Source organism: Pocillopora verrucosa, chromosome 3 (genome assembly GCF_036669915.1).
Source record: "Pocillopora verrucosa isolate sample1 chromosome 3, ASM3666991v2, whole genome shotgun sequence".
Taxonomy (NCBI): Eukaryota; Metazoa; Cnidaria; class Anthozoa; order Scleractinia; family Pocilloporidae; genus Pocillopora; species Pocillopora verrucosa.
The window spans coordinates 20,128,171-20,193,013 of NC_089314.1; the positions used below are offsets into that span (position 1 = coordinate 20,128,171).

Below are 64,843 nucleotides of genomic sequence, written 5' to 3' on the forward strand. Positions count from 1 at the left end.
ATGCAATCAAACGTGCCCTAATTACACGCGTCACTTTTATTAGTCCAGTGTTCAAATAATGACATACAGATGGACAAAGAATTTGAAAGGATCTGTAGGCAAACAATTGAATGCAACGCAAACAGACCAAATCTTCCATCGGGGGTTTATTACAAACTAACAAAATGACCAGCTCCCAGCTGGCTTGTTATCTCAGGTTGTAGAGCACTGCAATGCTATTGCAGAGATCATGGGTTTAAATCCCCTGCCGGTCTGAATTTTTTTTTCAGGCTTTTATTTTCACTACTGAAAAATATAAATATATGACTATATATTATATGATTTTCATATCTTCATAGTCCTTTTCTCATCTTATAGTATTGTTCTACTTCATGTTCGTCAAATGCCTAGAAATAAATTTTGAAACTTAACGGACGTAGTCTAGTGGTTGAAATCTGAAGACAACAACACGGACATGAATCTCAACTTACTTACTTTAAACCTCTGGGATGGACATCCATCGTTCTGAGCGAAACTCATGCTGTACTCATTACTCAGTTCTTTCAGGATGCCCTTGAAGTGAAAATTGGAAGTATGTCGTAGTTTTACTTCCAGGTATATACGGAGGCGGCAAATGTACTTTGCAATTACAACTTAGTTGTATTTCCTTTAGGAGTCACTTTCACTATTGTCACCAGATGTCTACATGAGGGAGAAGATATCGCGGTGCAGCACTTTGCTGTTAAAGCCATTGAGAACGTGGCGTCAACCCATGGCAGACATTGCACGAAATTTGCCACAAATGACACAGCTCAGGTAAAAACTAAATAAACGTTGAAACTTAGAGAATTAGAACCAGTCATGGCTGATCATCGGAATAAATCAGAACCGAAGTAATTACGAAAGCCAATCAAGATTCGGAGTTAACTAATTTACTCCTCGAGAACTGAGTGGCGATTGAGCAATTTTGTGTTAATTGCAAGAGAAAACAATTTAATCGCAAAAAGGTACAATTGGGAGAATTTTCTTTAAAGACATAGTTATGATGATAGAGCGTTATCAACAAAAAGGTCATGGGAATGAACTAAAAAATCAGGTAGATGGTGTTATCCTAATAGAAGTGAGGTTTACAAATCATATCTTATTTTTATCGTTATCTTTTGCGCAGCTTCTTTGGAATTTCTTCACTCACTGTACCATTGATGCCCAGAAGGTGACAGCGATTTCAGCGCTCAGTCGCTTGACAAGTAACTCACCTACAGTCTTCCAACATGTGATTGAGAAGGCAGGTTTCAAAGCAGTAAGCACAGCCTTGGCCAGCAGCATTCCCAAGATACAGCAAGGTTTAGTAACAATGTTCGTCGTTCTGCTTTCTAACAGACCTCAGATGCGAAGGCTTGTTCAAGAACGAGACCTGGCTACCAAGGGTCTTCATCTGTTTGAGAGTCCATCCATGGTTATCCGGGGAAAGGCCTTCCTTCTGGTCCTAACCTTGATCCAGTCCAGCCCGGAAGCCCTCCTCATGTGCTGCCAGTCCCGGCTGGTCATGTACATCGAGTGGCAGCTAAAGAGAGGTACCCCAATTAAAGGCGAGAGCCGGGAGAATCGAGACTATCTTGCGCAGTGTCAGAATATTTGCATGTCCGCCATCGTTGAAGCGGTACCCGGGATCCTGTTGGATGTGTTGGCGTCTCTGGATGCGGTTCAAGGAAGGAAGCATCCCTCGGCGAGTCACGCCAAGCAGCTGCGGACAAACCTTCCACTGTTGTCCATCATTCTGCACCTCGTTACAAGTCACGCTTTTCGTTCTCAAGTAACAAATGAAGAATTTCTCGTCAATGTCGGCTTGCTTCTGTCGCATGTGACTTCAATTGATTCTGGAAGCACCAGCATTGGATCAGCAGCGGGACCGAACGCAGCAGAAGACCTTATCAGCGTGGTGTTGTCTATTTCGGAAGCAATCACGCAACACCCTCCTATACTGCTGGAGTACCACGCTACACATCCTGCTTTATCTGGCTGCTCTGATGAGCAGTACAAATGGAGATACACGAGTGTTAAGCTTCAGAATGTTTGCCGATGTAGCGTTGCTGTATCTTGATAACCATAATGTGTACAATTCCTCCAGTGATGTTGAAGATGTGTTGAAAAGTACCAGCAAACTAAATGAGGTGAGATGCTCTCTCTTCCTTAGAGTTTTTCTGCATGGAAGAGTTCTTTATTGTAATTAATTACTTTCCTTTCCTTTTTTAGTCCAAGCCTTAAATTCATCTAGTGGAAACATTTTGCGTCTGGCGTTTTTAAAGAAGGCCTCTTTTTAAGTGGTAATGTACTTGTTGTCATTGATTCCTCGTAGGTTATTAATAATCACTTACTGCCTCAGTATCATCTCATCCTGCAAGACCAAGATCCTTTACCAGCATATGGTCTTAAACTGTTGCTATCTTTCTTGGAAAGAAGCCCCGACGTCATCCACACAGTCGTGGATCAAAAGCTTCTTCTTACCATGTCCCAGATCCTACAGTCCCACACCGACCGAGTCGACAGGGGAATGGTGCTGAGTACAGTTGGTTTACTGGACTGTTTGGTTTCTGCCAAAGTTGTTGACGTTTCTTTGTTATACGACCAAGGTTTAATCGATATCCTCGTTTCCGTTTTCGTTGACGTTGCGTCGGTACAAAACGAGGAAAATTCTACTGGAAATGACCCCTCAGTGGCGCTGTTGCTTCCCCTTTTCGATGCTTTGAATAACACGTTGAAATTCGTCTCCAGAGAAGTACCCAAAGCTCTGCAGGCGAAGACTGAGGCGAGACCAGACAACGAGGCTCAGACGCAACTGGCGGAGAAGCTCCTTGTGGAGAGTAAACCGCTGGTCGACATGACTGGCTTGCTTATCAACTTTCTCTGTCACGAGGACCTGGATGTGAGAGACAGTTCTTGTAGGTGCTTGTATCTAATGGTGGAACTTTTTGGAGGGATTTATCAGGACTCTCTAAGCGCGGAAAACATGGAGTGCTTTGCGGAGGCTTTGAGCGCCGCTGACGTTAAGAAACAAAAACAGCTTTTACGAATTATCAAACGATTAGTTTCTCCCAATTTACAGAGCAATTATTTGGAAGGAAACAGTTTGCAAAGACTCATTCATGTTCTGCAAGGACTGCCGACTTCAATGGACTCCTCCAGCGCGGAAGGATCGGCTGTTGAAAGCCTCGTAGGAGAAATTCTTCTCAAATTCGGCCATGATAATTAGCCCCTCTGGCTGAGATTATGATCTTAGCCGACATAGAAGGGTTGTTGTAAGTTATTTTTCCTGTGGTGTTATCTCGAATGCCACGCAGTAAAGTGTGTTCACTTCAGATTTTGATAGTGATTAATTCCCAAGGAGAGAAGGGGTATTCTGGGGATCTTCTGCCAGGGGAGGGGTTATTCTGGGATGCACCCCCCTGGTCAAATCACTTACCACTTTCGACCGGAAAAAAATGGAAAACAAAAACCCCATCATGAGACAACAGTAGAAAGCTTGAAACGCCCCAGAATTTTTAGGTATACTAAACGAAGTTGTTTATTTAAAAGAAAACTATGGGCGTCATTATTTCTCTCTCAATTAGCATCTAAAAACCGGTATTCCTCTCAGAAAAAGCGCGTGTTTATTTTATCTTCGGTTTGTTACAATTATGCCCGATAGTTAACCTCTCAGTTGGGGAACAAATGTTACTTGATATAAATTCTTTTAAGAGTACACCTTTCCCACTATTATTGCCGTCCATCTCGTGTAACAGGAACAGGCTTTTAGCAATTGAACCTTTGACAGTTTCCGTCCTGCTTTCGTTACAATTCTTCAGGTCGCTCTGAGACTAAATGACCATTAGAATTTGCTTACGATGACAAATTTTACAAACTGGAGTTACAAATGTTCCCCGATTTGTTTTAATTTGCTGTTTAAAGGTTGGTAAGAATTCTTGAAAAGTGACGAAAATATCCGAATCTCCTTTGACAATAGTCGCTCCTCTTAAGCTTCAAGGACCAATCTCCCCTGTCACTCAGAGGAGACTATGCTCTTGCATCCTGAGCGAACTTGCCCGCTTAATCAAGTACTAACAGAACATGATTAAATTGTCCTAGGTACCTCTGTCCTTCAATCCCTACCGAAAATGAAACCAGTTTGTATGACCTGTGGAGTTCATGATGATGCTGGGTAAATAACTTTAATCTCAGTAGCTGTGACTAAGAAGGAGGGACTTTAAATTTAACATGGAATAGAGGAAACTTGTAAACCCGCTCCATCCGTTTCCTCAGTCTCCAGAATCCAGCTTGAAGTACCCCTTAAGTCATTTAAGCAGTCTTCTTTCTGTGACCTCTCCTTTCAACCTAGTTCCCAGATCTCCAGTGGCGATAATGGAAGGGAGACCATGGGACCAAAGTTGTTCTTTAAAATTGTCCTGCCAAATTGTCAGTCCGCCAAACAGAGACACCGAAACTGAACTTTTAGGAAATGGGGGCTCGAAAGTATCCAATAACTTTTAAAAATGTAAAACAGCAGACTAACGATTCTCAAGCTAACACATGTAAAGCTCAACTCGTCTAGGTATGCGAGACTGCCATTCCGACGGTAGAAATCTTACCAAGTGACTGAATCTGCTCTCAATCTTTTTGGATGTTTATGAACTAAGACGAAATTGAGGTTCGAAAACGAATATACAACAGAAGAAAATTAGTCAATATCCGGCCCCGTTAATCTCACACTTGTTAATAACCCAAGTGGGGTTACAAGTATTGTCGAATCGAATCGAACGACTCGTCACGGTTGATGTCGACCCGTCATACCGGAAGTCGATTTGCAAGACACTTAGAAAATATTCGGCGAGTAACTACGAAAGGAAGTTGGAGATATTGTCGCATCGACTCGATTCGACTCGAATCGAACGACTCGTCACAGTTGATGTCGACCCGTCACAGCGGAAGTCGATTTGCAAGATACTTAGAAAATATTCCGCAAGTGGTTACAAAAGGGGGTTGCAGATTTTCTCGAATCGAACGAATACCCTAATTTAACGCTCAAGTATGTATTGTCTTCTTTTGCGAATCGACTTCCGGTGAGATGGATCGACTTTACTGATGACGAGTCGTGTCGACCCGTACGAATCGTGTCGATTCGTCAACATTCAATGCCCCTATTTAACGCTTTAGGAAGGAAGAAGGTTCATTTTAATATTGATAATATTCTGACGATGGACTTCCGGCCGTTTCACGCTTTAAGAACGTGGAAGGTTCATGTTGTCATTTTCTCTTTTCATACTAACCATTTTCACACATTGCTCACGCCCCTCGACTTCCGGTATGTTAACGCACGATTCGACTTCCGGTATACCATGCTACTCATTTCACACATGCTTACCGCCCTCCACTTCTAGTATGTTAACGCACGATTCGACTTCCAGTGTGTTGATTCGTCAGCGACCATCGTAACGGTTTGGATGTATTGGACATGTATGATTGAGGCCATCCAAACAGAAACCACATTTCGAACACCACACCTTTGGTCTTCGTCAGGCAGTGAGGTTAATTGAACATGAGGCCCCAACAACAGAATATTCGTTCGTTCGTTTTTATTACAGGTGCGTTTTGATGTGCTGTCATCAATGCATTTCGCTAACATCATGAATAATAATGACTCATATGCTTAAACTACTATTTAATCTGTTATGATAATGATTAATTGGTGCATCAGTTAAGAAGCTGTTCCACTTTGTAGCCCACAAACAAGGATTACATCGTGTCAGCGAAGGAGGGATTACATCACTGTGATATTCTTCGTAAACTTCTGTTATTCGTCTACAGAATGAAAAATAAGGAGACAAAACAACATAAGCAAGTACGCAAAATATAGCTCGATGCCAATCAATTCCCTTACTTTAACCGTTAGACTCCCAAGATCTGATTGAAATTCTCCCTTTCAGCTCTTATACTTTGACCAGTAAACATGCAAGTTCAGAAAATTTAGTGATCTATCAGGAAAAATACCTATCAGCCGATAGATTTATCTCATCTTTTAATCTGCATGCTCGCTGGATAATGTATTTAAAAATAAGCGCTAAAAAGAAGTTACATGCTCATTACTGCAAAAATTGAAGGGATGCCATATCTAATGTTTGAGCTTTACTGCCATATTGCAATTACGTATGTAATTAAAACTATAAAAAAATTCTCGAACGTGATTGGTTATCACCATCCCGATTTCAGTACTAAAAGGACAGTGTACGCGTCATGCTTGTAATTGGACAGTTTAAAAGGAGAGTTATAGGGACAGTCAACTTGTCATACCTGCGTAAGTGGACAGAGCGCGTAATGTGCGCGCGCTGTTGTCTCGCATTTCGCCGATTTAACTGTTGTTTTTAATGTAAAGGTCAAGTCTCTTTCCAAAATGTTTTGATTAATTGGTAACAGGACTTCGAGTCGTCCAATTCTTTCTGGTAATGATACTCGTAATTGACAAATCGAACTCTTGCTTCGCGTTCGTCTGATTTTATTTATCACTAGTATGATTAGCGACCGTATCGAATTCCACCCAGTCCAATTACCATTACAACTGGCCTTAGACCTGGGCACTACTCTTTAATGAAAACCAGTCCATTGCGCTGAGTTTCCACTCTGCCCCACCTCCATTTCTCTCCCCCCCCCTCCCTTGCCGGTACACTGATCCTTTGATTTCACTTGTTGGAAGGAGTCGTTGTGAGGGTTGAACGTCTCTGCGTAAAACCCGTTAACCGTTTAACTCCCAAGATCTGATTGTTAATTCTCCCCTCTAGCTGCTACACATATCCTTGTAAATTAGTCATGAGAAGTTGGTGTAAGATCAAGATAACTTCTACCTGATAAGTTTGAATATTCTCATCGCCTGTTTGCTGGGTAATGTAAGGATATCAAAGGGAGAAGTTTCGTGTTGATCATTTCTGAGAGTAAAGCACAATAATCCAGCCAGGGATAAAAAGTTCAACTAGTAACTTACTTTGACAAGAGTAAGAGTAAAGCTCCATTCTCATTGCGATGTGAAGAGACCATTTCATCGGGAGAACTCGAACGAAGCGAGCATAAATGACCGGGTAAAGATCGTGATACACAACTGTGTTCCTGTCAGTGTTTCCTAAGAAAACCTGAGTAGAATAATAAGGAATGTAAAATTGACGAATGTATGCATTACACTGGAGCGGTAACTCTAAACCTAGAACCTTAGTTGATGCTTTTCTACATGTTCATCAGCAATCAAAAATGAATATAGATATAAACTAACAGAGTTTGATCTCACTAATTTCTACTACTCGTCTCAGACCCACCAAAAGCAAAAAAGAAAAGCTCATATTTGAATATATGATGAACCTCGTAATAGTCCAGCTGCCTGTCAGGTGGCTGTGGCGTAGCGTTAGTGCATTGGAGCGAAGAATTCTAAGGTCTCAGGTTCTATTGCTCTTAGGGACTCTTGATTGTTTTTCGTTGTCTCACCCTCCCAGCAAGAAAAAAAGAAAATATTTTGTTCAAAAAGTCATTAGTATTCATACCGTTTCTGATGTGTCTCCATTTCGACTGTAGACACTGTAAGTTTGTCCATCGTCACCATATTGTAGCTTGTATTCAGTAACCCACTGATCGTAATCATGTCTCCCCTGCGTCGCTATGCCTATTACACTTGTGATATGCTGAAGATCTACTTGCAGCCATTGGTTGGTGTTTAGCAGACCAGCTGCCCAGCCAGCAGATACCAACGTCAACGGGTCTCCCTTGAAATGTAACCTTGCATTTCGCGAGTCATGCTTATAATTATGAATAGATGATGCAGTGATCTGCGGGTCAGAAATAACTCCATTTTCCATACCTAAGGGAACTGGGCCTTTTGGTGATTCCACACATGTATTTTAGACAGAGAAAGACAATCACACATATTGACAAGTTTACAGCTTATTGCGGATGTTTTCAACATTTGAACAGAAATATCAAAATCAGTACAGTTTAAAGTTTCGACTTCTTTTCAAGGATTTAATTAAGAAAAAAAAATTAGCAAGTAAGAACTCTCCGTATATTAAAAGTCTCTGAACTTCAAGTGATAGTTAAGGTCATCTCGTACCCCCGGACTGTATATAATACCGCGGCACCTTCGGAGTATCTAGAGGTTTTTTCGGATAGGGATTGTCTCATAAAATCCCTAGATGTGCTTAATGTGTCGTCGTAGGCACAAACTGCATTTGAAATTAAGAATAACTTTTAATTGGGAAAATACAGATCTTCAACGTCTTAGACAACTTGTTATTATTTTCATCTTTTTTTTTTGTTCAGCAATGACCCTCGCAGTATTTTCCCGTTCAATAATTTTTTTTAAAACCACATTCGAGGACTTTGAAGGTGGCAGATAAGGTCCAGAAATGGTTCGGAGAGGTTCACCACGATGGGACACTCATTGACGGGAGGCCTCTTGACACAAAAACAAGAGGCGAGTAACTCCTCAGTGGTGTAAGTGCAGGGTCTTAGACATTCATTTTAAGATTATTTTTCTACTCAGCCCTACTTACATTTGTAGCTGACGACTTTAAACTCTTCCTTGAAAACTTGACAGTTATGCTGCTCAGACATGAAAATATTTATTTCTTTTTTAATCAAGAAATCAACTAGTCATCCTTGTTAATCATCAAATAGAAACTCATCTTTAAATTTTTAGCCTAAAGCTAAAACTACAATTTTGTGTCTCAAATAAATGTTACCCTCTTTCAATCCACAAAATCATTTGAGAAGACTCAACACAATTAATCTTATTGTGCTTCGGAGCACTTTGCAAGTATCATTTCTTTAAAGATACAGAAAATTTGGAAAGTAGCCTATTTTATATTTTTATGTCAACATTCGCAGTAACGCCGCTAATCATTCTCCACTCGCATTTATAAATAGAGATGAAAACCCGACATTGCACCTTACTATAACTTGACAGGGATCAAGGGATAGACGCATTACTGATGCAGATGAGACAGATGATAAATGTTTACTTCTAACGTCGAAGCGAAAGCGAAAAGATAAGTATTTACCAGACTGAGATGTCAAGAATAAAATAAAATCTCAGGTCAGAGGCTTTCGTGTTCTGATATTCCTCTAACAGAGAATTCATCAGTAAGCTAGTTCCCTTCTCGTGACAAAGAGAAGATCATAGCTTTTCCGTCTTTTATTTAGATGTGTTCCAGTAGATAGACACATACACACTTTTTTAAGATGCCCACCTCTTGCATGGATCATTACTTAAAATAGATAAGACAAATTTTTGTTACCTTTTTGACATATAATTGAGTGTAAATAGCTTCTTCGTCATATTCCAGTTCTTTTCCTTCCTTAAGAGGGAAGGCTCCTCTGTCGTTCAGCTCACAGGTTCCCTCAGTTTTGGAAACTTTTCTGAAATTTGTTGAAACGCATCGAGGGTCTCTCTGACATAGCAAACCACAGGATATCAGGCTTGCAAAGTGAATTGTTTTGAGCCTAAAGCCTTTGAGTCGGCGATGATTGCGAGTTATCACAGGACAAGAAAGAGACGTTTCCTTACAAAGAAATGCTTGAGATGCTATGACCTCGGACAATAATAACACAATTAAAACAGCACACAGAAAAAAATTCATTTCAGATTTTTTGCGGTCGATACTTCGGCCTTCGGTGCGTATAGTCAACTTTGTAACAGCTTCGGGAAGATTTTAATTAATTCAAAAGAAGTCCATAGATGTTTATTTAATACATTTCTTTCCAATTATGACAATGGACGGGCTAATTGAAAGGATGCTCTGAGAGCTGAATAACAGAATAATTAATATTGTAATCGTTAAGTAAATGTTAAAGAGAAATATATTTGTCCGTGTGAAGTGTTAATTTCGTCAGCCATTTCTGTCTTAATAAACACTGAAATATATCATCTTATTCAAGGAACGAAACCAAAAACAAAACAAAACTGTGAATTTCGCCTCCCCTTAAAATTCAAATCTAGTTTATTAGTAGGTCAACTCGAAAGGCCTTACTGCCATTGTGAAGATGATAATTGATACCCGGTTAAAATTTCAGATCCACTTTATCAATTGTTATCATTCAAATGCTGTTGTTGTAAACTATGGAAGCTTCAATGCAGTTTTTGGAATGGTAATTGGTATCCGGCAGTTTCTTTATAATTTATTCAGCACTTATTGTCTTAAAAGAAAAACTCTCTTCGTAACCAACACTTATTCTCATAAAGAAAACACACTTTGTAGTAAACTACACACAGCCAGTCATACTTGAGTCGAGGATAAATGCGATTCTACTCCCAATCAAACTCTGCAAAAATAAGCGGCTGATCTCTCTTAACTCTTGACATCTGCCGAAAATGAAAACTCTTTTGTCTCATATCGCTTTAACTTACATGTTAGCCGACTATCAGGATTCACCTTCAAATCTTTCATTCTGTAAGCTTAGCATCCAACAGTTTGCAATGTCAAAGAAGTTAGGTTAGGTTAGCTTTCAGTGAAGTCGCCTTTGTATGCCCAAGCCGGAAACTGAACTAATCTTAAAAAGTTTATGTAAGCAATGTTGTTATTTTCAATCACAGTATGTAAGCTGTCAAGAAGTTGAACATGGCGCAGCAGTTCGTACTGCGAACTAACACACTCAAAAGATTAGATCTATACGTAAAATATCCCAATAACATCTGCATATCAGAGAATATTGTGGTATTTCTGCCAAAGCGGATAAAAACAAAAGGATGGATAAAAATAAAACAACGATTTAGTGTCCTTAACGTTGTCGCTCTAATGGCGGTAGTATATCCGTTTAGTATAAAAAAGCCGTCCATCCCCCTTGATCACAATGGCTGCCGGCGTATCCATCAGAACAGGTGCACTTGTACTCATTAGCAATATTCCTGCACAATCCACCCTTTAGACAAGGGTTTTCTACACAGTGGTTAATGTCTGCGCAAAATAGAAGACTGAAATGATGTCTTAGTTGGAAATTGATGTCGATTCAGAATACGAGACTCCAAAAGAGCGTGTTCATTCGTTTTTACAGGTGCGTTTTAATGTGCTGCCACGGGTGCGTTTTGCTTCTATCGTGAATCAGAAAGACTATTAAGCTAAAACTGTCAATAATTAACTAGCTAATCAGTCCAGCAGCTACTATTCTCGGAAACCAAAATCAACAATCACATCGTGTCAGTAACGGAGGGATTAAATCACAGTGACATTCTTTTTAAAGTGCTGTTATTCGGCTACAAAATGAAAAGTAAAAAGTAGAAAAAAAACAGTATTAATAAGAACGTACAAGATAGTTTTGGCCGTTTTTCTCAATTCTCCTGCCTTGACCGTTAGACTCTCAGGATCTAATTGAAAATTCTTCCTTTCAGCTCCTATACTTTTATTTGTAAACAGGTTCAAATAATTTGATGCTCAATCAGATACAAAACCCATCAGCTGATAGATTCATCTCATTTTCTCGCCTGCTTTAAGGTTATGTATTAAGAACCTAGGGATAAGTTTCATTTTTATCACTGCTAAAAGTTTAAGTAATGCGATGTAAAATGCGTGAACTCCTATAAACGCTAAGTGTGAGCATTAAGGTCAGTTCAGTGACTTTAAACAAGGGAACTATTCTTTAATTTAGTGTCAGTCTATTGTAGTATCCAGTGTTCTCCTTTTCAGGCGGTAACCGGTAACATTTACCGCCTGTAGTGCCTCTTATTACCGTTTAGAATTGCTTGGAATTCTTGAAATTCAACAGGTAAAAGGATTGCTTTACCGGTTTGAAAATTTATTTTACCTGTCATGCTTAAAATAAGGGAGAACACTGATACAGTATCTGTATTTTATTACAATATTTATCAGTATTATTATATATCAGTACATCATCTGTACAACTTATATTTGTATGGTCTACCAAAGGAATCACTCAGGAAACTAGAGCGCGTTCAAAATGCAGCAGCCAGGATTGTTACTCATACGCGTAAATGTGATCATATAACATCAGTACTTTGTAAACTCCACTGGTTGCCTATTGAAGAGCGCATTGTTTTAGGATTCTTTTATTGACATTTAAATGTTTGAACCGCTTAGCGTCAACATTCCTCTGCGATCTTATAACAAAATATGTGCCCAGACGCTATTTAAGATCAATTAATGGCCATCGTTTGGTTGACGTTGTTTACAAACTTACCAGATATGGTTCAAGATCATTTTCTATAGCCTCGGCTAAACTCTGGAACGCACTGCCGCTGGAAATCCGTTCAAGCGTCAATTTGTTGCAATTCAAGCGCAATCTTGAAACACATCTTTTTAGGAAAGCTTTTTAACCAGATATTTTACTATTGGTTCGTCAGTTAAATAGTTCTTTAGGTAGGTAGGTAGGTAGGTAGTTAGTTAGTAAATTTCATTACGAGGTTTTATTATTCTTAGTTTTTATACTAATTTTGACAGCTTAGTTATTTAATTAGTTAGTTTATCGTACTCATGTTCTAGATATTTCTACGTGAGATATTTTCAAATCATTGCATAGCGCTATTGGATAGCGATAGAAATAACATTATATAAATGAAGTATTTTTATCATATTAATCTCAGATTCGTCTGTCGCGAAAAATTAAGGACTTTTAATATTTTCCTGTTGCGGACTAGAAGAGCCAAGGTGTTCAATGCCAATTTTTAATCATGTTATTATTATTATTATTAATATTTTTATCATTATTATTATAATTATTAATCAATACCAGTTTCGCCCTAAGAAGTGTAATACCAGTTTCTGAACCTTTACAGCTGTACAAAGTTCCTTTATTGTGCTATTAATTTTCAACAATTCCAAAGCATAATATCTCTGGCTATCTTAGTACACACTCACACGCGATATTCATTTGCATTTTGGCAGGTTTAACTAAAACACTTGGTAAACACGTTTTAACGGCATGCCAACTCATCAGAGGTTCCTTGCCGCTCTTTTCATAATGAACACTGACTTATGTATCCACTTCCAACGAAACAAAACCAATTACCTTGTTGAAGTAGTTAAGAGACCATGAAAAATTACATATAAGACACTACCATGGTTTTCATCGAGGCCATCCAAACATAAGCTATATTTCGAACGCCACACCTTTGGTCTTCGTCAGGCACTGAGGTTAATTGAACATGAGGCTCCAAAAAGAGAATATTCGTTCGTTCGTTTTCACAGGTGCGTTTTTATGTGCTGCCATTGGTGCATTTCGCTCACATCGTTAATAATAATGACTTATACGCTTAAACTACTATTCAATCTGTTATTAATAACGATAATTAATTGGTGCATCAGTCAAGTAGGTGTTGCACTTTGTAGCCCACAAACAAGGATTACATCGTGTCAGCAAAGGAGGGATTACATCACAGTGATATTCTTCGTAAACTTCTGTTATTCGTCTACAAATAAGAAAATATAGAGACAAAACATCATAAGCAAGCACGCACAATATAGTTCAATGCCATTTATTTCAGTTCCCCCGCCTTAACCGTTAGACTTTCAAGATTTGATTGAAAATTCATCCTTTCAGCTATTATACGTTTACCAGTAGACATAGTGCAAGTTCAGAAAATTTGGTGCTCTTTTAGAAAAAGTACCTATCAGCTGATAGATTCATCTCATCTTTTCATCTGCATGCTCGCTGGATGACGTATTCTGAAAATAAACGCTAAAAAGAAGTTACATGTTCATTACTTAAAAAATTGCTCAGGGTAAGGGTTAGGTTAGGGTTTAGGGTTTAGGGTTTAGGGTTTAGGGTTAGGGTTAGGGTTAGGGTTAGGGTTAGGGCTAGGGTTTAGGGTTTAGGGTTAGGGTTTAGGGTTTAGGGCTAGGGCTAGGGTTTAGGGTTTAGGGTTAGGGTTGGGGATGCCATATAAAATGCTTGAGCTTCACTGCCATATTGCAATTACGTATGTAATCAAAAGAATGAAAATATGTTTGAAGGTATTTCGTTATCACTAGCCTTATTTGATCACTTAGAGGACAGTGTACGCATCATGCTTGTAATTGGACAGTGTAATAGGACAGTTAAAGAGGATGTTATAAGAAACAGGTGAAACCTGCGTAAGCGGATAGAACGCGTCGTGTACGCGCGCTATTGCCTCGCATTTCACCAAGTTAAATGGTGTTTTTCTTTATATTAAAGGGAGAAGTTTTATGTTGATCATTTCTTAGAGTGAAGCACAATAATCCAGCCAGTAACTTACTTTGACAAGAGTAAAGCTCCATTCTCATTCCGATAAAGCCAAACCAGTCCATCGGAAGAACTCGAAGGAAGCGAGCATCAATGACCGGGTTAATATTGTGATACACTACTGTGTCCCTGTCAGTGTTTCCTGGGAAAACCTGAGTAGAATATTGTGGGATGTAAAGTTGACGAAGCTATGCATTACACAGGAGCGCTAACTCTAAACCTAGAACCTTAGTTGATGCTTTTCTACATGTTTATCAGCAATCAAACATAAATATAGATATAAACTAATACAGTTTGATCTCACTAAATTCTACTACTCGTTCTCTAGCGTTCTCAAGTATCTCGACTTCATGTTTGAACATATGATGGACCTCGTAATAGCTCAGCTGCCTGTAAAGTCGCTGTGGCGTAGTGTTAGGGCATTGAAGCGCAGAATTCGAATCTCTGAGGTTCTATAACTCATGGAAACTCTTTTAAGAGTTTAAAATTGTTTTTCTTTGGATCACCCTCGCAGCAAAAAGGAAAAAAAGCATCTTGCTCAAAAAGTCATTCTCGTTTATACCGTGTCTGATATGTCTCCGTTTCGCCTGTAGACACTGTAAGGTTGTCCATCATCGCCATATTGTAGCTTGTATTTAGTAACCCACTGATCGTAATCATGTCTCCCTTGCGTCGCTATGCCTATTACCCTTGTGGTTTGCTGAAGATCCACTTGAAGCCACTGGTTGGTGTTTTGCTCACCAGCTCGCCAGCCAGCAGATACAAACGCCAACGGGGCTTTGGCCCCCTTGAAGTGTAACCTGGCATTTTGTGGGACATGTTGATTACTGTACACGGACGATGCACTGATCTGCGAGTCAGTAATAACTCCACTTTCCATACCTAGGGGAACTGGGCCTTTTGATGACTCTTCACCTGTATTTTGGACAGAGAAACACAATCACACGTATTGTGAAGGCTACCATTAATGACTGCAGATACTTTCAACGTTTGAACAGGAATATCAAAATCACTGCAGTTTAAAGTTTCGATTTCGTCTTTAGGATCCAAATTAGAAAAAAATTAACAAATGAGAACTCTCCGAATATTAAAAGTCTCTGAACTTCAAGTGATGATCAAGTTCTTAAATGTCATCTCGTACCCCGGACGGTAATTAATACCGCGGTACCTTCGGAATATCCAGAGGTTTTTGCATAGGGATTGCCCTGTACAATCCCAAGATGTGTTTAAGGTTATTGCGTTCAAGTTTCGCAATGCGTTTTCGTAGGGACAGACTGCATTTGAAATTATGAATGAGTTTTAATTGGGAAAATACGAATCTTCAACGTCTTAGAGAGCTTCTTATTTTCTTCATCTTTTTGTTTTGTTCAGAAATGACCCCCGCAGTATTTTCCCGCGCAATATTTTTTCTTTTAAACCACACTCGAGGACTTTGAAGGTAGCAGATATACGACGTCCAGAAATGGTTCGGTTCATTTCAATTCAATTCTAGTGATCTATGTAGTGTGTAGTATCAGGTGCCAAGACATAATGAAAACAGTTTTTAAGGCAATCTAATTTGAAACGATGTCGAACGATGATCTTTTTCAAATGAGAAATACTGAACGCAACCTACGAGGATCAAGGAAACTTGTTATCTCATACGTTAACACAAACTCTTATGGTCTTCATTCCTTCAGATACACTTCTGCAAACATATTGAACAAACTAAAAGAGAACCTAAGATCATTGACGTCCTTGAATGAGTTTAGAACTAAAACATGCCAAATTTCTTTTGAACATCAATGCATTTGTTACTTACAGTGGTTAATGTACTGTATATAATATACGATTTTACTTTTATTTATTTATTTTCTGTTTTTCTTTTTCCTTTTCTTTTTCTCGGAGAAATTAGCTATACAGCTACTCTTGTAAATCCGAAGAAGATGAGGGAGACTCCGCAAGTATTGACGGGAAGCCTCTTGACACAAAGGCAAGAGGCGGCTGAGACTAGTAACTCCTCAGTGATGTAAGTGCAGGATCTTAGACATTAATTTTGAGAATATTTTTCTACTCAGCCCTACTTACATTTGCGGCTGACGACTTTAAACTCTTCCTTGAAAACCTGACAGTTGTGCTGCTCAGATATAAGAATATATATTTTTTTAAAGGAAATTAATTAGTCATCTTGGTTAATCATCAAATAGAGACCCATCGTTAAATTATTAGCACAAAGCTGAAAATTTCAGTTCTGTGTCTCAAATCATGAATGTTACCTTCTTTCAGTCCACAAAATTATTTTAAGAATACCCAACTTAACTAACTCTAACTGCACTGTTCTTGGGAGGACTTTGCAAGTGTCATTTATCCAAAGATACTGAAAATTTAGAAAGTTGGCAATTTTTTTATTTGTCAATACTCGTGGTAACGCCGCGAACCATTCTCCGCTCGCGTTTATCAATAGACTAATGAAAATTCGACATTGCACCATAGCATAAATTGAAAAGGATCAAAGGATAGGCACATTACTAAGACAGATAAGACAGATGGTAAATTTGTACTTCTAACGTCGAAAAAATAATCATTTTATCAGAAAGATGTCATGAATTAAATGAAATCTCAGGTCAGAGGATTTCGTGTTCTGATATTCCACTATCACCCAACACAAAATCCATCCGTAAGCTTAGTCCGTTCTCATGACAAAGCGAAGATCGTAGCTTTTTCGTCTTTTATTTAGGTGCGTTCCGGTGAATAGACACATACAAACTTTTTGAGATGCCCACTTCTTGTGTGGATCATTACTTAAAGTAGATAAGACAAATTTTTGTTACCTTTTTGACATATAATTGAGTGTAAATAGCTTCTTCGTCATATTCCAGTTCTTTTCCTTCCTCAAGAGGGAAGACTCCTCTGTCGTTTAACTCACAGGTTCCTCTAGTTTTGGAAACTTTTCTGAAATTTGTTGAAACGCATCGAGGGTCTCTCTGACATTGCAAACCACAGGATATCAGGCTTGTAAAGTGAAATGTTTTTAGCGTAAAGCCTTTAAGTCGGCGATTATTGCGAGTTATCACAGGACATGAAAGAGACGCTTCCTTACAAAGAAATGCTTGAGATGCTACGACTTCAGACATTAATAACACAACTAAAACAGCACACAAAAAAAAATTCATTTCGGTTTTTTTTGGTCAAGACTTTGCCTTCGGTGCGTATAGTCAACTTTGTAACAGCTTCGGGAAGATTTTAATTAATTTAAAAGGAGTTCGTAGATGTTTATTTAATATTCTTCTTTTCAAATATATTTCTTTTCTGTCCAGTTATAATCAAATGGACGGGCTAATTGAAAGAATGCTCTGAGCGCTGAATAACAGAATAATCAATTTTATAATCGTTCATTAAATGTTAAAGAGAATTATTTGTCTGTGCCAAGTGTTGATTACGTCAGCCATTTTCTTTTATCAATTGTTATCATTAGAATGCTGTTGTGAACTATAGAAGCTTCAATGCAGTTGTTGAAATGGTAATTGGTATCCGGCAGTTTCTTTATAATTTATTCAGCACTTATTGTCCTAAAAGAAAAACTTTCTTCGTAACCAACACTTATTCTCATAAATAAAATACACTTTGTAGTAAACTACACATAGCCGGTTACATTTGAGTTGAGGATAAATGCGATTCTACTTCCAGTCATATTCTGCAAAAATAAGCATCTGATCTTCCTAAACTCTTGTCAACTTATTGGCTTGTCTCAAATGTAAACTCTTTTCTCTCATATCGCTATAACTTACATAATAGCCGACTATCAGGATTCACCTTCAAATATTTTATTCTATAAGCTTGGGGTCCTACGGTCTGCAATGTTAAAGAAGTTAAATTAGGTTAGCTTCCAGTGAAGTTTGTTTTTGTGACACATTGGTATTCAAGATAAGTATACAAACGCTAAGAATTGGCATTGCATGTGATAAAGAAATTTTCGAAGGGAGCATTGAGTAGGGAAAATTTGAAGTATACCCAAGCCGGACTCTGAACGAATTTTAAATAGCTTATGTTAACAATAGTGTTATTTTCTTTCAGAGTATATAAGAGGGTCCCTAATAAGTTTCTCAGGATCTGGGAATGGGCTTTTTTAAAGGCTGGAATCCGGGAATTTTGAGTAAGAGGGAAGCGAGATGCTGGATTGCTATAGTGAATGGGAAGCGGGAATCGGTGATTTTGAGGAGCAGGATTCGGGAAATAATCACTTCAAACGAACCGAGAACCAGGATGTCCGTTGACGGAAATGAATGAAGAAATTGATCTTCTCAGTCCATGAAAAGCACCAGGCACACAGGCTCACTAGCATTCAAGGGGCGGTCGGGTTGGTCAGCGAAACTCTTCAACTATTGCGCGGGAACGAAAATTCTATGAGAAGCGAGGTTGCCAGTTTACCAAAAAATCCTCAGTGGTTCACAGAGTAACTTGGTATCTAAGACTGCTGCGTCTAACGGACTTGAAACCCTCCAGCAAGTCTCAAAATTATACCGATATGACACTCGTTACTATTGAGTTGTTTGACATTAGACGAGGCACATATTTGCTCGGTTGTGCATCACAAAGATAAATTTTTCACTGTGTTAGATTACGCAAGAAACTTTGGAAATGCAGCAAAAGAAGGCTTAAAGAGGCGAACCAATTGGGCGGCGTACTATTTTACAAATCTAAATTCTTGGTATCCTCTATCCGAGCGTGCCATGATCCTGTCAGTAGTTTAACCGTTACCACCTGCACTAATGGCACCGCAGAGCATACAGAAGATGTGCGGACTGGGCATAAACATTTGTTGCAGCAGCAAAAGTAAACATCGTTTTGCAGTGCGTCAGCGCTCTGTCAGATAGGAAACACCGATGGCAAGAGGTTGAACTGCCCAGTTGTACCTCTATCAGAGAGAAATTTAGCAGGGCGGGCGGGTCAGCCTCGAACACTCTGATTTCGAGGAGCAGTGGGAAACAAGAAGAAGAGGAAGACGGAATATTAGAGTACAATTCCACGTGTGATGATGAAGATATTCCATCTTTGGAATGAGAGGCTAATTCTCTCCTCGGAAGAGGTTCCCGCTTCGGAAGAAGTATTCGCTTCAACAGCAGAGTTGTATTCAGTTAATTTTTCTTTATTTACATTGTTATGAAACAATGGGATTGCTGTCACCTTCTGTCTTTCATGCACTTGTTGACATTGCTATTCGTTTCTTTGATACTTACCTATCTTTACTGATCCGTTTTTGGTGCGTGATCGAAGTTAAACGGAAGGAAGTCGTTACCGTGACTAGCCTTGAATGAACGATATCATCATTTTGGTGAAAAGAGAGAAACTTACGTCCGACGGTGACCATAGACCTCAATGGATCAAAGCTGGTTTAGAAAGCCATCACCCAACGATGGGGCCCGCTTACTTCTAGAGAATGGACCAAGACAAAATTGCATGATCAAGATCAGGATTGGCCGATATAAACCGTCGGGAGAACGGGATTGAGAGTTAATTTTAGTCGGGATCGTGGGATTGAACAACCCTTTTGGGGACCCTCATTAAAGCTGTCAAGAAGTTGAAACAAGGCACGGCAGTTCATGCTGAGAACTAACACACTGACCTATACGTAAAATATAAATAACATCTGCATATCAGAGAGCATTGTGGTATTTCTGCAAAAGCACCCGCTATTTCACGAGGATAGATAAAAACAAAATAAACATCTAGTGTCCTTAACGTCGTCGCTCTTGTGGTGGTAGCATACCCGCTTAGTATTAAAAAGCCGTCCACCTCCCTCAATCACCATGGCTGCCGGTGCATCCATCGCAACAGGTGCACTTGTACTCATTAGCAATATTCCTGCACAATCCACCATTTAGAAAAGGATTTTCTACACAGTAGTTAATGTCTGCGCAAAATAGAAGACTGAAATGATGTCTTCGTTGGAAATTGATGTCGATTCAGAACACGAGACTCTAAAAGAGCATGTTCGTTCGTTTTTAACAGGTGCGTTTTAATGTGGTGCCACTGTTACGGCGTTTCGCTTTTGCAGCATTAATTATATCGACTATTAAGCTAAAACTGTCAATAATTAACTACTAGTCAGTCAAGCTGCAGTTGTACTTGTTGTACCAAAATCAACGATCACATCGTGTTAGCAAAGGAGGGATTGAATCACGTTGAAACTCTCATTTAAGTGCCGTTATTCGGCCACAAAATAAAAATTAATAAGGAAAAAACTCCCATTTAATCTGTTATTAATAACGATAATTAATTGGTGGATCAGTCAAGTAGCTTTTGCACTTTGTAGCCCACCAACAAGGATTACATCGTGTCAGCAAAGGAGGGATTGCATCACAGTGATATTCTTCGTAAACTTCTGTTATTCGTCTACAAAATGAAAAATAAGGAGAAAAAACAACATAAGCAAGCACGTACAATATAGCTCAATGCCATTTATTTCAATTGCCCTGCCTTGACGGTTAGACTCCCAAGATCTGATTGAAAATTCTTCCCTTTAGCTCCTATACTTACCAGTAAACATGCAAACTCAGAAAATTTGGTGCTCTATCAGAAAAAAACCTATCAGCTGATAAATCCATCTCATCTTTTCATCTGCATTCTAACTGGATAATGTATCAAAATAAGCGCTAAAAAAAAGTTACATGTTCATTACTGCAAAATTGAAAGGATGCGATATAAAATGTTTGAGCTTTACTGCCATATTGCAATTACATATGTAATCAAAACTATAACAAAATTCTCGAACGTGATTGGTTATCACCAGCCCGAGTAGAGCACTAATAGGACAGTGTACGCGTCATGTATGTAATTGGACAGTGTAATAGGACAGTTATAGGGACAATTAACACGTCATACCTGCGTAAGTGGACAGAACGCGTCATGTGCGTGATGTTTCGCCGATTTAACTCTTGTTTTATTTTAATTTTATGAAGACGTATAACCGATGTCCAGTCTCTTTCTTAAACGTTTTCATAGTTTTGATTAATTGGTGACAAAACCTCGAGTCGTCCAATTCTCTCTGGTAATCATACTCGTAATTAACAAATCTCCCCTTTAGCTGCTACACATATCCTTGTAAATTAGTTAGAAGAATTTGATATAGGACCAAGATGACAACTTCTACCTGATAAGTTTGAATATTCTTATAACCTGTTTGCTGGGTAAGGTAAGGACATTATAGGGAGAAAATCCATGTTGATCATTTCTGAAAGTTAAGCACAATAATCCAGCCAGGGATAAACAGATTAACCAGTAACTTACCTTGACAAGAGTAAAGCTCCATTCTCATCCCGATAAAGTCAAACCATTCCATCGGAAGAACTCGAACGAAGCGAGCATCAATGACCGGGTTAAGATCGTGATACACAACTGTGTCCCTGTCAGTGTTTCCTGGAAAAACCTGAGTAGAGTATTGTGGGATGTAGAATTGATGCATTATACAGAAGCAGTAGGTCTAAACCTAGAACCTTAGTTGATGCTTTTCTACATGTGTATCAGCCATCAAATATAAACATAGATATAAAGTAATACAGTTTGATCTCACTAATTTTTTACTACTCGTTCTCTAGCGTTCTCAAGTATCTCTACCTCGTCTCAGACCCACCAAAAGCAAAAAAAGGAAAGTACATATTTGAACATATGATGGACCTCGTAATAGCTCAGTTGTCTGTAAGGTCACTGTGGCGAAGCGTTAGTGTATTGGAGCGAAGAATTCAAAGGTCTGGGGTTCTATCGCTCTTGGGGACTAATTGTTTTTCGTTGTCCCACCCTCCAGCAAGAAGGAAAAAAACAACTTGTTCAAAAAGTCTTTCGTATTCATACCGTGTCTGATGTGTCTACGTTTCGCTTGTAAATCCTGAAAGTTAGTTCATCATCGCCATATTGTAGCTTGTATTTAGTAACCCACTGATCCCAATCATGTCTCCCCTGCGTCGCTATGCCTATTACCCTTGTGGTTTGCTGAAGATCCACTTGCAGCCATTGGTTAGTGTTTTTCACGCTAGGTACCCAACCAGCATATCTGACCGGGTTTTCGGATCCTTTGAAATGTAGTCTAACATTCGGTGGGGCATGTCTATCATTAAACACGGAGGAAGCGGTGATCTGTGAGTCAAAAATAGCACCGCTTTCCATGCCGAGGGGAACTGGGGTTTTTGGTGATTCCGCACCTGAAATTGAGACAGAGAAATACAATCACACAGATATTGATTTGTTCATCATGGGATAAAGGAGGACTTATATTTTTCATTATTCTCATCACCTGTCTGATTGATATTGTATGGTTATTGTAAGGAGAAATTCTGTCTTGGTCACTCGTGGGAATTAAAGGCTTGATATCCACTTTGATTTAGAAGTGACCTAAGCAACAATTTCCTCGGCAATTTTTTTTGACAGCATTCGTGGACTTGCAAGGAAACTATAAGAATCGCAGTGTTTCAAGAAGGTTCGGGAATGTTTGCGAAGGTTCGCGAGGACGGCAGTCTCCGCACCTATTGGCGGATAGACAAGAAGCAGCCAGGACAAGAAACTCATTGTAATTTAAACACGAGGTCGTTGACATTAATCTCAAGAATACCTTTCAAACCAACACTACTTACATTTGCATTTGACGACTTTTAAATCTTCCTTGGATGCCTGACAGTAGTGCTGAAAACATAAAACATCATTTTATCGGGAAATCAAGGCCAAACGATAAAAACATTCAAAGAAAAATATGAGAGATAGAAATTTTTCACATCTGTCGTCGATATATGAAAATTTTATGAGAAAGATACCACGAATGAAAGACAAATATCTCGTGGAATCAGTAACACCTTTTTCTTCGTCTTTTATCGAGACTTTTTTGGTTACCTTCGTGTCGTAAAATTGGGTGTAAATTGCTTCTTCGTCGTATTCCAATTCGTTTCCTTTCTCAGTAAGGAGAACTCCTATGTCGTTTAACTCACAGGTTCCCTCTCTTTTGAAAACTTTTCTGAAATTTGTTGAAAGACATCGAGGGTCTCTCTGACATAGCAAACCACAAGATATCAGGCTTGCAAGGTGAAATGTTTTGAACGTGAAGCCTTTCAGTCGGCGATGATTGCGAGTTATCACAGGACAAGAAAGAGACGCTTCCTTGCAAAGAATTGCCTGACATACTTCGATTTCAGGTATTAATAACCCAACTACAACACCACACAGAAAAAAATTCATTTCATTTTTTTTTGGTCGAGACTTTGCCTTCGGTGTATACACGCAGCTTTGTAAAAGCTTCGAAAATATTTCAAATAATTTATAAGGAGTTCAGAGACGTTTTTTTTAATATTTTTCTTTCCAATCATAGTCAAGTGGAAAGGATGCTCTGAGAGCTGAATAAAAGAATAATAAATATTGTAATCGTTCATTAAATGTTAAAGAGACATATTTATCCGTGCGAAGTGTTAATTTCGTCAGCCATTTCTGTCTGAATAAACACTGAAATATATCATCTTATTCAAGGAATGAAAAATAAATCAAAACGAAACTGTGAATTTCGCCTTTCCTTAAAATTCAGATCTAGTTTATCATTTATTGTCATTTAAGTGTTCTGGTCAACTCTAGAAGCCTCATTGCCGTTGCGAAATTTATAATTGATACTCGTTTAAAATTTCAGATCCACTTTATCAATTGTTATCATTCAAATGTTGTTGTGAACTAAAGAAGCATCAATGCCGTTGTTGAAATAGTAATTGGTATCCGGCAGTTTCTATATAATTTATTCAGCGCTTATTGTCTTAAAAAGAAAAACTCTCTTCGTAACCAATACTTATTCTCATAAATAAAACACACTTTGTTGTAAACTACACATAGCCAGTTACACTTGAGTCAAGGATAAATGCGATTCTACTTCCGGTCATATTCTGCAAAAATAAACGGCTGATCTCTCTTAACTCTCGACATCTTATTGGGTTGTCGCAAATGAATACTCTCTTATGTCATATCGCTATAACTTACTTAATAGTCGATTATCAGGATTCACCTTCAAATCTTTCATTCTGTAACCTTAGCATCCTACGGTTTGCATTGTCAAAGAAGTTAGGTTAGGTTAGCTTTCAGTGAGGTCGCCTTCGTTTGTGTGATACATTCGGATTCATGGTAAGTACACAAACGCTAAAAATTCAACGAGTCACAAGCATTGGTAGGGAAAAATTAAAGTCTACCCAGGCCGGAAAATGAACTAATTTTAGATAGCTTATATAAACAATGTTGTTATTTTCATTCACAGTATGTAGGCTGTCAAGGAGTTGAAACATAGCACGGCAGCTCGTGCTGAGAACTAACACACTGAAAAGATTAGACCTATAAATAAAGTACCAACAACATCTGCATATCAGAGAGCATTTTGTTATTTCTGCTAAAGTGCGTGCTATTTCATTTCATGAGGATGGATAAAAACAAAATAAACATCTAGTGTCCTTAAGCATGAAAAAGCCGTCCACCCTCCTTGTTCTGAATGGCTGCCGGTGAATCCATCGGGACAGGTGCACTTGTACTCATAAGCAATATCCTTGCGCAATCCACCCTTGAGATGTCTGCGAAAAATAGAAGACTGAAATTACAGATACAGATAAAGACCTTTATTAAAGCTCCCTGAATCGGTTTTTCAGCAAGAATACAAACAGTTAAAAGAAATAAAAATAAAATTAAAGAATGTAAACTATAGTTGCAGCTAAATATCTACATCAGAAGAATAAAAATAATGAATAATGAGGTTAACCTAATAGCAGCTTGTTACGAAAAATTGTTGCGTGCCTTGCGTGACTGTTAAGAAGTTTCGTGAGTATGCTTATTTAAGCCTAGAAGTTTCTTGAATATTCAATCAGTTTCGCATCACTGCGCATCAATAGTTTTTCAAGTTCGTGTAAAATGCTGTAAATAGTTAAACGTTGGAATGCTGCTATAATTAGGTTGGCCGGAAAGTTCTAGAATCTCATGCTGTTAAGTATTTAAGCCAATTTGTTTAACTATATGCATGACTGGTTTTTCACAAGCTGAGTAGTGTGATAAAGGTAGAGTTTACTCAAAAGTGTAACTGAGGTTGAGTTTAACGGCAGTTGTGATTATTTGAAGTTTGGCAGAGACTGTATATCAGTGTTTACTGTGACGAGTTGTTTTAGAGTTTTGCAGCTATGAAGACTACGTTCATCATGAATAAATCATCTTTGCTGCTGTTCTGACATCGTTCTGTTTAGCTACAGACAATCGTTTCCACTTAACGATCACTCGTAATACAGCTAAGTAAATTGAAACGTAAATTTCCTGAGACATTTTAAACACTTAAGATTGCTGCTTAATGAGTTACACAGTTTCGCTCCTCTATAAGCAAAAGATCTCTGACCAGTTGACAGACAGCAAAAGGGTATATCCAGGGTACTAGCTGATCGAGTTTGCCTGTCATGAACACAAGAACGCAGCTCAAACTCATTTGCAAGGTAGTCTGGAGCAAGATTATTAATGCACTTAAAAACCATAGTTGCATCATTCAATTTAAGTCTATCTTTAATAGGGAGCCAATTCAATGATCTTACATCGCCAGAAATCAAGGACATTTCGAGCCCGCTAACAATTGTCAGCGGTATATCGTAATACACTCCGGAACAGTAGAATATCAAGATAATTCAATATGGCGGCGATCATGGCTCGATCTGCAAAGAAGCGTGTTTCGTACCATGACTTACACAATTTGAGCACCGTAGATCTTCTATTTGATGAAAAGAAAAATAAAAGAAGACCGGCAAGTAAATCTTTGGGATTTTTCGAGGCAGAGCATGACTGTTAGTTTCGAAACGCGTAACTTGTGTACTTTTCTGTTAGGTTTGTTCCGGTTTATTATTTCTTCGTTGGTTAATGATTATTACTTAGTAAGTTTCTATTTCAATCAGTTTCATTTAAGCACATGTACCAGATATTGTATTTCATATTTCATCGCTATAAGTTGCTGTCGACGCCACCAATTTTCTCTGCTATTCATGTACGATACGCTATCGGCGATTCATCTACAATCTTTAGGAGCTAGACCAAAGTAAGTTTTTCTTTATTTCACATTTAAGATATTTCCTTTTTGGGGGGGGGGGATACGTACATCGATTTATTTCTCGCTTTCAGTTCACTTTATAATCGCTTCATTGTTAATCAGGCTAGTGTTACATTTCTCAGGGATATTTTCTTAGTTTAATTTCTGCTGCATTTTCTTTTAGTTCGAACCACACATATTCAGCTACAACGTTACCATCAATCGTAACTACGCTATCTTCAACTTTACTTCGCCCTCTTCATCTGTGATTTCACACCGATCTCCTTATTTCGTTTGTAATTTTGATTGCGTACTTCATTTGATTAAACCGTGATTTATGTTGTGCGTTCGGATTGTCTTCTCCGCTACAATAGTAACCTTTGCAGGTTACAATGACATGATGTCAGAATTTTGATTTGCTTTTATTAAATTTATTAAGTTTTTTTCAATTAAATTTTCGCGCCAAGACTACTGAATTTGCATTTAACGCCTGGCATATTTTTATTCCGAAAAGGACCTGAGAACTAATTTATATCCCAGCAAGAACATAAACAAATATGGCCGATGATTCGTAGATCAGCGTTGCTCGTGTTTAACCATTTTAGTCATAGTTTTCAACATGGCGTCTCGTCACTTACTCAGCATAGAAAATAAGGGATATTCTGGCGCGTTCGGAAGTTTTTCGATGGGAGGAAATGACAATTTTACAGGATATTTTGACGCTTCAAACTCAGTAGCAGTCAATTCGATCGAGAGCAGTTGACTTCATTGCTGCACTTTCCTGTAATAGGCGAGTGTTTGGGATGGAGAACGACGGATTTTGAAGAACTGTATGGCGACTTAGGTCAATGAACAATGACAAAAGAACTGGCTCGGGAAGTAAGTTGTTTTTATTTATCGAGTCACTGTGAGGTTTGATGAAAAGCAGAATCAATACTGAATATGTCTCGATCGAGAGCAGACGGGACTATGAGCTCCTGATTGTTATATTTTAGAAATTTTACAAATTTCCATACAGTTTCCTATGTTATTTGGACGCCATTATGGGCGAAATGCGCAAGCGCGCCCGCCATCTTGTACAATATTTCTGCCAATGGTCCTTCGGAAATATGGTCATATTTTCTAAGTCTCAAAACGATTCGTCCAGCAAGTTTTGAACTTTTTGTAATTTGTCAATGTTGCTATTGCTGGTATTGCTCCAGACGTTTGAGCAATACAATAATTTGTTAAAAACGAAGGCATTCATAAGTAGCGACAGCGTTTTCCTATCCAAAAGATGTTTAATTCTATTGATTTGTTTTAACTTAAATAGACAGTTGGAAACACTCTTAATAATATGTTCGTTACAACTGAGGTTTGCATCCAGCTGAACGCCTAGGTCTTTGGCGACAGTCTCAGTGGATATTTGTTTATTAAAAAGTTTTAGTTTGAATAGTGGAAGTCTCCGCAGTAGTTGTGGTACTCCAAATATCAGAACTTTGGTTTTACTTGGGTTGATCAGAGGCGAATTTTTACAGCACCATTGACATATTTTTCTAAGATCGTCGTTCAAGGCAGAAATGGCCACGATTGAGTCGGCAGGTGGGAAGGAAAGGTACAACTTGCAGTCGTCGACATAGGAAGCAGAAATACAACGCTCCGGAACAGAAAGAAGGTCATCAACATAAATAGTAAACAGGACGGGGCCTAGAATAGACCCTTGTGGGACGCCAAACTTAAGAGGGAGTGTTTTAGAAAACGTAGAAACTGCATCGCCTATTCGAACACTGTTTCCGTTCTGATTTACGGCCAAAATATTGTTGTTAGATAAGTACTTGAACGTGTTGGTAATGAAAGAGGGTTATTGTCGCAAGCGTGAAAGGAAGGCTGTTTTTTAATATTCTAGAAGATATTTTGTCCATTCCTGAAGCCTTGTTAGATGGTTATCTTCTGATCACATGTTGTACCCAATATTCCGTGGTTTCACTAAGTTTGAATAATTCTTGACAGCTGGTGGAAGAAACAGAAGCAGGAGGTAACGGTTCGAAATTCGAATTGAACTCGTTTTGTGAAGCCAACTCGCTTGCTTTTCTGGCACTCAAGCTGCCAACAGAAGTGAAAAGTTCTTTTATGCTATTAGCCAACCCAGTGGGATCTTCAAAATCCATTGAGCCATCTTGATTCTTACGTGGCAGATAACGATTAGTAACTTTTCAGGTAGAGTTAGAATGTCCCCTACTCTCTACAATTTGAGCCCTGACGTAAGCTTTTTCGGCTACTGGGATCTCCCTCTAGACGAAAAATTTGTATCCATTCCAAAGAAGAGGATCCTTTATTTTCGACCGGTGCGCAATTATTTTGGACGTCCCAGAACAAGTCAGGAAATGCGTCAACCTGATCGTTTAAGTCGTCAAATACACTAATTATATGAAAAGGCGTGAGGGAGAGGTCATGCAGAAAGTTGCCGACTTTGTAATTTTTGTAGCTTCTGACAGTTACCTTACAGGGATTGATTCTTGGCTTTTTTAACTTCGGTGTTATATCTACGAGGATGTGATCGCTAATAGTTGACACTTTTGCCGATGGTTTAAATCTGCCGCTCGTATGATAATCGGAAATTTTGAAAAATCCCGCGTGTATTTTAAAGCTGTTTACGCCATTGTTCCAAAGTAGCCATATACGGTCATTTTTAATCGTTAAACAAAGCCTGCCTAACTTTAAGTTGATCCGCTTTTCTTGATACGCATCAGGACATCACCAGAGGCAACTACGTTTTCATTTGTGGTCATAATAAGGTCAATCAAGGATTCGCTATTCTCTGTAACTCTAGTTGATTTGTTGATTGGCTGTGTGAGATTAAAGGTCGACGCGAGACTCTATATTATCTAGAAGAAGGTTGCAGTTGAGATCACCCAGTTTAATGACATCTTTAGTCCTAATAGAAGAGACTCCATGATACTTCAGCAAGATCATCTAGGAAATTTAATGGTGTACTCGGCGGACGATAAACTGTACAGAGAAGGAATGACTTTGGGCGACGAAATTGCACTTTCATCCATCAGAGACAGCTGATATTTTCTCCGCCGCAGATACTTTGAAACTTTTCTTATTGTGAACACATAGACCGCCACCGGGTTTCTGCGGGCCGCGACCTTGTCTTAACAAAATGTAGCCCGGAATATGAATGCTCGCGTTGTCAACGGATTATTCAAGCCACGTCTCCGATATCGTACAGATATCAAAGCTATTTGCGGTGACAGAGTCAGACAGTAGTACAAAGTGTTCCCTCGACTTCAACAAGCGAATATTTAGATCAGCAAGTTAGTGAAAGTTGGTCCTGGCTGTGGATGAACATCGCCGCTTGAAATTTTCTCTAGTATAGAGGGATTGAAGAAACTGTACCATTATCTGAATACAGTCAGAATTGTGTCATCGTTGGAAATTGGTGTTGATTTAGAACGCAAGACAATAATAACTTTAATAGTAACATCCTCGTGAGGTTTTTCAGGAACTATTTAAAACTTTTTACAATTTATAAAAGCAAAAATGACAATAAAACTCGAAATCATAATTTATGATGGTATTTTACTAAATTAAATTCTAGAGCTTATGAAGGAAATGTCTGCCTCAATAGTGTGCCTTTTAGGGTGCGCTTGAAAGATGCTAATGAGGCACTTTGCCTAAGTTCATTATGCAAGTTATTCCATATGTTGGCCCCTCTGTAGGAAAATGTGTGCTGGCCTATAGCCGTTCTGTAAAGCGGAATCTGCAAAGAGTTCCGCGTACGAGTGTTACGAGTATGTATATTTGAGCGTTTTGTAAACTTGCTCGTTAAGTATTGAGGCGCAAGATCGTTCTGACATTTAAAGGTCAGAACGGAGTCTCTATAAAATAATTGTTCTTTAACAGGAAGCCAATTTAGCTCACGAAGCAAAGGTGTTAAGTGGTCAAACTTCCTAGAGTTTGTTACGATCTTGCTGGCAAAATTCTGAATAGATTGTAATCTGTTTATATTCTGGAGTGTGGTATTGGACCATACAGATGAGCAGTAAAGCATCTTACTAAAGACTAATGACGTTATTAACAACTCTGGTGTTTCCTGGTCGAAGCTCCTCTTGACTCTATTTATTTGGCAAAGCTTTGCGAAACAAGATGACATTACACATGAAATATGGTGATCGTAGGTCAGATGGGGGTCAAGAAAGACTCCCAAGTCCTTGGCAGAGTCTGTTGGCTTCAGTGTTTTACCCAAGAATACCACTTCGGGGTCTTCTGGTAACCTGCTTGACATCTGTCTGGTACCGAGGAAAAGGAGTTTAGTTTTATCGGGATTGATAAGTAGATGGTTCTCACAGCACCATTGGGCTACAATGTGAAGATCTTGTTCGAGCTTTTCAATGGCAGCATCAAGCTCAACGAGAGGAAATGACATGAATAGCTTTGAGTCATCCACATACGATTCTAGGTTGCAAAACGTCGGTGCCGTGGGTAAATCGTTGAGATAAATGTAGAACAACAATGGTGATAGGATTGCGCCTTGAGGGACTCCGTGAGTTATAGGTAGGGTGTCAGAGTAGGCGGAGCCAATTCTCACGTATTGCCTGCGACCAGTTAAATAGCTCTTGAACCATTTGACAGTAGAAGGTGAGGCTCCTAAGATGGAGAGTTTATGGAGCAACCTTGCATGGTCAATACTGTCAAAGGCTTTGGATAGATCTAATAGTACTAGTGCTGTTATCTGCTTTTCAACCATTGCTTATCCGTGAGTAGGATGTTTAAGGTCTCTGTAGAATGAGCTTTTTTATTGCCGCTTTGGTGTGAGGTAAGGCGGTTGTTTTTTGTGAGATAGGCGCTGAACTGGTTCAAAACAATCCTTTCGAGGACCTTTGAGGCTACAGCTAGCAGAGATAACGGTCTGTTGTTGGCAGCTTTTTCATGGTCACCGTCTTTAAGAATCGGAATCACCTCAACCTCTTTTCAGTTGTCTGGAAAGGATAGAACAATTGATGATGTCAGTAAGAGGGCTCAATATGACAGGGAGACAGTCTTTTAGTACACAAGCGCTGATCTTGTCAGGTCCCGGAGATTTATTCATTGGGAGAGATGATACAATTCGGCGAACTTCTTCAAGTGACACTGTCCGTAAATTGAATAATTCCATAGAGGTAGTTTCTATGCCATTTTCGGATGAAAAATCTCGGACTATGATGTTTTCCCTCAAGCGCTGTGCTGCGTCAGCGGCATTTAAGCCGACTTTAGCAAAAAACTGATTGAATTCGTTGGTTAAGACTGCCACATCCTTTGTAAAGGCTGGTCTCTGCTTATCTTTGGAGGGGATGGCGCGATTAATAATTTTCCAGAGTGAGCCAGAGTTGTTTTTATTAGCTGTGACCTCTTCAAAGGTGTGATCTCTTTCAGCTTCTTGTAGCTTTTTCTTGACCAAGTCACGGGAATGTTTGAAATTTATCCACTCGGTGTCTTGGCGAGACTGTATGAATTGCTTCAGGAGGAGATCTCGTGATCTCATAAGATGCTTGATTTCCTGGTTCACAAAGGGGCACGGTCTACTCCGAAGTTTAATTTGTTTCACGGGAGCGTGCAAGCTCAGGACAGACTGCAAAGTGTCATTTAAAATATTGAGCTTAGAGTCTACATCGGTTTGAACGAAGATAGTGAGCAGGGAATCCGCTTCCTTCGCTAGATCTGTGACAAAGATATCCGCATTATACTTCTTGTAACTTCGAGTGGTAATGTACTGAGGGGTAATCTTGGGTTTCTTAACCTTGAGCTTGACAAAAACAATTGAATGGTCACTAATTGGTCGATGTATTACGCTGCTAACAAGCACTGAATTGTTGGAGGAGACTAGGATAACGTCGAGCAGAGATTCATTGGTCGCTGTTATCCTGGTTGATTTTTTGATGAATTGTTTCAAGTTCATATCCGTACAGAATTTCTTCAAAGCTTTGTATTCAGTGCCTGTTTTCTTGAGGCCATCGCAGTTTAGGTCGCCTAAGATTGTGATCGGTTTGTCAAGCAGCAAGGCTTGAATATAGCAGACTCCAAAAGACTCCAAAAGGGCATCTTCGTTCCTATTAACAAGAGCGTTTCAATGTGGTGCCACTGGGATTCCATCATGAATTATATCGACTATCAAGCTAAAACTGTCAATTATTAACTAGCTAATCAGTCAAGCAGCCGTTGTACTTGGTAACCAAAATCAACGATCTCATCATTTCACCAACGGAGGGATTAAATCACAGTGACATTCTTCTTAAAGTGCTGTTATTCGTAATAAGAAAGTACAAGATACTTTTGGCAGTTTTTCTCAATTCCCCTGCCTTAACTGTTAGACTCTCAAGATCTGATCGACAATTCTTCCTTTCAGGTTTCCAAACTTTTATTTGTAAACAGGTTCAGAGAATTTTGTGCTCCATCAGATACAAAAACCCATGTTTAATTCCCATGTGTCTTGGTCACTCATGGGAATTAAAGGCTTGATTTCCACTTTGATTTAGAAGTAACCTCGGCAACAGTTTCTTTAGCAATTTTTTTGACAGCATTCGAGGACTTTCAAGGAAACTGTGAGAATCGAAATGTTTCAGACAGGTTCGGGAAATGTTTGTAAGGGTCCGCGAAGGTTCGCGAAGACGACAGACTCCGCACCTATTGGCGGAGAGAGAAGAAGCAGGCGCACAGGCTCACTAGCATTCAAGGGGCGGTCGGGCTGAGGTGGTCAGTGAAATTCTTCAACTATTGCGCGGGAATGAAACTTCTATGAGAAACGGAGTTGTTAGTTCACCAAAAATCCTCAATGGCCCCCAGGGTAGCGTGTTATCTAGGACTGCTACCTTAATTGAAATGCCTAAAGGACTTGAAAACCTCCAGCAAGTCTCAGAATTATGAGACTCATAACCTGTGCTATGTTTCAACTTCTTGACAGCTTACATGAGGGTCCCCAATAGGGTTCTTCAATCCCACGATCCCGACTAGAATTTTCTCTCAATCCCGTTATCAGGACGGTTTATACCAGCCAATCCCGATCCCGATCATACAATTTTGTCTTGGTCCATTTCCTAAACGTAAGAGGGCCTCTTCGTTTGGATGATTGATTCTAAACCAGGATGGATGGTCACCGTCAGATGTAAGTTTCTCTCTTTTCACAAAAATGACGATATCGTTCATTCAAGAAGTTTTCAAAGCACAAATAAGGTACGCTAGTCACGGTAACGACTTTCTTCCGTTTAACTTCAATCACGTACCAAAAACGGATCAGTAAAGACAAGTGAGTATCAAAGAAACGAATAGCAATGTCAACAAGTGCACGAAAGACAGAAGGTGGCGACAATCCCATTGTTCCATAACAAGGTAAATAAAGAAAAATCATAGCACATTCGAGTAGAGAATACCAAGAATCTGGATTTGAAAAACAGCACGTCGTCCAATTGGTTCCTATCTTTAGGCCTTCTTTTGTTGCATTTCCAAAGTTTCTTGCGTAATCTAACACGCAAGAAACTTTGGAAATGATGCGTGTCGAAGTTAAACGGAGGGAAGTCGTTACCGTGACTAGCGTACCTTATCTGCGCAAAACTTTAAAAACTTCTTGAATGAAACGATATCATCATTTTGGCGAAAAGAGATCGTATCAAGAAATAGTCCTTACGTCTGACGGTGACCATAGACTTCATCGGATCAATCCTAGTTTAAAAAAACCGTCATCTAACTAAGAGGCCCTCTTACATTTAGGAAATGGACCAAGACAAAATTGTTTGATCAGGATCGCGATTGACCGGTATAAACCGTCTGGATAACGGGATTGAGAGAAAATTTTAGTCAGGATCGTGGAATTGAAGAACCCTATTAGGGACCCTCATGTAAGCTGTCAAGAAGTTGAAACAGGACACGGCAGTTCATGCTGAGAACTAACACACTGAAAAAACAAGACCTATACGTAAAATACAAACAACATCTGCATATCAGAGAGCATTGTGGTATTTCTGCAAAAGTGCCCGCTATTTCATTTCATGACGATGGATAAAAACAAAATATACATCTAGTGTCCTCAACGTCGTCGCTCTAGTGGCGGTAGCATACCCTTTTAGTAAAAAAACGCCGTCCACTCCCTTTGATCACAATGGCTGCCGGTGTATCCACCGCAACAGGTACACTTGTACTCATTAGCAATATTCCTGCACAATCAACCCTTTAAACAAGGATTTTCTACACAGTGGTTAATGTCTACGTAAAATAGAAGACTGAAATTATGTCTTCGTTGGAATTTGAAGTTGATTCAGAACACGAGACTCCAAAAGAGAAGGTTCGTTCGTTTTTACAGGTGCGTTTTAATGTGGTGCCACTGACGCCGTGTTTCGCTTTTCTAGCATTAATTAGATCGACTATTAAGCTAAAACTGTCAATAATTGACCAGCTAATCAGTCAAGCAGCTGTTGTACTTGGAAACCAAAATCAACGATCACATCGTGTCAGCAAAGGAGGGATTAAATTACAGTGACATTCTTCTTTTAGTGCTGTTATTCGGCTTCAAAATAAAAAGTAACGAGGAAAAAACAACCATTTAATCTGTTGTTAATAACGATAATTAACTGGTGGATCAGCCAAGTAACTATTGCACTTTGTAGCCTACAAACAAGTATTACATCGTGTCAACAAAGAAGGGATTACATCACAGTGATATTCTTGGTAAACTTCTCTTATTCGTCTACAAAATGAAAATAAGGAGACAAAACAACATAAGCAAGCACGCACAATATAGTCCCTTGCCATTTATTTCAATTTCCCTGCATTAACCGTTAGACTCCCAAGATCTGATTGAAAATTCTTCCTTTTAGCTCCTATACTTTTACCAGTAAACATGCAAGTTCAGAAAATTTGGTCTTCTATCAGAAAAAGAATAACCTATCAGCTGATAGATTCATGTCATCTTTTCATGTGCATGCTCGCTGGATAATGTATTTCAAAATGAGCGCTAAAGAAGTTAAATGCTCATTAATTGAAAATTTAAAAAGGGATGCGATATAAAATGTTTGAGCTTTACTGCCATATTGCAATTACATATATAATCAAAGCTATAACAAAACTCTCGAACGTGATTGGTTATCACTGGCCCGATTTGAGCACTAATAGGACAGTGTACGCGTCATGTTTGTAATTGTACAGTGTACTAGGACAGTTAAAGGGACAATTAACACGTTATACCAGCGTAAGTGGACAGAACACCTGATAAACGCGCGATTTTGTCTCGCATTTCGCCGATTTAACTCTTGTTTTGTTTTTCTTTTAATAAAGACGTATAACTGATGTCCAGTCTCTTTCTCAAATGTCATCATAGTTTTGATTAATTGGTGACAGAGCCTCGAATCGTCCAATTCTTTCTGGTAATCATACTCGTAATTGACATACTCGTAATTGGCTTCGCGATAGTCTGATTTTATTAATCACTCGTAAGATTAGCGACCGTATTAGACTCCACTAGGTCCAGAGTTCCTTCTAGCCTCTGGGCACTACTCTTTAATGAAAACCAGTCCATTGCCCCCCCCCCCCCCCCACCCTTCTCCCCTTCCTCTGCCGGTACACGGATCCTTCGGTTTCACTTGTTGGAAGGAGGAGTCGTTGTAAAGTTGAATGTCTCTGTGTACGACGCGTCAACTCTTTAACTCCCAAGATCTGATTGTTAATTCTCCCCTCTAGCTGCGATACATATCCTTGTAAATTAGTTAAAAGAATTTGATGTAAGATCGAGATAACAACTTCTACTTCATAAGTTTCAATATTGTCATGACTTGTTTCCTGGGTAATGTAAGGATATTATAGGGAGAGGTTTCATATTGGTCATTTCTGAGAGTTAAGAATAAGTCTCTGTAAGAATCAAACATCTTTAGAAATAAAAAATTTCAACCCCCCTACAAATTTTGCATGCAGTTAGGCACTCAGGGGGGATGCACAAAAAACAGGGAAAACGTTTATCTGAATTTCTCCAAAAGTGCACCGATTCTGGAACTGAAACTACCCACCTAGCTGGTTGTATTGTTCTAGTTTTTAAATATGTAAAAATCTCTGCGGGCCTGCCTCTACTTTTTATAGGGGCAATTCGCGAAAAAAGCTCAAAAATCAGATATTGCATAATTTGGCGATGTTTACATCTAATGTTCTCAACAACAAAAGTTTCAGAAAAAATGAAACATGCGAGGCCTTGAAAGAATGTTATCTTATGAGCAATATCCCGAAGAGAAATATCGCCTCTGGTTGTTATCTTGTGAAAAACATTGATCAACATTCACTCGACGTAACTACTAACACATACCTCAAATCGTGTGCATATCATCCAGATTCCGAGTGCTGCCCCTTCTTTCATGGGAATTTGAGCAATCCGAAGTCCTCTGTTATACTCGTATGTCATTTAAAACATGTTAAAGTCGGCTGATCTATACGAAACTATCCTCACACCGGTCATTTGTCATAAACATGTACCTTGTCACGATAGCCTGACGCTGTATTTCTCCATGAATTTTCTATCGGTCGCCCCAAAGAAGACGAGAAATGGACATTTTTCGATATATCAGCAGTTTTCCGAGCATTCTAAGTAAAACCAACCAAACAAAAAAAGGGAAACTTTGATTGAACGCTCGTAAATACTGAGAATCTGAGAGCAGAAATCTCAACTTGTCAGCGGCAGTACTACATGTAAAACCCAGTCGCCACAATAGCAATTTGTACGACTCGCGTGAAAATCATCACAAAGTGGAGATTTTGAATTACTCAGTATCTCTGCAGTACAGCAAACGGAACAGGGATCTCATCACAATCAATTTCCAAAAATTTAGCCTTTTTCAGGGAGCCTTTCACGTGCTTGAACGTTGTATTGGCTTTGAGCCTTGAGATTTATTTCCCTTGACAATAAAAAGCTATAGAAAGTGCTTACAAAATTACAAAGGAACTATTTTTGATGTCGCTTGGACCGAGAAATACAGATTTGAAATAATTAATGCTGTCACTGTTGAACTAATGGGCACAATCTTCTCAGTTATTACATTGATAATCTCCACATCAGGGGCGGATCCAAGAATTTCTCAAAGGGGGGGTTGTACACTATTTTAGTAACCTTTAACGCCAATGGTGTGGAAGGCGAGTGACGGCCCCGTGCCTCTGGCTCTTAAGGGGTCCGGAGCCATGCTCCTTCCCCCCCGCAAAAAAAATTCCGATTTTTTCCTCTAAAGCGCCATGTACAGAATTCCTGAGACTTGAAAAGCGTTGTGAAGGTATGATATGAAATTTGGAGTTTATCTTATTTTTCAGCAAGAAACCCAAAAATAAAAGTGCATGATTGAAAGGGAGCAGTATCAAAAATAGTTATTTGTGATTTCTCTACATACCTCGTTAATCAAACAACGTAGCCTGAAAAAGTCTCTTAGGATGAGCTTTTACAAAGGCCTCGCATATCTCGTCTACCTCGAATCTCTCAGAGGTCTGAAAAGTGCTCTTCACACATCGTTGATCTGGTGCACGTCTTGATCTGTTTCACGAGCGAAAAGGACCGCTCAGCTTCCGCACTATTGATCGGTAGGGTGCATGTAATGAGAAGAAGACGATGGATATTTGGAAAAGCATCCTCATCAAACGCGCCAAGTGCGAATAGAAGATTGCTTGGAAGATTCTTCTCTGCTGACTACCACATAATTTACCATCTTCGCAGCTCATTCTCAAGGGATTTGGGAAATGGAAGGTCATTCTCCCAGAACAACATGCCTTCTGTTGCTTCAGATAGCTTAGATAGTTATTAACTATGATAGAGGGTACTAGATAAAGCAAGCGACGGGTGTGGCGATCTTCGTCAGAAAATTGGTCTTGCATTTGAATAGTCAGAGAATCAAGAAGGGGAATAGCCACAAATTTTTTGTAATGATAAATTGGACTACAGCTGGGAATGTTTGAGCGATTCCTCAGTATGCTGCTTGTCTTTCTGGGTCTAGCTTCAACAATTCCCAATTTCTCAGCAAGGTCTAATATTTGTTTGGACCAAACTTGAAAGTCGCTGTCAATGTTTTTTCTAACGGACTTGATGTTTCCAACTACTTCGTCAACCATCATGTAAGCTTCTAAAATATCTTGGTCCCGTTTCTGCAGCTTTGATGCAAGAGCTTTGACTTCAATAAGAATATTCTTGGTCGCAATAAAAACCACTACGGTCTGGAATGACAACAAAGAGGCTTTCAGTCCCTGGGCTTTTGTAATAGTATCTTTGTCCCAATTCCAGCTTCAGTAGACGATTTCAAGTTTGGGCACTCGTGGGGGGAAATAACAGCATCTAGAAAGGTGACTAGGAGCTCATACATTTCCAGGAAAAGATCTAAGCACGTGTGTCTTTCCACCCAGCGTGTCTTGTATAGACCTGGAAGCTTACTGTGGGAATTCTCGGGCAGGTATTCTTTCAGAGTCAACCCAAACAGCTGCTGTCGCTTTGGGCTGTTATTTAAAAATAAATATGCTTCGTTAATCAGACCTACCAAATTTCGCACTTCTGACAGTTTGCATGATGCTGCGATGGAGAGGTTCAGGCAGTGAGCATAGCAATGTGTGAAAAGAGCTAAAGGACTGATCTCTTTTATCTTGGCCTGCACTCCTTCCTTTCCACTTGACATAACGGAAGCTCCATCACATGCCTGACTACGGATGTTGTTAGGATCCAAAGAAATAGATGTATCAGAGAGAGATTCCAAAATCTTTCTTGAAATCATGGTGTCATTTGTTCGTTCCAAATGCATGAAATTAATCAGGCATTCTTTAGCACGAGGCTCGTTTGGCGAGGACTGGTCCACAAACCTCAAGCATAAAAATAAGATCTCCTGGTTTGAGTGTGGATCAGTACTCTCATCAGCTATGATTGTGAAAGGCAGGTCCTTAGTCCTTAGCTCTGCTGAAAGCCTTTCCTTAATTTTTGACGCCTACACGTTCGCGAAATGTACATTACCTTTTCATAACTTGACAAGCAGTCGAATGATGGAAGTGGAAAAACTTTGTAAAAAAAATTTATTTATAATTAATTTATGAAGAATAAAACAAATAACAAGCGACAAATGCTCCTCAAAGGGGGTTGCAACCCCCTCAACCCCTCTCCTGGATCCGCCTCTGTTACATAATAGCCGACTATCAGGATTCACCTACAAATCTTTCATTCTGTAAGCTTAGCATCCTACGTTTTGCAATGTCAAAAAAGCTCTCGATTTCCCTAAAACTTCAAGTTTTAAAATAGCAACAGGAATCTGTGATATGAACGACAGAGGAACTTTGATACCTGAATAACGAAAAGAAATTCCTATGACGAGGACGCAGTTTATAACTAATTTGAATATAAAATCATGTTACAGCAACAATCGGTATGATTGTTTTTTCGCGAGGAAAATTAACAATACAAAGCCATCATTTAGCTATCGTCATGTCTTCTGCAAATGTTGTATGCGTGAATTTAGTCTTCATTCAATAAACAGCAATGAGACAAAATTTAAAATTGAGCTCTCCGATAACACCATTCGTGCACTGTCAAAATGACGTGAAAGTTTACGTTAGTCTAAATTGTAACCCGCTCAGCGAATGTAAAAGTAACCAGAAATAAAATCAAAATTGCGCTGATATCGCAAACGCCTTCGGAGCTTTTTCTTGACCTTCAAAGACTACGTCATATCGCGCCATGGGTGAGATGCTCTTGGCGGACAAAGCCATGCTTACAAGCCGCGTTCCTGTAGTGGAGTAGTTATCACGTCTGCTTTATACACGAAGAATTGCAGGTTCGAACCCTACTAGAAAAACGTGTCACAATTTATAGGTTGGAATCCTACTAGAAACACGTGTCACAATTTGCAGGTTCGAATCCTGCTAGAAACACGTGTTACAATTTGATTAATGAAGAAACTATAAGATCAGATTCATCCATTGCAAAAATCCCAGGACTTTCAATGATTTCGAGTTGGTTTTATGTGTTTCCGTAAATCTCTCATAGCCATTTTTGCTCTAAAAAGTCGAAACCTCCGCGGTTGTAACAACTTCCTTTATTGTGCGATTATTTCTCAACAATTCCTGAGCGTTAAATCTGACTATTTGAGTCACATTTACTCGCAAGGTTCATTTGCTTACTTACAAATTTAACTAGAGGTACATACTCTATTAAATAATTTGATCAGTTACAACTGCTAAACACGTTTTAACGGCATGCAAACTCGTCTGAGGTTTCTTGTCGCCTTTTCCTTAATGAACACACATGTGTCTCTTTCCTACGATACAAGATTTACTACTTTGTTAAATTGGTGAAGAGAGCATGATATATTATACATTTTTACGAGAGATTGGTTTGTTTTCACTATCGGTTCTCGTTAGGCACTGAGGTTGATTGAACACGAGTCTCCAAAAGAGCACGTTCGTTCGTTCGTTTTACAGGTGCGTCTTAATGTGCTGCCATTGGTGCATATCCCTCACATTACGAATTATAACGACTATTAAGCTCAAACGATCAATAATTAATTAGTCAACGAATCAAGCTGCTGTTGTACTTTGTAATCCACAAACAAAAATCATTTTGGATTAGCCATAGAAGGGATTGAATTGCAGTGATGTTTCTCGCAAACAACTGTTATTCTATATGAAAAATAAGGAAACAAAAACAGCATTAACAAGCATGTAAAAGATAGTTTCTGGTCGTTTTTCTCTATTCCCCTGCCTCAACCGTCAGACTTCCAGGGTCTGATTGATAATTCACCTTTTCGGCGTTAGGTTTCACGTATAGTGTCACGAGACTTCTAATGGTTACGATACGATTTATAAGCGAAATGATAACGAAATGATTTGTAAGCGGCGAGTCCATGCCTGACTCCGGTGGAGAAGTAAATAAAATGATTAAAAATATCCTACAATCCAAACGGCCGCGAAGCGTTAAAATTGGTCACAGTCTTCAAAAAAACTAGATTGAGAATAAACATATCAGGAATTATTGATTTGCCTGAAGTAGTGGTGCCGTTTTCATCGAAATTTGGACACACTAATAGAACCCTTTTTTTCGACTGCGAAGGCGACTTCCCCACACAAAATTGTGAAATATCTGCTCACTGAAATGTCCCGTTTCTGCAGACATTTATATATATATACATTATATTCATAGCGTTAAAACCGTCTCAAATTTTGTGATTTGCTATTCTAAGCTACAATTGCTCTTGAAGACTGAACTGGATTTGGCAGGATTTCCCCATTACGTTACATAAAACATTCCACGCAATACCATATGAAACGAAATTCTTTGAGGGAATTTAGACTTGATCACGTTCTACAGCGATTCGTGGGCAATAATCTCCTATCAGACGTGGTTTCATTTAACACTGTACATAAAATTTTTTTTTATTTTTCCATGGCGCGACAGAGGGAAGCTATTCACAACAAAATGCCGAAGCCGAAGTTCGGACTCGAGCTGTGGGTGGTTGACTCAAAGTCTAAGCTTTCGCAGTTTGTTTACATCACAAGTTACGTGACACTGCAAGTGCAATCTAACACCGAAAACGTGAATTCTTTCCTTCAGTTGTGACTTTAATACTTCTACACAAGTTAAGAGAATTTGGTTCTCTATGAAAAACAAATCATGTATTTCAGTCAAAAAAAAAACAAAAAAAAAAATAGGTGTTGGGAGTGGTATGTGAAATGCGCTCTCTCGATGACATATTACAAACATGTGTAAAACTCAAAGGGCAACTGGCCTTAAACCGGGGCTCGCTTTGGTTTCTGAGCACTGCTAGCGCTCTTAACCCTCAACTCCCAGAAGTGATTAACATGAAACTTTTCCCTAAAATATCCATAGATATATCTTGCAAACAGGTGATGAGAATATTCACACTTATCAGGTAAAAGTTGTTATCCTGATCTAACACCAAATTCTTGTACCTGATTTGCAAGGAATGCGTGGCAGCTAGACGGGAGAATAAGGATGAAGATCTTGGGAGCTAAAAGGTTAAATGTAATGTCAGTCCATTACAGCTCACCCTTACCCAACGAACACCTTCCGTCTCCCAGAATACGTTTTTCCCAAAAATCTCGGCCATTGCTACACAATTGGACCAGTAGGTTACCTTAACAAGAATAAAGCTCAATCCTCATAGCGATCGCCCAATTCCAGTCCATCGGAAGAACTCGAACATAGCGAACATAAATAAGCGGGTTAAGATCGTGGTAAACTACTATGTCTCTGTCCTTGTTTCCTTGGAAAACCTGAGTAGAATATATTTGGTCGTAAAATTAACGAGAGTAAGTTTTTTTTCTTTTTATACTATGGGTTACTCTTACCCAATAACTTTCGTGAATGCTTTTCTGTAGGTTCAATGACAGAGAGTATATGGCCCAGCCTAGTGTAACTGCTTTGTGGCTCAGTGGAAAAGGATCAGAATGCAGAATACAAAAAGGTTCTGCTCCTCATGGGGACTTTTTCTCCGCAAAAAAGTTTGTTCAATTAAGCATATTTTTTCATACCGTGTCTGATACGTCTCCGTCTCGCTTGTAGACTCTAAAAGTTTGTCCGTCATCGCCATATTGTAGCTTGTATTTAGTAACCCACTGCTTTGATGCAGGTTTCCCCTGCGTCGCTATGCCTATTACCCTTATGATATGCTGAAGATCCACTTGCAGCCATTGGTTGATGTTTTTCTCTCTAGCTACCCAGCCACCATGTCTAACCGGGTTTTCGGATCCTTTGAAATGTAATCTAGCATTCGGTGCGGCATGTCTATCATTAGACATGGAGGAAGCGGTGATCTGTGAGTCAAAAATAGCACCGCTTTCCATGCCAAGGGGAACTGGAGTTTTTGGTGATTCCGCACGTGAAATTGAGACAGAGAAATGCAATCGCACGGACATTGATTTGTTTATCATGGAATAAAGGAGGATTTTGAGAACGGTTGAATAGAAATAAAGGAGGATTTTGAAAACGGTTGAATAGAAATTTAAAAGCAAGTGCAGTTTCACCTTTCCACTTTATCTCAAGCATTATAATAAAAAATTTGATAAAGATAAAAACTTTCGCGTGAGTTAAATCTCTCCGACTTACAAGTGATGGTCAAAGCTCTATTACAAATGAAAATTGTAATAGAAACCGGAAACGGTTAAAGTTTACTGCGGCACCTTTGGAGTATCCAATGGTTTTTGGATCCCTGAAGTTTGCCTTGTCTAATTTCTGGATATGTTTAAATTGCTTTCCATATTGATGACTCAACGCTATCATGTTTTCGCGATGCATTTCGTTAGCACATCAGCATTTGAAGCTGTGAATAACGCAGTGAGTGTCCTCGGCTTCTTCAGCAGGTTCTTGTTTCCTTAATCCAAGATCTCATTATTAATTCTCATTACTGTCTGCTATATAACTCTTATGATGCTAGTTCTGAGAATTTGTTACTGGATCAACTAAAAAATCCTCAAACTTATCTTTCATTATTCTCATCACCTGTCTGATTGATGTTGTATGGTTATTGTAAGGAGAAATTCTGTCTTGGTCACTCGTGGGAATTTAAGGCTTGATTTCCACTTTGATTTAGAAGTAACCTAGGCCCCTTTTTCCTTGGCAATTTTTTTTGACAGCATTCGAGGACTTTCAAGAAAGCTGTAAGAATCAGAATGTTTCAAGCAGGTTCGGGAATGTTTGCGAAGGTGTGCGAAGGTTCGCGAGGACGGCAGACTCCGCACCTATTGGCGGAGAGACAAGAAGCAGCCGGGACAAGTAACTCATTGTAATTTAAAAATGAAGTCGTTGACATTAATCTCAAGAATACCTTTCAAATCAACGCTACTTACATTTGCAGTTGACGACTTTTAAATCTTCCTTGAAGGCCAGACAGTTGTGCTGAAAACATAAGAAATCATTCATTTTTCATTTTATCGGGTAATCAATACGTCCTCCAGGTTCATCACCCTATGGAGGCTGCAATAGCGAGCTAAATGAAAGCCTTTAGATGCATCTTGAAAGTCTTAGCTTCAAGCTAAATTTTATACTGAATTTTGTGCACTAAATCCGTATGACCACTTTTGGTCCACCTGAATTTATTTAAGAACTCTCAAATTAAATTTATTTAATTTTATTGAGTTTCGGAGCAGTTTGCATACATTGAATCTAATGATACTGAGATTTAAATTACCAGTTATCTGGAAAAATTGCTTATTTTTCTTTGAATGACCGTAGAACATATTGATTATCAGCACTCAATGAAATGTAGTTCATTCGCCTCTAAAAGAAGAAGATGAAAAACCGCCATTTTACCCGCATACACGTCAAACTACTTTAGGACCAAATCGATTAACACATTCAAAGAAAAATATGACAGACGGAAAGTTTTCACATCTGTCGTCGAAATATGAAGATTTTATTGGAAAGATACCACGAAAGAAAGACAAGTGTCTCGAGAAATCAATAACACCTTCTTCTTTGTCTTCTTTCAAGACCTTTTTTACCTTCGTGTCGTAAAATTGGGTGTAAATTGCTTCTTCGTTGTATTCCAGTTGGTTTCCTTTCTCAGTAAGGAGAACTCCCTCGTCGTTCAACTCACAGGTTCCCTCACTTTTGAAAACGTTTCTGAAATTTGTTGAAACGCATCGAGGGTCTCTCTGACATAGCAAACCACAGGATACAAGGCTTGCAGAGTGAATTGTTTTGAACGTGAAGCCTTTAAGTTGGCGATGATTGTAAGTTATCACTGGATAAGAAAGAGATGATTGCTTGAGAAATGCTTGAGATGCTACGACTTCGGACATTAAGAACAAGATAAGTCCAGCACACAGAGTAAAATTCATTTTGATTTTCTGGTGATCACTTCGTCTAAGGTATGCGTACTACTTAGCTTTGTAATTGTGTCGGAGGCGTTTTCATCAGAAGTCAACAAGGGAATGATATTAAATAATTTACATAAAATTTGGAGATTTTAATGATTTATCTTACCAATCATAGCCGTGCAATCGACTGGCTAATTGAAAGGATGGACTGAAAGCTGGATAACAATACGATTTCGATTTTAATTAGATGTTAAAGAAGATGACATGTCCGCGTGAAGTTTTAATCTCATCAGCCATTTCTTTTTGAATGAACAAAGATCTTATTTGATTCAGAGATTTAAAATGAAAAATGACCCGGTCGTTCATTAAATTTTTCTAGTTTGTCGGTTCTTATCATATAGCCTTTCCTGTTAGCTATGGACACGTCGATGTAGTTGTTGAGATATTATTATTGTTGTCCACTTTAGACGTTTCTGAATAATTTATTAAGTACTTAACCTCTTTAAAAAGACACTCTTTAAAAAAAACACTTCTCACAGACACAATTTACTCAGTTACAACTGACCTGAAAATTAATATGGCACTCACTAAATGTTTAAGAAACTTCTAGACACCAGTTATTATGTCAACAACTGCATCAAGGCAAAATAACATTTAAGTGATAACAACTGATAATCGGCGATGGCTGCGAGCTATAGCGGGATGAAACAAATTAGTTTTCATCGAAGGAAACGAAATGAAATGCTCAGAGTTTAGATATCACAAATTTGAAAGCAAATAGAACACTTCTCGCAGACAAAATAATTCCAGTTACAACTGAGTTGAAAATTAATGCGGTTCTATTTGCTTTCATTAACAATTGGCACTCAAGAAGCCGGAGTTGCTATCGGCTACGCCTCGAGCAACTCTTACGCATCCTTCTTGCTCTTCAAACTTCCCAAGTGCTCCATATCTCGATGAACGCACAGCTGACATATGAACCAATTGTTTTATAACATTTTCAACCCGATGGAAAATCTTTTTCTCGAGGGATTTGTTTGCTGACGTCATGAGTGTGTACAATAGGAATATGAAGCACGCTCGTGCAATTGAATTTGATTAGACAAATTTACTAGCTATGTTATAAAATTTTTTGATGCCTTGATACTAGTGTCTAGAAGTTTCTAAAACATTTAGTTAGTACCGCATTAATTTTCGACCAATCAGGATTGACGTTTTTTTTAAAGAGCCAGACGAGAAAGCCAAGTGTGTTTGTAGTAAAGCAAACCCGGTTGAGTTGTTTATGTTTTCTTTGTTTTAATCTCCCTCTGCCGATTTTTTTTGCCTCTACATCGCCAAGACTGTGATGGACCATCTTGCCCGCTTAGGTAGCTAATCAGAGAACAGGATTCACTTCATACTGCCCACGGGCACTGCCAGCGATATAATAACAAAGCTTAGCGACTTCGTATGATCAAATAAATGTTAAGGTAATAAGGTTTTATCAACTGAGTCGATAACGTAAATTTGCAACAGTAAGAGTTTCAAAGCTGACATTCCAGCGTTAGCCCTTCGTCAGAGCGAGAGACGAAGTGCTAACGCTTGAAACGTCTCCTTGGAAACTCTTTACTGTGGCCAATTTACGTTATCAACTCAGTTAATAAAACAAAATTACGTTGTTATACTCTTCCACCGACGCAGCAACACAGTTTCTTCAGAGACTCACCCCTTTATTCAAATATACTATGCTTTCAAGTCTCGTGAACGCAATGGTGAATTGGCGGTATGAAAACACTGACATCAATTAAATTACGCTACCTCAAGATGCACACATTTTTAGACATACACACATTGCTTCCATTAAATATGCCAGTCTAGCCTTAAATATGCAAAACACAATGTTTCTTAATGCAATGCAATAGGTTAAATTAAATTCAACTGATAACATTTTTTAAGTAGTTGTGTAAGGCCTGAAAAAGTATTCATCATTTCATGGGTTCATTGTTAACCAACATACTGACCATCTCCCAGTTGACTTGTTGTTAGCTCAGTTGGTAGAGCACTACACCGGTATCGCAAAGGTCATAGTTTGAAATCCCGTACAGGCCTGAATTTTTTTTTAGGTCATATTTTCACTACTGCTTAAGAAGAGTTTATTACTGCGAAGATCGCTTTCGCATTCATTTCAAGTGAGCTTCTATAGTTTGCGAAAGCTAGTAGGCTTAGCCTAGTGCTACCACAGAGGCATGGATGACATCAATAGAGATTAAAAGAAAGCTGAAATGTTATGAAATTTTCCAATTTTTAGAGGCAATGATGACAAAGAAGATCAGGACGATGATGAAGTCACCTTTAAGTTAAGGTGGCTTTTAGATTTTGTAGCGCAACCACACTCACTCTAGATCTATTGATGAATCAACTCCAATAGCAGCTAGCCATGTAGGCAATGCTTATCATTCAGCCTCAATACTCTACTAAGACAGGCAGTATAACAGTCGAAAATTTGAGTCTACTTATAACAGCATTGTGCTGAAATTTCATGGTGACTCTATATTTAGCGATTAAACATTGATTTACCAAATGTTACTTACTTAAGTGACGAGCACTTTCACATTTTTCTATTAGCAATTTTAACTTTTCTTTCCAATTATCTAAACTAACGTTTCGCAGTGAGTTCGCTTGTTTAAATATCTTGTAACAAAGTACTTTGAATATTCCTCTTTCTAGATCTGCTTTCAAGTATTCCATCCTGGAAGTACACGCGTCAGAAGGTTGATGGCTCTCACGCGAACCGCACGAATTTTCCAGCAATACACCAATGGATTTATGCAAGAATTAAACAAACTTATAAAATTGATACACTCATCCCAAGGCCTGGGGTCAGGTGAATTTCGGAAAAAGGAAGAGATGATGCCATAGGGAGAGTAGCAGATAAGCATTATTACGAATATACACATTGCATTAAAGGCCACCTTACTCGCGCGCGCTAATCGCACCAATTTGTTATTTTGATTCTCAAATTCAGCTTGGTCGAAGATTTGATTCTAATGATGACGCGCTATTTTGTAAATCATATTGTAAGCGCATCTAGTGGTTGCAATTTTGAATACTATGAGAGAAGAGTTAACAATATCATTTAAAGAAACAACCATTTATTCCACAGTCATAAGCAAAGACCAAATCCAGACAATTGCCACTACGATGAGTGCTCTCTTTGCGGTTACCAACGCGTGATAACGTAGATGAAGTGAGAGCCCAAGATATCTATCCACAGCTATGACTGCGATAGAGTTGAGGGATACCCCAGAGAGAAATAGAGCGAAGAACCCCACTGTTTTGCTGATGTCGCACTCCAGGTTACTATCATAATCATTACTCTGACTCTTTAATCTAATCAAAACTCTTACCCTAAAGACTGCAGAGAGGGACAGGACGACCAAACCAACCAGCAAATCAGATACAGCGAGATGGATAAAGAAAACTCTTGAAGGAGGAGTTATGCTCGGGGCAGTCCAAAAGGCGTAAATGACGATAGAATTGCCAATAATTGTTAGAAAGAAAGACATGGCGGTAAAAACCTAGAACCTTAGTTGATGCTTTTCTACATGTTCATCAGCAATCAAATATAACATAGATATAAACTAATACAGTTTGATCTCACTTATTTCTACTTCTCGTTGTCTAGCGTTCTCAAGTATCTCGACTTCGTCTCAGACCCACCAAACACAAAAAAATGCGTTGGCGCACGCGCATACTGCATTTGAAATTATGGCTGAGTTTTAACTGGGAAAATACGGATCTTAAACGTGTTAGACAGCTTCTTATTTTATTAATCGTTTTTTTTTTCATAAATGACCCTCGCAGTAAATAATCTGGTCAACTCTAGAATCCTCAGTGCCGTTGTGAAGAAAATAAATTTCAGATCCACTTTATCAATTGTTATCATTCAAATGTTGTGAACTATAGAAGAACCAATGCAGTTGTTGAAACGGTAATTGGTATCCAGAAGTTTCTTTATAACTTATTCAGTACTTACTGTCTTAAAAAAAAAACTCTCTTTGTACATACTTTATTCAATAATTTGATCAGTTACATCTGTAAACACGTTTTCACGGCATGCAAACTCGTCAGAGGTTTCTTGTCACTTTTTCCTTAATGAACACACATGTGCATGTGCCACTTTCCTACGATACAAGATTTACTACTTTGTTAAAGTGGTCAAGAGAGTATGATATATTATACATTTTCACCAGGATTGGTTTGTTTTCACTATCGGTTCTCGTTAGGCACTGAGGTTGATCGAACACGAGTCTCCGAAAGAGCACGTCCGTTCGTTCGTTATTACAGGTGCGTCTTAATGTGCTGCCATTGGTGCATATCCCTCACATTGCGAATTATAACGACTATTAAGCTAAAACGACCAATAATTAGTTAATCAGCGTATCAAGCTGCTGTTGTACCTTGTAATCCACAAACAAAAATCATTTTGGATTAGCCATAGAAGGGATTAAATTGTAGCGATGTTTCTCGCAAACAGCTGTTATTCTATATGAAAAATAAGGAAACAAAAACAAAAAGGATAGTTTATTTCTGGTCGTTTTTCTCAATTCCCCTGCCTTAACCGTCAGACTTCCAGGGTCTGATTGATAATTCACCTTTTCGCCGTTAGATTTCACGTGTAGTGTCACGAGACTTCTGGTGGTTATGATACGTAACCAACGATCATTGAATGGGTGATAATCTTCAAACGACTCGGTAGCGGTTGTAAATCAAATTATTAAAAAAAAAAAACAATCCAAACAGCCGCGATGCGTCAAAATTGTTCACAGTCTTCAAAAGAAGTAGATTGAGAATAAACACATCATGAATTATTGATTTGTCTGAAGTAGTGGCGTCGTCTTTTTCGAAATTTGGACACACTAATAGAACCATTTTTTCGACTGCGGAGGCGATTTCCACAAACGAAGTCTTCAAATATCCGCTCTCTGAAAGTCCCCGTTTCTGCATATATTTTTCAGCTTTTACCACTCTCAAAGCGTTGAAATCGTCTCTAATTATGTGTTCTGCCATTCTAAGCTACAACCGCTCCTGAAAGTTGAACTGGATTTCGCAGAATTTCCCACTTGCGTTACATAAAAAATTTCCATGCAATGCGATATGAAACGAAATTCTGTGTGGGAATGCAGGCTTACTCACGATCTACAGCGATTCGTGGGCACTAATTTCCTATCAGACGTGATTTCATTTGACAATCAACGCGCTTAACGCCCTGAAAATACCTGAGAAGATAAACATCAGTACATAGAATGTTTTGTATTATTCCATGGCTCGACAGAGGGAAACTATTTACGACAAAATGCCGAAGCCAAGGCTCGGACTCGAACAGTGGGTGGTGGACTCAAAGTCCAAAATTTCGCAGTTTGTTTACATCGCAAGTCATGTGACACTACAAGTGCAATCTAACACCGAAAACGTGAATTCTTCCCTTCAGTTGTGACTCTCGTACTTCTAAACAAGTTAAGAGAACTAAGTTTTCTATCAAAAAGAAATAGTGTATCTCAGTAAAAAAAAATAGGTGTTGGGGATGTTATGTGAAATGCGTGAGCTCTATCGATGACATATGACAATCACGCGCAAAACCCAAAGGGCAACTGACCTTAAACCGGGGCTCGCTTTGGTTTCTGAGCACTGCTAGCGCTCTTAACTCCCAGAAGTGATTAACAGGAAACTTTTCCCTAAAATATCCATAGATATATCTTGCAAACAGGTGATGGGAATATTCACACTTATCAGGTAAAAGTTGTTATCCTGATCTAACATCTAATTCTTGTACCTGATTTGCAAGGAATGTCTAGCGGCTAGACGGGAGAATTAGGATGAAGATCTTGGGAACTAAAGGGTTAAATGTAATGTCAGTCCATTACAGCTTACCCTTACCCAACGCACACCTTCCGTCTCCCCAGAATACGTTTCTCACAAAAATCTCGGCCATTGCTACACAATTGGACCAGTAGGTTACCTTTACAAGAATAAAGCTCAATCCTCATAGCGATCGTCCCTTTCCATTCCATCGGAAGAACTCGAGCATAGCGAACATAAATGGGCGGGTTAAGACCGTGGTAAACAATTGTGTCTCTGTCTTTGTTTTCTGGGAAAACCGGAGTAGAATATATTTGGTCGTAAAATTAACGAGTGTACGTTTTTTTTCTTTTTACAGTACGAGTTACTCTTACCCAATAACTTTCGTGAATGCTTTTCTGTAGCTTCAATGGCAGAGAGTATATGGCCCAGCCTAGTGTAACTGCTTTGTGGTTCAGTGGAAAAGGATCAGAGTACAGAATACAAAAAGGATTTGTTCCTCCTTGGGACTCTTTCTCCGCAAAAAGGTTTCTTTAGTTACGCATATTTTTTCATACCGTGTCTGATATGTCTCCGTTTCGCTTGTAATCTCTGAAAGTTTGTCCGTCATCACCATATTGTAGCTTGTATCTAGTAACCCACAGATCCAAATCATGTCTCCCCTGCGTCGCTATGCCTATTGCCCTTGTGGTCTGCTGAAGATCCACTTGCAGCCTTTGGTTGGTGTTTTTCACTCCAGCTGCCCAGCCAGCATATCTAAGCGGGTTTTCGGACCCTTTGAAATGTAATCTAGCATTCGGTCCGGCATGTTTATTATTAAACACGGAGGAAGCGGTAATCTGTGAGTCAAAATAGCACCACTTTCCATGCCGAGAGTAGCTGGGGCTTTTGGTGATTCCGCACCTGAAATTGAGACAGAGAAATACAATCGCACAGATATTGAGTTGTTTATCATGGAATAAAGGAGGATTTTGAAACAGTTGAATAGAAATGTAAAAGTTCAAGTGATAGTCGAAGCTCTATTACAAATAAAAATTCGTACCCACAAAGGTCAAAAATTATTGCGGCACCTTTGGAGTAAGCAAAGGATTTTGGATCCCTGAAGTTTGTCTCGTCTAATTTCTGGATATGTTTAAATTGCTTCCCATATTGATGACTCAACGCAATCATGTTTTCGCGATGCATTTTGTAGGCACATCAGCATTTGAAGTTGTGAATAACGCAGTGAGGGTCCTCAGCTTCTTCAGCAGGTTCTTATTTCCTTAACCCTTCAGTGCCCAAGATCTCATTACTAATTCTCCTTACTGTCTTCTATACAACTCTTATGATGCTAGTTATGAGAATTTGATACTTGATCTACTAGAAAATCCTCAAACTTATCTTTTTCATTATTCTCATCACCTGTCTGATTGATATTGTATGGTTATTGTAAGGAGAAATCCTGTCTTCACTCATGGGAATTAAAGGGTCAATTTCCACTCTGATTTAGAAGTAACCTAAGCAAAATTTTCCTTGGCAATTTTTTGTGACAACATCCGAGGACTTTTAAGGAAGTGTTAATAATTGAATGTTTCAAGGAGGTTCGGGAACGTTTGCGAAGGTCCGCGAAGGTTCGCGAGGAAGGCAGACTCCGCGCCTATTGGCGGAGAGACAAATTGCAGCCAGGAGAAGTAACTCATTGTAATTTAAACATGAGGCCGTTGACGTTAATCTCAAGAATACCTTTCAAACCAACGCTACTTACATTTGCAGCTAACGACTTTTATATCTCCCTTGAATGCCTTACAGTAATGCTGAAAACATAAAAAAATCATTCCTTTTTTATTTTATCGGAAAATCAATTAGTCTTCCGGGTTCGTCACCGTATGGAGACTTCACAGAGTGAGCTAATTGAAGGCCTTTAGATACATCTTGAAAGTTAGCTTAATTTTATACTGAATTTTACTCTCGGTCCACATGAAATTATTTAAGAACTCTCAGCTTAAAAAAGCTGACGTTCCGAGCGTTAGATCTGCGTTAGAGCGATCCAATCGCATCCAATCCGATCGAAACGTCAGCTTTTTTACTCTTTACGGTGGCCAATTTACATTTTCAACTCAGTTGTTAACACTAAATTACCTTAAATACATTTAACTTTATTAAGCTTCGAAGCGGTTTCCATATATTGACTCCAATGATACTTAGATTTAAATTCCCAGTTATCTGGAAAAATTACTCATTTTACTTTAAACGACAGTACAACATTTTGATTATCAGCACAGAGTGAAATGTGGTCCATTCGCCTTTAAAAGAAAAGATGAAAAACCACCATTTTACCCGCATACACATCAAACTGGTTTAGGACCAAACGATAAAAACATTCAAAGAAAAATATGACAGATGGAAAGTTTTCACATCTTTCGTCGAAATATGAAGATTTTATGAGAAAGATACCACGAATGAAAGACAAGTGTCTCGAGGAATCAATAACACCTTCCTCTTGGTCTTTTATCAAGATTTTTTTGTTACCTTCATGTCGTAAAATTGGGTGTAAATTGCTTCTTCGTCGTATTCCAGTTCGTTTCCTTTTTTAAGTAAGGAGAGCTCCTCTGTCGTTCAACTCACAGGTTCCCTGACTTTTGAAAACGTTTCTGAAATTTGTTGAAACGCATCAAGGGTCTCTCTGACATAGCAAACCACAGGATACCAGGCTTGCGAAGTGAATTGTTTTGTACGTGAAACCTTTAAGTTGGCGATGACTGTAAGTTATTACAGGACAGGAAAGAGATGCTTCCTTACAAAGAAATACTTGAGATGCTACGACTTCAGACATTAATAACACGACAAGTTCAGCACACAGAGTAAAACTCATTTTGGTATGCATTCTCCTCAGCTTTGTAATTGTGTCGCAGGCGTTTTCATCAGAAGTCAACAAGGGAATGTTATTGAATAATTTGAATGAAAGCTGGAGATTTTAATTATAATCTTATTAATCATAGCCGAATCGACTGGCTAATTGAAAGGAATCAGTGAGAGCTGAATAACAGTGCGATTTCAATTGCTGATTAAATGTTAAAGAAGATAACATTTCCGAGTCAAGTATTAATCTCGTCAGCCATTTCCGTCTGAATAAACAAAGATCTTATTTGATTCAGAGATTTAAAATAAAAATGACCTCTGACATCCGTTAAATTTTTTTCGACTCCTCGATGCAGTTGTTGAGATATTAATATTGTTATCTACCGTAGAAGTTTCTGAATGATTTATTAAGTATTCAACCTCTTAAAAAAAACTCCTTAAAAAAACACTTCCCGCAGACAAAATATACTCATTTTTATTACTGAGTTGAAAATTAGTGCGGTACTTACTAAATTATTGAGAAACTTCTAGACACCAGTTATCATGTCAACAACTGCTTCAAAGCATCACAAATTTGAAAGCAAGTAGAAACGCATTAATTTTCAACTCAATTGTAACTGGGCATATTTTGTCTGCAAGAAGTGTTTTATTTGCTTTCAAACTTGTGATGTCTAAATTTTGAGCATTTCCTTCGATGTGAACTTTTTTTTTTTATCATGCTATAACTCGCAGTTATATGCATTGCCTGATCGCTGATTATCAGTTGTAATCACTTAAGTGTTCTGGTCAGCGTTAGAAGCCTTGATGCAGTTGTTGACATAATAACTGGTGCCTAGAAGTTTCTAAATAATTTAGCAAGTACCGCATTAATTTTCAACTCAGTTGTAACTGAGCATATTTTTTCTGCGAGAAGTTTTTTTTAAAGAGTGTTTTTTTAAAGAGGTTAAGTACTTAATAAATTATTCAGTAACTTCTGCGGTAGATAACAATATTAGTATCTCAATAACTGCATCGAGGAGTCTATAGTTAACAGGAAAATCTACAGGATAACAACTGATAAACTGGAAAATTTTGATGGACGGCAGAGGTCATTTTTTGTTTTAAATCTCTGAATCAAATAAGATCTTTGCTTATTCAGACGGAAATGACTGACGAGATTAATACTTGACTCGGAAATGTTATCTTCTTTAACATTTAATCAACAATTGAAATCGTACTGTTCTTCAGCTTTCACAGATTTTTTTTAATTAGGCAGTCGATTCGACTATGATTGGTAAGATGAATAAATTAAAATCTCCAACTTCCATTTAAATTATTCAATATCATCCCTTGTTGACTTCTAATGAAAACGCCTGCGACACAATTACAAAGCTGAGGAGTATGCATACCTTAGACGAGGTCATCACCGGAAAATCAAAATGAATTTAACTCTGTGTGCTGAACTTATCGTGTTATGAAAGGTTCTTTCAAACTTCTTAAAAGTATCACATGTTTTGGAATCGCTTGACATTTCTAGAAATGTCAAGCGATTCCAAAACTTAAATTGATTTTTCAGTGGACGAATTTCCCAATTTGGTGCATAGTGTAAAATCGCAAGGTCATTTTTACTCTGAAAACATTTTTTAGGATAATTTGCTGTCAAATGCTGCGCTGACACAAGAGTTTTGAAATAATAATACAGATTTACTGACACGCATCTAGTATTAAGTGAGAAGAAAAAGTTTAGAATTCCAAATATCTCAATGCATAGGAAGAAGTTTGAGGTCAAAATCTTGTTTTTTTTTCTGTTTTTTTGGGGGTTTTTTTCCGAGATATCCCAAACAATTTTTTTAACGCAGACGCTTCTTCTCGGTTATGAAGGAAAATCACAGAACCTTTCTCTAACCCTGCAGTTCTTCCCAGTCTACTGTGGGCGAAAACTGTTGACCTGCTATCCTCACAAGTATCTCTCATAGCTCTGGTTCTTCCCTCTTTTAGGCATTTTCTCGGGAACTCCACTATGGAAAAACTACTACTGCCAGCACGACCAAGCTTACGAGCGACTTCACTGCGCCGCCGTGGGAAGTGCAAAAAAAATATATGAGAGTGTAAATTAGCAGAAAGTGGGGAGAGTATAAAACAACAACGTATATAAGTCTTAGTCTTAGGAAGTTCGAACTTTCCTTTAAAACTGGAAAAAAAAACATGCCGCACTTAGGCTTCTCCGTGTCTACTATGGCAAATTATTCAAGTTGCTTGAAGTTTAGTGCGCATGCGTAGCCGTTTGACCAATATGTAGGTCTTACTACAGGATTCAAATATGCAGGCGTTATTGACCAAGCGTGAAGTCAAGATGGCGAGATATTAGCCGAGTTCTGTTTGGGCGTTTTTATGAACCTAAACGAAGTCAAGGTCTGTAAAAGCGGGGAAAAAAAGAACGAGGCTAATATCCAGCCATCTCGACTGAACAAGCTTGGTCAATAAAGGATTTGTTATATAAAGATTTCGCTGTATTACGAATCAAGATAGACTTGTTTTTTTGGATCAACATCAGTATTTGGGCATCAGTATTTTCTACCCCTCCCCTAACCCAACAACAGTCAATTGATAACAAGTTCGGGTGAATGTTAGGTCAGGGGAGGGGTAGGTGGGTAGTTGCCCAGATACTGATTTTGATCCCTTTTTTTTTTTTCCAGAGAGCTGAGCGAGAAAGCCAACTGTGTTTGTAATACAATAAACCCGGGTCCCTCTTCCGAGGGCAGTCGTATTTTATTTATTTTAGCACAAATAAATAGACAAATTTTTCTTACCTTTTTAACGTATAATTTAGTGTAAATAGTTTCTTTGTCACATTCCAGTTATTTTCCTTCCTTTAGAGGGACGACTCCTCTGTCGTTTAACTCAAAGGTTTCCTCAGTTTTGAATACTTTTTGAAATTTGTTGAAACGCATCGAGGGTCTCTCTGACATTGCAAACTACAGGATATCAAGCTTGCAAAGTGAAATATTTTGAACGTAAAGCCTTTAAGTCGGCGATCTTTGCAGCGGCAAAAGTAAACACTGTTTTGTATTGTGTCAGCGCTCTGTCAGATTGGAAACAACAATGGCAAGAGCTTGAACTACCCAGTTGTAACTCTATCAGAGAGAAATTCAGCCGGGCGGACCGGTCAGCCTCGAACACTCTGACTTCGAGGGGCAGCAAGAAAACAGCGGGAAACAAGACGAAGAGGAAGATGGAATATTAGAGTACAATTCCACGAGTGATGATGGAACATTCCATCTTTGGAGTGAGAGGCTAATTCTCTCCTCGGAAGAGGTTCCCGCTTCAGAAGACGTATTCGCTTCAACAACAGACTTGTGTTGTGTTAATTTTTCTTTATTTACCTTGTTATGGAACAATGGGATTGCCGTCACCTTCTGTCTTTCATGCATTTGATGACATTGCTATTTGTTTCTTTGATACTAACTTGTCTTTACTGATCCGTTTTTGGTACGTGATCGAAGTTAAATGGAAGGAAGTCGTTACCGTGACTAGCGTCCCTTATTTGTGCTTTGAAAACTTCTTGAATGAGCGATATTGTCATTTTGGTGAAAAGAGAGAAACTTACGTCTGACGGTGACTATAGACTTCAACGGATCAATGCTGGTTTAGAATCCATCATCCTAACGAAGAGGCCCTCTTACATTTAGGAAATGGACCAAGACAAAATTGCATGATCGGGATCGAGATTGGCTGGTATAAACCGTAGTGATAACGGGATTGAGAGAAAATTCTAGTCGGGATCGTGGGATTGAAGAACCTTATTGGGGACCCTCATGTAAGCTGTCAAGAAGTTGAAACATGGCACGGCAGTTCGTGCTGAGAGCTAACACACTCATAAGATTAGACATATACTTAAAATAGAAACAACATCTGCATATCAGAGAGCATTGTGGTATTTCTGCAAAAGCGTGCTATATCATTTTTGAGGATGGATAAAAACAAAATACACATCAAGTGTCCTTAACATCGTCGCTCTTATGACGGTAGCATCCAAAAAGAAAGCCGTCCACCCAGGTACACTTGTATTCATTGGCAATATTCCTGCACAATCCACCATTTAAACAAGAATTTTCTACACAGTGGTTAATGTCTGTGCAACAGAGAAGACTGAAATTATGTCTTCCTTGAAATTGATGTTGATTCAGAACACGAGACACCAAAAGAGCATATTCGTTCGTTTTAATGTGGTGTCACAGGTGCGTTTTGCTTCCATAATGAATCAGAAGGACTATTAAGCTAAAACTGTCAATAATTAACTTACTAATAAGTCAAACAGCTGTTGTACTTGAAAACCAGAATCAACAATCACATCGCGTCAGCAACGGAGGGGTTAAATCACAGTGGCATTCTTCTTAAAGTGCTGTTATTCGGCTACAAAATGAAAAGAAATAGGGAATAGGAAAAAAACAGTATTAATAAGCATGAGCACTAGTTTTGGCCGTTTTTCTCAATTGCCTTGCCTTAACCGTTAAGCTCCCAAGATCTGATTGATAATTCTTCCTTTCAGGTCCCATACTTTTATTTGTAAACAGGTTCAGAGAATTTTGTTCTCAATCAGATACAAAACCCATCAGCTGATAGATTCACCTTATCTTCTCGCCTGCTTTTAAGGTTATGTATTCAGACCCTAAGGATAAGTTTCATTTTCATTACTACTAAAAGTTAAAGTAATGCGATGTAAAATTCCGTGAACTCTCATAAACGCTTTGTTAGAACTAAGTGAGAGAATTCAGGGCCAGTTCAGTGACTTTAAACTAGGGAACTATTCTTTAATTTAGTGTCAGTCCATTGTAGTATCCGTATTTTATTGTACAACCAGGATTGTTACTCATACACGTAAAATGTGACCATATAACACCAGTACTCTGTAAACTCCACTGGTTGCCAATTGAAGAGCGCATAGTTTTTAAAAATTCTTTTATTGACACTTAAATGCTTCAACGGCCTAGCATCAACATACCTCTGCGATCTTATAAAAAAATACGTGCCCAGACGCAATTTAAGATCAATTAATGGCCATCGTTTGGTTGACGTTGTTTACATAATTACCAGACATGGTTCAAGATCATTTTCTGTAGCCTTGGCTAAATTATGGAACGCACTGCCGCAGGAAATCCGTTCAAGTGTCAGTTTGTTACAATTCAAGCGCAGTCTTAAATCACATCTTTTTAGGAAAGCTTTTTAACCAGATATTTTATTATTGGTTAGTCAGTTAACTATTTATTTAGGTAGTTAGTTAGTTAGTTAGTTAGTAAGTTTTTATCATAAGGTTTTACTATTCTTAGTTTTTATTCTGATTGTGACAGCTTAGTTATTTTATTAGTTAGTATATCTTACTCATGTTCTAGACATTTCTAGGTGAGATATTTTAAAATGATTCAATACCACTATTAGATAGCGATAGAAATAGTGCTATATCAATAAAATATTATTATTATATTAATATTAGATTCGTCTGTCGCAAAAAGTCAAGGGCTTTTAATTTTTTCCTGTTTCGGACAAGAAGAGCCAAGATGTTCACCGCTAATTTTTAATCAATGTTATCAACATTATCACAATCAATTTTTTTATCATATGACTATAATTATTAATTAATGCGAATTTCGCCCTAAAAAGTGTAATACAAGTCTCTGAACCTTAACAGTTGTACAAATTTCCTTTATTGTGCGATTATTTTACAAAAATTCCAAAGCATATACTGACTATCTGGGTTTACACTCACTCGCGATATTCATTGGCATTTTTGCAGGTTTAGCAAAAAAAACAACTCGTTTTAACGGCATGTCAACTCATCAGAGGTTCCTTGCCGCTCTTTTCATAATGAAGACTGACTTATGTATCTCTTTCTATTGAAAAAAAAAAACCACTTTTCTTCTTGAAGTAGTTAAGAGACCGTGAAAAATGACATATTTTTATTATTAGACACCAGCCTGGTTTTCATTGAGGCCATCCAAACATAAACTACATTTGAAACACTACACTTTTGGTCTTCGTCAGGCACTGAGGTTAATTAAACATGAGGCTCCAAAAAGAGAATATTCGTTAGTTCGTTTTCACAGGTGCGTTTTCATGTGCTGCCATTGGTGCATTTGGCTCATATCATTAATAATAATGACTAATAAGCTTAAACTACCATTTAATCGGTTGTAGTAGTGTAGTTTGATCGTCCGGGTGAGTGTAATCCTGAGAAGGACTGTTGTCGGTAGTGGTGACTGACGTTTCGACAACCTGAGCGGAAGTCATCATCACTCTGATACATATATAATACATAGGAAGAAGTTTGGAATCAAAATCTTGTCTTTTTTTTTCATTGCGAGATATCCCAAGCAGTTTTTAACGCAGACACTCCTTTTCGGTTATGAGGGCAAATGACAGAACCTTTCTCTAACCCTGCAGTTCTTCTCAGTCTACTGTGAGCGAAAACTATTGACCTGCTAGACGGAAAAAGAACCCAGTGGGTTTCTCTATACAGGATACAATATGGCGACGATGGATAAACCTTTCAAGTCTCGTGAACGCAATGGTGAATTGACGGTTTGAAAACGCTGACGTCAATCAAATTATACTACCTCACAATGCACACATTTTCAGACATACACACATAACTTCAATTAAATATGCCAGTCTAGACTTGAGTATGCAAAACAGAATGTTTCTTAATGTAACACAACAGGTTAAATTAAATTAAACTAAAAACACTTATCCTGCCTTCATAGCTATTAAACCATATGAGCTTTAAGTAGTAGTGAAAATAAGGCCTGAAAAAGGTCATTTATTCATCCTTTCATGGTTTCATTATTAACCAACATAATGACCAGCTCCCAGTTGACTTGTTGTTAGCTCAGTTGGTAGAGCACTACACCGGTATCGCAAAGGTCATAGGTTCAAACCCCGTACAGGCCTGAATTTTTTTTCAGGTCATATTTTCACTACTGCTTAAGAAGTGTTTATTACATCGAAGATCGCTTTCGCATTCATTTCATGTGAGCTTCTCTTGTTTATGCAAGCTAGAAGGCTGATGCTAATACAGAGACATGGGTGACATAAATAGAGATTGAAAGAAAGCTGAAATGTTATGAAATTTTCCAATTTTAGAGGCAATGATGACAATTGATAAAGAAGATCAAGACGATGATGAAGTCACCTAAATATAACCTTTAAGTTAAGGTGGCTCTTAGATTTTGTAGTGCAACCAGACCCACTCTAGATCTATTGATAAATCAATTCCAATAGCAGCTAGCCATGTAGGTAATGCAAATAATACAGCCTCGATGGTCTACTGAGACAGGCAGTATAACAGTCGAAAATTCGAGATCTACTTGTTCCAGCATGTACTTAAATTTCATGGTGACTCTATATTTAGCGATTTAACATTGATTCACCAAAAGTTACTTATTTAAATTACGAGTGCTTTCACATTTTTCTATTAACAATTACAACTTTTCTTTCCAATTATTCAAAACTAACGCTTCGCAGTGTGTTCGCCTGTTTAAATATCTTGTAACAAAGTACTTTGAATATTCCTCTTTCTAGATCTGCCTTCAAGTATTCCGTCCTGGAAGTACACGCGTCAGAAGGTTGATGGCTCTCACGCGAACCGCACGAATTTTCCAGCAATACACCAATGGATTTATGCAAGAATTACACAGACTTACAGAAATAGATACACTCATGCCTAAGGCTAATGAAGGACTGGGGTTAGGTGACTTTCGGAAAAAGGGAGAGATGATGCCATAGGGAGCGTAGCAGATAAGCATTATAACGAATATATACAGTGCATTAAAGGCTAGCTTACTCGCGCGCGCTAATCGCACCAATTGATTATTTTGATTCTCAAATTCAGCTTGGTCGAAGATTTGATTCTGACGCGCTATTTTGTAAATCCTAATATAAGCGCATCTAGTGGTTGCAATTTTGAACACTATGAGAGAAGAGTTAACAATATCATTTAAAGAAACAACCATTTATCCAGAGTCATAAGCAAAGACCAAATCCAGACAATTGCCACTTCTGACGATGAGTGCTCTCTTTGCGGTTACTAACTTTGCGTGATAACGTAGATGAAGTGAGAACCCAAGATATCTATCCACAGCTATGACTGCGATAGAGTTGAGGGATACCCCAGAGAAAAATAGAGCGAAGAACCCCACTGTCTTGTTGATGTCGCACTCCAGGTTACTATCATAATCATTACTCTGACTGTTTAATCTGATCAAAACTCTTACCCTAAAGACTGCAGAGAGGGACAGGACGACAAAACCAACCAGCAAATCAGACAAAGCCAGATTGATAATGAAAACTCTTAAGGAGGAGTTATGCTCGGGGCAGTCCAACAGGAGTAAATGACGATAGAATTGCCAATAATTGTTAGAAAGAAAGACATGGCGGTAAAAACCTAGAACCTTAGTTGATGCTTTTCTACATGTTCATAAGCAATCAAATATAAACATAGATATAAACTAACAGAGTTTGATCTCACTCATTTACTACTCACTGTCTAGTGTTCTCAAGTATCTCGACTTCGTCTCAGACCCACCAAACACAAAAAAATGCGTTGGCGCACGCGCATACTGCATTTAAAATTATGGTTGAGTTTTAACTGGGAAAATACGGATCTTCAACGTGTGAGCTCTCGACATCTCATTGGGTTGCCGCAAATGAAAACTCTTTTCTTTCATAGCGCTATAACTTACATAATAGCCGACTATCAGGATTCACCTTCAAATCTTCCATTCTGTAAGCTTAGCATCATACGGTTTGCAATGTCCAAGAAGTTCTCGATTTCCCTAAAATGTCAAGTTTTAAAATAGCAACAGGAATCTGTGATATGAACGAAAGAGGAACTTTGATACCTGAATAACGAAAAGAAATTCATATGACGAGGATGCAGTCTATAACTAATTTGAATATAAAATCATGGAACAGCAACAGTCGGTGTGATTGTTTTTTCACGAGGAAAAATAACAATACAAAGCCATCATTTAGCTGTGGCCATGTCTTCTGCAGTTATAAATGATTTATGCGTGAGTTTAATCTTAATTCAATAATCAGCAATGAGACAAAATTTAAAATTGAGCTCTCCGATAATACAACACGTGCACTGTCAAAATGGCATTAAAGTTTACGTTAGTCCAAATTGTAACCCGGCTCAGCGAATGTAAAACTAACTGGTAATAAAATCAAAATTGCGCCGATATCGCAAACGCCTTCAGACCTTTTTCTTGACCTTCAAAGACTACGTCATATCTCGCCATGAGTGAGATGCTCCTGGCGGACAAAGCCATGCTTACAAGCCGCGTTCCTGTAGTGGAGTGGTTCTTACGTCCGCCTTATACACGAAGAATTGCAGGTTGGAATCTTGCTAGAAACACGTGTCACGATTTGCAGGTTCGAATCCTATTAGAAACACGTGTCACAATTTGATTAACGAAGAAACTATAATATCAGATTCATCCATTGCAAAAATTCCAGGACTTTCAATGATTTCGTGACGGTTTTATGTGTTTCCATAAATCTCTCATGGCCATTTTTGCTCTAAAAAGTCGAAACCTTCACAGTTGTAACAACTTCCTTTATTGTGCGATTATTTCTCAACAATTCCTGAGCGTTAAATCTGACTATTTGAGTCACATTTACTCGCAAGGTTCATTTGCTTACTTACAAATTTACTACGGCACCTTTGGAGTCTCCAGAGGTTTTTGAATCACTGGAGTCTATCTTGTCTAATTCCTGAATATGTTTAAATTGCTTCCCATATGGATGACTCAACGCTATCGTGTTTTCGAGATGCATTTTGTAGGCACATTAGCATTTGAAGTTGTGAATAACGCAGTGAGGGTCCTCGGCTTCTTCAGCAGGTTCTTGTTTCCTTAGCCCTTCAGTGCCCAAGATCTCATTATTAAGTCTCCTTACTGTCTGCTATACAATTCTTACGATGCTAGTTCTGAGAATTTGGTACTGGATCAACTAGAAAATCCTCAAACTTATCCTTTTCATTATTCTCATCACCTGTCTGATTGATATTGTATGGTTATTGTAAGGAGAAATTCTGTCTTGGTCACTCATGGGAATTAAAGGCTTGATTTCTACTTTAATTTAGAAGTAACCTAGGCAACATTTTCCTTTGCAGTCTTTTTGACAGCATTCGAGGACTTCCAAGGAAACTGTAAGAATCGAAATGTTTCAAGCAGGTTCGGGGAATGTTTGTGAGGGTCCGCGAAGGTTCGCGAGGACGACAGACTCCGCACCTATTGGCGGAGAGAAGAAGTAGCCGGGACAAGTAACTCAGTGTGGTTTAAACACGAAGTCGTTGACTTTAATCTCAAGAATACCTTTCAAACCAACGCTACTTACATTTGCAATTGACGACTTTTAATCTTCCTTGAAGGCCTGACAGTGGTGCTGAAAACAAAAAAATCATTAATTTTTTATTTTATCGGGAAATCAATAAGTCTTCCGGGTTCATTACCGTATGGAGACTGCACAAGAGTGAGCTAATTGAAGTCCTTTAGATACATCTTGAAAGTTTTAGCTTGAAGCTAAAATTTTATACTGAATTCTGTGTACTAAGTCCGTAAGACCTACTTTCGGTCCATCTGAATTTATTTAAGAACTTTTAACTTAAAATATATTTAACTTTATTGAGCTTCGAAGCAGTTTGCATATATTGACTCCAATGATACTTAGATTTAAATTCCCACTTAGGAAAAATTTCTCATTTTACTTTAAACGATAGTACAACATTTTGATTATCAGCATTTAGAGAAATGTGGTCCATTCGCCTTTAAAAGAAAAAGATGAAAAATCACCATTTTACCCGCATAAACGTCAAACTGGTTTAGGACCAAACGATAAAAACATTCAAAGAAAAATGTGACAGATGGAAAGTTTTCACATCTGTCGTCGAAATATGAAGATTTTATGGGAAAGATACCACTAACGAAAAACAAGTGCCTCGAGGAATCAATAACAACTTCGAATTCTTCTTGGTATTTTATCGAGGTTTTTTTTGTTACCTTCGTGTCGTAAAATTGGGTGTAAATTGCTTCTTCGTCGTATTCCAGTTCGTTTCCTTTCTCAGTAAGGAGAGCTCCTCTGTCGTTCAACTCACAGGTTCCCTGACTTTTGAAAACG

The 64,843-nt window shown here is 38.5% G+C and overlaps 5 protein-coding genes and 1 pseudogene across 6 annotated transcripts in view; 1 reads left to right on the forward strand and 5 right to left on the reverse strand.

The window, feature by feature from the left end:
* Window positions 1-3,448, forward strand: part of LOC136279820 (serine/threonine-protein kinase ULK4-like) — a 6,257-nt gene extending 2,809 nt beyond the window's left edge. The window contains 4 exon segments of the mRNA XM_066164117.1: window positions 653-795; window positions 1,148-1,977; window positions 1,979-2,150; window positions 2,336-3,448. Of these exon segments, the coding sequence (XP_066020214.1) occupies window positions 653-795; window positions 1,148-1,977; window positions 1,979-2,150; window positions 2,336-3,229 (2,039 nt within the window). The 3' untranslated portion in view covers window positions 3,230-3,448.
* A 2,269-nt stretch (window positions 3,449-5,717) lies between these two features.
* On the reverse strand, window positions 5,718-8,598 carry LOC136279635 (retinoschisin-like). The gene is made up of 4 exons (XM_066163574.1): window positions 8,538-8,598; window positions 7,533-7,861; window positions 6,986-7,130; window positions 5,718-5,811 (listed from the first exon to the last, which is right to left on the reverse strand). Exons 1-4 carry the CDS (start codon window positions 8,596-8,598, stop codon window positions 5,804-5,806), a joined length of 543 nt encoding a protein of 180 aa, XP_066019671.1. The 3' UTR covers window positions 5,718-5,803.
* Window positions 8,599-13,308: 4,710 nt separating this feature from the next.
* LOC136279636 (retinoschisin-like) lies at window positions 13,309-20,053 on the reverse strand. Its single transcript, XM_066163575.1, has 6 exons — window positions 19,943-20,053; window positions 17,007-17,159; window positions 15,365-15,401; window positions 14,759-15,111; window positions 14,210-14,348; window positions 13,309-13,402 (listed from the first exon to the last, which is right to left on the reverse strand). Exons 1-6 carry the CDS (start codon window positions 20,051-20,053, stop codon window positions 13,395-13,397), a joined length of 801 nt encoding a protein of 266 aa, XP_066019672.1. The 3' UTR covers window positions 13,309-13,394.
* An 11,125-nt stretch (window positions 20,054-31,178) lies between these two features.
* LOC136279637 (uncharacterized) lies at window positions 31,179-32,153 on the reverse strand. Its single transcript, XM_066163577.1, has one exon. It carries the CDS (start codon window positions 32,151-32,153, stop codon window positions 31,179-31,181), a length of 975 nt encoding a protein of 324 aa, XP_066019674.1.
* A 5,283-nt stretch (window positions 32,154-37,436) lies between these two features.
* LOC136279638 (52 kDa repressor of the inhibitor of the protein kinase-like) lies at window positions 37,437-39,946 on the reverse strand (annotated as a pseudogene).
* Window positions 39,947-40,283: 337 nt separating this feature from the next.
* On the reverse strand, window positions 40,284-45,040 carry LOC131770099 (retinoschisin-like). 2 transcript variants are annotated; one of them, XR_010717047.1, is made up of 3 exons: window positions 44,696-45,040; window positions 44,042-44,090; window positions 40,284-40,855 (listed from the first exon to the last, which is right to left on the reverse strand). XR_010717047.1 is itself a non-coding variant. In XM_059085812.2 (3 exons), exons 1-2 carry the CDS (start codon window positions 43,109-43,111, stop codon window positions 42,332-42,334), a joined length of 522 nt encoding a protein of 173 aa, XP_058941795.2. In that variant the 5' UTR covers window positions 43,112-43,123; the 3' UTR covers window positions 40,284-40,855; window position 42,331. The 2 variants fall into 2 exon arrangements, 1 of the variants encoding a protein (XP_058941795.2); XM_059085812.2 differs by lacking the exons at window positions 44,042-44,090; window positions 44,696-45,040 and adding exons at window positions 42,331-42,469; window positions 42,728-43,123.
* Between the last annotated feature and the right edge of the window lie 19,803 nt (window positions 45,041-64,843).

What these genes read in the sequence shown, in the direction of transcription:
- LOC136279636 (XM_066163575.1), bottom strand. Translation starts at nt 20,053, where the DNA reads ATGGTGGATTGTGCAGGAATATTGCTAATGAGTACAAGTGCACCTGTT. An exon ending in CTCAATTATATGTCAAAAAG is followed by an intron (nt 15,402 to 17,006) that starts GTAACAAAAATT and finishes GGGATTGTACAG; the next exon opens with GGCAATCCCTATGCAAAAAC. An exon ending in AACCTCTGGATATTCCGAAG is followed by an intron (nt 15,112 to 15,364) that starts GTACCGCGGTAT and finishes TCCAAAATACAG; the next exon opens with GTGAAGAGTCATCAAAAGGC.
- LOC131770099 (XM_059085812.2), bottom strand. Translation starts at nt 43,111, where the DNA reads ATGTCCGTGCGATTGCATTTCTCTGTCTCAATTTCACGTGCGGAATCA. An exon ending in ACGGAGACGTATCAGACACG is followed by an intron (nt 42,470 to 42,727) that starts GTATGAAAAAAT and finishes TATTCTACTCAG; the next exon opens with GTTTTCCAAGGAAACAAGGA.
- LOC136279635 (XM_066163574.1), bottom strand. Translation starts at nt 8,598, where the DNA reads ATGTCTGAGCAGCATAACTGTCAAGTTTTCAAGGAAGAGTTTAAAGTC. An exon ending in TAAAGTCGTCAGCTACAAAT is followed by an intron (nt 7,862 to 8,537) that starts GTAAGTAGGGCT and finishes AATCACCAAAAG; the next exon opens with GCCCAGTTCCCTTAGGTATG. An exon ending in ATGGAGACACATCAGAAACG is followed by an intron (nt 7,131 to 7,532) that starts GTATGAATACTA and finishes TATTCTACTCAG; the next exon opens with GTTTTCTTAGGAAACACTGA.
- LOC136279637 (XM_066163577.1), bottom strand. Translation starts at nt 32,153, where the DNA reads ATGAACTTGAAACAATTCATCAAAAAATCAACCAGGATAACAGCGACC.